Raw genomic sequence first — 72,089 nt, forward strand, 5'->3', positions numbered from 1 at the left:
TTGAAATGAGTTTTACTTAACTGAAACGGGTATTGGGTTTTGGGTTTTGGGTTTGAATTTAAGTAAAAATCCAATAAGCTTTAAAACTGTAAAACTGTAAGTTCAGAATCAGTAGTCGACTACACTGTAATTGACAGGAAGTTGATTTTTAGAATATGACTCAGAGTAGTCGACTATAAATGAAATTAGTCGACTATACTGTAAACAACAGAAAGTTGATTTTAAGATATTAACTTAGAGTAGTCGACTATAGAAGCAATTAGTCGACTACACTGTAATTCACAGAAAAAATTATATGCAAGACTTGTGCATGTAGTCGACTATAAGTCAAATTAGTCGACTATTAAGGGTATGAATACATATGTGTTTGTTTTAAAATTTTAATTTAAATCTTCAATTGAACATATACCTAATTCCCTTCTTAATTTAACATAAATTTCTTCTTTTAACGGCTTTGTTAATATATCTGTTATTTGTTTATCTGTAGGTATAAATTCTAATGAAATATCACATTTAATCACATGATCACGTAAAAAATGATGTCTAATATCAATGTGTTTTGTACATGAATGTTGAATAGGATTTTTAGATAAATTAATTGCACTAGAATTGTCACACATAATGGATGATATGGGACAAATTATGTCATAATCAGATAATGTTTGTTTCATCTATAAAATTTGAGCACATGCAAGACTTACAGCAATATATTCAGCTTCAATTGTTGATAATGATACTGAATTTTATTTTTTACTAAACCAAGATACAAGTGAATGTCCTAAGAAATAACATGTTCCACTTGTACTTTTTCTATCAGATTTACATCCGGCAAAATCAGCATCACTATATGATATTAAATCAAATAAACTATGTTTTGGATAAAACAAACCAAAATTTGTAGTATCTTTAATATATCTAAAAATTCTTTTTACTGCTTTAAGATGTGATTCTTTAGGATTAGATTGAAATCTAGCACATAAACATACACTAAACACAATATCAGGTCTACTTACAGTAATGTAAAGAAGTGATCCAATCATAGCTCGATAGAGCTTTTGATCAACATTCTTACCATTTTCATCTTTGTCAAGTGATGTAGTAGTACTCATTGGTGTTGGTTTACTTGTTGTATTTTCCATTCCGAAACGTTTGAGTAAATCTTTTGCATACTTGCTTTGATTGATGAATATTCCTTCTTTCAATTGTTTAATTTGAAGTCCAAGAAAGAAATTTAGTTCACCCATGTGACTCATTTCAAATTCATCCTACATAGTCTTAGCAAATTCTTGACAAAGATTATTGTTAGTAGAACCAAAAATAATATCATCTACATATATTTGAATTAGTAAAATATCTTTATTTATTTTCTTAATAAATAATGTTGAATCAACTTTTCCAATATCAAAACCTAAAGTTAAAAGAAACTTCTTTAATCTATCATACCAAGCACGAGGTGCTTGTTTACAACCATATAAAGCTTTCTTAAGTTTAAAAACATGATTTGGAAAATTTTCATGTTCAAAACCTGGAGGTTGAAACATGATTTGGAAAATTTTCATGTTCAAAACCTGGAGGTTGTTCTACAAAAACTTCTTCTTTTATAAACCCATTTAGAAAAGCACCCTGGAGGTTGTTCTACAAAAACTTCTTCTTTTATAAACCCATTTAGAAAAGCACTTTTAACATCCATTTAAAATAATTTAAAATTCATAAAACATGCAAAAGCAAGTAAAATTCTAATTGATTCTAATCGAGCAACAGGTGCATAAGTTTCATCATAATTAATTCCTTCTTCTTGATTATAACCTTGAGCAACTAATCTAGCTTTGTTTCTAACAATTTGACCAAATTCATCTAATTTGTTTCTAAAAATCCATTTTGTTCCAATAATGGATTTATTTTGAGGTCTAGGTATAAGATCCCAAACATTATTTCTAGTAAATTGATTTAGTTCATCTTGCATAGCAATTATCCAAGAATCGTGAAGAAGTGCTTCTTTTATATTTTTAGGTTCAATAGTTGAAATAAAAGCAGTATGAGCAATCAAATTAAAATGAGATCTAGTAGTTACTTTATCAGAAATATTTCCAATGACTAAATCATGTGGATGATTTTTAACTTCTACAAAATCTTTAGGTAAATTATTTTGTAAATTATCATCTTTTGTAATATCTATTATTGGAGTATCATGAATAGTATCAATTATATCATCATCATTATTTAAAATAATAGGTGATTTTGAAAAAATTTCATTAAAAGAAACATGTAAAGATTCTTCAATAACTAGTGTTCTTTTGTTATATATTCTATATGGTTTACTGTGATTAGAATATCCAACAAAAAATTCCTTCATCAGTTTTAGAATCAAATTTATCTAAGTTATCCTTTGTGTTTAAAATAAAACATTTACAACCAAAAACTTTAAAGTAAAATACTTTAGGAATTTTGTTATAAAACAATTCATAAGAGGTTTTCTTTAAAATAGGTCTTAATAAAACTCTATTTAATACATAACAAGCTGCATCAACAAGAACAAATGCATATCTACTTCCATTTAAAGATGCTACTCTAGATGGACCAAAAAGATCTATATGAATTAATTCTAATGGTCTATTTGTAGATATTACATTTTTAGATTTGAAAGAAGATTTGTGCATTTTTCCTTGTTGACATGCATCACAAAAATTATTTTTAAATGACATCTTAGGCAAACCATTTACTGAATCATTTTTAGAAATCTTAGACATATGTTTAAAGTTAACATGTCCAAAACGTTTATGCCATAAAATAGAATCATTAGATGATGCAATAAGACAATGTTCATTTGAAATATTATTCATTGATAACACATATATGTTATTTTTTCTATAACCTTTAAAAATAATGGTTATTAAATCAATATCATAAATTAAGCATGATTCTTTTTCAAAAACAATTTTATAACCTTTATCACAAAGTTGACTAATACTTAGTAAATTATGTTTAAGACCATTAACTAATAAAACATTATCAATGATAGGTTTGTTTGGATTACCTACGGAACCAATACCGATGACTTTTCCTTTGTTGTTATCTCCAAAAGTAACGGTACCACCATCCTTGTTTTGAAAAGATGACAATAATTGTATATTTTCAGTCATATGTTTGGAGCAACCGCTATCCAAAATCCACCTATCTTTCTTGGGTACCTGAAATAATAAACATTTACATTTTGGTACCCATACTATGTTGGGTCCTTTAAATTAGCCTTTAGGAAACCAAACCCATGAAGAGTTTGATTTACTTAAATAATTAGATGATAAACAAATATTTTTAATAAAATCAGAAATATAAAAATTCTTATGTAAAGAAGATAATTCTTTTGGAACCCAAATAGAAAAGAATTTTGATTTCTTTTTATACAAATTTTCATATTTATAATCATGCAAATCACAAGAAGGTTTTACAAAAATTGTATTCTTTGATTTGTTTTTATTAATTTGAAAACCTAATCCTTTTGTCTTTTGTGATTCTCTTTGAAAAGAAAGAATGTTATTAAGATTTTCTTTACCTTTATTAAATTTGCTTACATTCAAACATATATCCTCATATTTTGATTTAAAAGAAGAAATATCTTTATCTAAACTATTAATGCGAATTTTTAAATTATTACATTCTCATTTTAAATAAATATTCTCATTAGATAAACATTCATTTTCTTTAAGCAAAGAATAATTTTCTTCCTTTCTATTTAATTAATTGAGAATTAGAAAAAGTAGAAGAATTTAAATCAGAAATTTCTTTAAGTAATCTTTTATTTTCACCTTTAAGAAAATTATGTGATGTCTTTAATCTCACAAAAGTTTCATATAGTTCATTGAAAGCATCTAAAAGTTCTTCATTTTCGCTTACTTCATCTTGTGCCATGAAACACATGTGAGCACTTTCCTTTTCTTCAATTTCTTCATCTGAAGATGACTCATCACTATCATCCCAAGTGACTGCTATTGCTTTCCTTTTCTTGTTATTTTGAATGTTGTTGAAGTTGTTGAAATAACTTGATTTTTGCTTATTCTTCAACATTGGACAATCTTTCTTCATATGACCTGGTTTATTACACTTAAAACAAAGAGGGTTATTTGAAATTGAACTCTTAGATTTAAAATTACCTCGTTTTATAAATTTCCAAAATTTTCATGCAAACATGCCCATTTCTTCATCATCATCGTCTGAATCTTCTTTATCGGAAATAGTATTGAATGCAAGAACTTTCTTATTCTTTGTTTCTTCATCATTCTTTCTATCTTCAATTTGAACTTCATATGCCATAAGATTACCAATAAGATTTTCAACCGTAAGAGTTGACAAATCATTGGCTTCTTCAATAACGGTAACTTTCTTTTCCCATTATGGAGTAAGTGATCGAAGTATTTTTCTTATCATTTCCACTTGTGTATATGTTTTTCCAAGACCAATGAGAGAATTTGTGATATCGGTGAATCTTGTGAACATTTCTCCAATAGTCTCATTTTCCTTCATCTTGAACAATTCAAATCTGTGCACAAGAACAGAAATTTTAGATTCTTTAACTTTATTTGTACATTTATGAGTTACCTCAAGTGTATGCCAAATATCGTATGCAGATGTGGCCATTGACACCCTATTGAACTCATTCTTGTCAAGTGCACAAAATAATGCATTCATTGCTTTTGAATCCAAATTTGCATTATTTCTTTGAGAAGTAGTCCATTCTGTAAAAGGAGTTGTTGGCTTCTCATATTTCGTTTCCACGACGTTCCAAAGTTCGTAGCCAATTGATTGAAGGTAAATCTTCATTCGGCACTTCCAATAGTTGTAGTTCAATCCATCGAACATTGGTGGACGATTTGTTGAGTGACCTTCTTTGAATTGTGAAGTATTTGTCGATGTCATCTTTCACCTTGCTCTGATACCAAATGTAGGATCTGAAATAGATACACTAGAACACTAAAGGGGGGGTGAATAGTGTTCTGTTAAAATTTACGCAAAGTAGATTATAAATTGCAAAGAAAAATGGCAATCTCAGAAATTCACAATCACAAACACAAGGTTTTATACTGGTTCCACCAATCCGGTGTACATCCAGTCCCCAAGTAAATCCTGCTTGAGAGTTTCCACTATGATTTTGAATAAACTTACAAAATCAAAAGCAAACCTGACCAATTTGTAAGTCCCTGTAAATTGCAACACCAATTGACAAACACCTTACCAATTTGCACACCAATCTCTAAACCAAGAGATTAACTCCTCTCACAACTTGAGAGAACTTTTGAAGCAACAATTTCAATTCCTATGAGCCTTGATTTGTAGTGTAGTGTAGTAGTGGCTTAGGAATGATTCTAACTTCTGTAAATTGCCTAAACAATAAGTATTTGAATGATGTTCAGAGGCAATTTCAGAAACTTTTCTTTTTCTCAAAATCCGAATATTTTCCACTTGAAAAAATGCACAAAAATCAAAGCTTATAGGTATGTAAGTCACTGCATTTTTTCTGAACAGATAACCTATTTATAGCCCTTGAAAAGACAACTTTTTAATCTTTAAAAACGTTTAAAAACGGCTATAAACAGTCATAAATTCAAACTTTGAATTCTGAAAAAACTGTATTTATAGTCGACTACAATACAGATTAGTCGAGTACACTGAGTTCAAACAGACTCTGTGTATTCAGAAAATTTCTCAGTAGTCGACTACAATGCTCATTAGTTACACTGAGTTCAAACAGACTCTGTGTATTCAGAAAATTTCTCAGTAGTCGACTACAATGCTCATTAGTCAACTACACTGTATTTTGATAGAAACTTGTAAAATGAAATTTGCCTTCAGTAGTCGACTATAATGTTGATTAGTCGACTATACTGTAAAATGGCAGAAACTTATGTTTCTGTCAAACACTTAAGTAGTCGACTATAATTCATATTAGTCGACTATACTATAAATTCACAGAAACATATATTTAAGTTTTATACACAAGTAGTCGACTACTATTCTAATTAGTCGACTACTAAGAGTAAAAATTATGAAATAAAAAGTTTTTATACTTAAGTTTTAACTATAATTCTAATGGTTAACATAGGGGATTTCTATTATTAACCAACACACTAAGCCTGTGTTAGTGTGTTCTAATATTGTGTGTGTGCGTGTGTGTGATCAAGGCTTGTACAATAATTCTAAGTAAAGAAAATGTAAAATACATTATCTCATATGTTCTTCATCTTCTTCACTTCATAATACCTTGAAATCAACTTGCACTTGTTCATATTCTGATATTGAAATCTGCATATAAAAGTTAGTGCATTTGTATAGCACACATTGTATAAATTGTTATCATCAAAATACTATCATGGAGATATAATATTCAACAAGTACATCCCAACTAGGTTGGCACCTACTCACTTATATCACTATCATTTGTAACTGTTTTTAAAATAATTCATTATAAATTTTTAGCTAAGAAATAAAAATTATAATTTGATGAATATTATTTACTCTTTATATCTATCTGTTAGTCCCAACTCTTCAAATTTATCTTCAATATCAGCCATCTGATCGATGCCTTACGTTCTCTTCTCGTACCTCCACTAATCATGTAAGCACATCACCGCATGTACAGTATACGGATCTAACGATGTCATGTGGTTGTCGATCAAACGTCCTACTATGTTGAAAGCGGATTCTGAAGCTACCGTCGAAACATGCACTGTTAATAAGTCATGAACCATGATGGAAAGTATAGGATATAAAACTGTTCCATATATTTTCCACCATTATAAAATATCTAAATTATTATTTTGACATTTAACTAAAGAAGTAGTTAAATATTGATCAATTTTAAAAACCTCCAATGATGATCCAAGTTCTGATCTACCAGTTAGCTCAGCTACTATTACATACCTATCAAAACTTATACTTTTACCCCTGACTTGAGCTCGAAGAAGCCAAATCTGTAGACTAATGTGTAACTACACTATATTTAATTGCATACTCATCATATAAGTTTTGAAAATAATTTCTAATAGTATTATGATGAGCAGTAGCAGTAATGTGAATATGCCTAAAATAATAGAAATAGGCCTAAAATATTTATTAAATTTACTTTTCATTTGAAAAATCATACTTCCAAAATAATCATCTATGCAATATTTATTAAAAAAATTTGAATATTTAAAATTTGTAAAGCAGCTAAAGTAATGGTTGAATAATAACAACCAGATAATAACATTGTAGCATCATAAAAACTTGTAGCATCTCTTTTAAATTACTTATGACTATCCATTCATCTTCAGTAATTCCATACATGCTACCAGAGCTAGAACTAGAAGCATAAAAAGCAATAAAAGCATTTATAATTTCTTTATATTCTATTGCTATACTTAACATTGCATAGATGGAATTCCACTTACGGTCAACATCTTTTGGAATCAGTCTAGGTTTTACATTTTTTTTATTTTACAAAATTGTTTACATCTTCTAATTCTTTGTTCAGAAGCATTATACATATAAGTTATCGTCCTAACCTTTTTTATCATGGGTTTAATTTCAGTAAATGCACTTTGAACAATTAAATTTAAAATATAACAAATACATCTAATATGAAAAAGATCACCATGGCATGGCAATGACAGAGATTGTTTGATAAAATCAACAGTTATATTATTATTACTTGCATTATCTAGTTAAAGAGAAAATATTTTTTCTGAAATTTTTAATTTTAAAAGTTCTTCAATTATTAAATTTTTAACATTAATACCAGTATGTGACTCTTCAATTGCTATAAAGAAAATAACTCTTTTAAACATTTGTCAATTTTTATCAATCCAGTATGTTGTAATACATAAATAATCAGTTTGTACTTTAGATGTCCAAATATCAGAAGTTAAAGAAAATTTACAATTTAAACTTTAAAAATAAGAAATTATTTTTCCTTGTTCCTCCTGATAATGTTTTAAAATATCACGTTGACAAGTTTAACGAGAATTTTTTTAAATGTGGGGTCAAAACCATCTGTAAATAAATCTTTAAATTCATCATCTTCTACTAATTTAAAAGGAAGATTTTTAAGAATGATAAACCTGATGACGCATTTCCTGGTACGGACTGTGTCATAATTCCAACTATCGGGACTTCCAGAAGATGAGGATTGAGAGATCATAGATTATCGGATATCACCTTGAGGCGTCTTCCCTTTGTTGTGTTTATCTAAATGGTGTTTAAGGTGGTTGGTGCCGTTCTTATGATGAGCTTGAAAAATCTTGCCGCACAATGCACACTTAGCCTTCTGGTTGAGGATCCTACTGTGTTCATCATTGGTGACGTCTATCTTCTCGAAAAAAATCCACACATCGGATCTCGGCATTTTAGGAGCTTTTGGTGTAGAATCGTCGCCACCGGATTCGGGATCAACATCGGTAGGATCGGTAGGAATAGCTGTAGTAGGAGGACTCATTTCGAGAGTTGGGTTGTGTTCTTCATAATCAGACCCGGAAGCCATTTCACTGAAGAATTAGAGAGCTAAAGCGATTATTAGAAAGTATAAGAGTGTATAAGAGTGTATTAAAGAGAAGTATATGAGTTTTGGATGAGGAAAACAAATAAAACCCCCTCTATTTATAGAGGCAGCCCCTAGATAAATGACTAAAATACCCTTATTTTAACCGTTTTTTACCGTTTTTAGGGGCAAGACGGTAAAAACAACCAAAATGGTCGTTATGACCGGGCTGGGCATTTGCCCACAATGGTCACATAATTCACATTATGTGACCGTTGCGGTTGGGCCGGGCACCGGGCCGGGCCGGACATATTGCCCCGTCATTTTTACGGTCGGGCCGGGCTCGGATTGGACGCTATCAAGGCGGCCCGTACTTGGGCCTGGAACCCGATCTGGCCCGGGTTTCTAGGCCAAACCCGGGCCCATGCCGGGCCCGGCCCCGGCGGGCCAAATAGACACCCCTACCCACCAAGCTAGTCGCTGGGTTCTGGACCAGAATAGACCACCCTGCACGGATCACGCCTAAATAAGTTTCAGACATGTTGATTATTCTCAGGCCCACTATAGGCCCGGGACTCAGGCCCCAATGCTGCCTTCTATTATACTGATGCCCAAATGTTAAGGCGCATCATCCATCATCCATACCTCGACCGCGACCGCTCAAGGGCTCAGGTGTCGTACCGAACTTCTCCCCCCTTTTGTCCTCCTTTGCCGCGTCCGCGCCTTTTCCTCAACAGAATTAGACACCTCATCGCTAGGAAATTAAGAATAATAGCTAAAATCAGTCCCCAGTCAAAAAGAGAAGGCTAAAAAACCACAGAAAGAAGGGGAGAAAAAGAAAAGCTCCGACCAAAAGTAAAGTAAACACATCCACTCTCCCACTCTCATCTCCTCTTTCCCAAATTCTCCTCTCTCTCTCTCTCTTCCCCCTAGGGTTTCGCGATCAAGAATTTATCGATCAATGGGGAAAGGATCCAATCATCAGCAGCAATTCAAGAGCAAGGCCAAGAACCGCGTCGCCGACCTCCAGGGGATGTTCTCCGACCTCCAGTCTGCTCGCAGGGAGAGCCGCGGTGGCGACGCCGCGTCATCGAGGAGCAGGTTCATTAGTGCTCGAGAGTGGAAGGCCATGCTGCTGCGAGGCCTTCGCCAGCCACTTCCCTCATCGTGAGATTCTTCATCAAGGATCATGTAGAAAAGAAAACTTTTTTTTCTGATTGAGGTTTGTTGGTTATTGAGATTGGTTGCTTTTGGTGAACAGGGGAATAGTAAAGGGGGTTCGGATCTTTCGTCGGAGATCTGGAGGCTGCTGCATATTGGGGAGGAGGAAGATGATGCGACTAGCAAGCTGGAGGAATTGGTGGCAATAAACCCTAAGACGGAACCCGTGGAGTTACACGATGAAAATGTGTTGGGGAGCATGCAAGGGGGAGGGGTTGGTGTTTATCAGCAGGTATAATTTAGTGAGATAGAAATATTTGTATTAGTAGGGATTAATTTTGTTTTGAGCTTACTGTTGTGCGCAGCGAAAATTTCGGCAGAGTTTCTGGTGCATAACAAGAGAGTCGGATCGCAATAAGAATTCCCGTCTCACCAAGGAGACAAGAATATGAAACGGATATCTCAACCAAGTGAGATATCGGCTCTTCCTCTCATCAGTTCTAGGACTGACCTGTCGAGGGATCCTAAAACTATTACAATGACCACAAACTCAAACAAATCAATTTTACGTGGTTCGGTAAACTGCCTACGTCCACGTTGTAAGGAGGGGGGAGATCTACTATTAGAGAGGAGAGAATACAACTAGGGTTTACAATCACTCAATCTAAACCCTCACACAATCTCTCAAATCCCTCACACAATCTCTCTCTACAAAAGCACAAAAGCCTGCACACAAAAAACTCCTCTTTGCTCTGCGTTTTCACCAAAGCCCCTTGTCTGCTTCTTTTGCATAGCCGTGAGTTTTCTCCAGCCGCAAAAGCCAATCTCTGCGTTCCCCTCTTTTGTCTGCTTCTTTTGCATAGCCGTGAGTTTTCTCCAGCCGCAAAAGCCAATCTCTGCGTTCCCCTCTTTTACACACGCCCAAAACCTAAGTCACCGAATAAATGCTATTTATATACCTACAGCATAACAATCGGGTGGGCCTTTGCATTAATGTCCGCAATGAGGAAAAACAAAAAAAAAAACCAAAACGCGTCTTTGCTTTGCTTTAATCACATGGTGGCCCCCACTGACTCTCCTCACGCGGTTTCACGTTCACAATTCTTCACATCGGTGAAGTTTTCTCAAAACTGAGTCGACACCAACCAAACCAAATGTCTCACTTGTTGTGTCCAGTACACCGGGAAACAATTCACGACAACAGACTCAATCCATAACAAGTCAAGAGCCCAAATGAGAATGCGAACACTCTCCAAATGTCGGTATCAACTCACCAAATCGATCTCACCCCCATCAAAATTCAACCCGGCTGCATCATAAGACTGCCTACGTATCCTCTTGCCCAAGGAATCAAGCCGAACGTAGTTCACCCAAATGGCCTCCAAAAGCCTCAATCCAATAGAAGAGTTCGCAACCCTTCTCTAATATCATCTACTCTGCGGCTGATAGCACCTCCAATGACCTCAAACACCTCCACCTGAGGTGAACCAATGGTCATACCCAAACTGCATCTACCAGCTACACTCGAATCAAAACCCAACTCATCATCTGCATCCAAAACCAAATGATCTCCAAGCCGTGTCACCTCAGCTGGAATCCTAAATAATGCAGTATGATCTGGAGTAATTTTCACCCAATGTGGAGTAGCATCACTCTCCACCCGCTGCGATACCTCTAAGGTCAATTAGCTCCCTCATCGAAGCCTCAACCGAAGTGACACTACCAGACCTAACACCCAATTGAGTTTTACCTCCTATCACAGCAGTTGACAACTCTTTAATAAGATGGCTCGAATATGTCGAAGCCTCAGTCCAGAAACTCTTCTGCAGACCATTGCTTGACAACAAACACCGATCCTCCTCCAGCAAGGCACGGTTTTTCAAATTTGCCACCCTATCTAGTTACCCCAAGATTTCCTTTCCAACGAAGTGTCTCGCAATGCCGTGAGCTCGGCTCCAATACAGAAATAGGTCCATCTTGTACCTCCCACCAGAATGGAGTACCTTCACCTTTCTGTCTGTCACACACTTCTTCAAACTGTTAGAGACTACTAGGACTTTATCCATCGGGGATTTGGTTGCAACCCAAACCGCCTAGAACAGCCACCAACAAAGGAAACCAAACGCCTATTACCTCCCAATGATGTCCCCTTGGAAGGCCCCCAAACATCCACGTGAACTCCTCCAGAACGATCCTTAGCACGGTGAATAGAGGTGCCACACTTCACCTCGGTCTTCTTGCTCACATCAACATGTTCACTGGACTTCAAACTGCAGGTCTTTGCACCCTCTTTCAATCTATGCGATGAATCAATACTAGAATGGCCAAGTTCCAAATGCCGCAGTCTAGTCGAATCAACAGAAGTCGTCAGCTCTTCACCTGCCACTATACCTCCAGTCAAGTAATACAGGTTATTTCTCCTGACGCCCTTCATCAAAATACGAGAGTCTCTCGCAATCTCGAGAACCATGTCCTCAACACGAACCTTCAGACCCTCTCCAACCAAAGCTCCAATCGAGATCAAGTTCTTCCTCAAAGAAGGAACATATCTCACATCGTTTAACTTTCTAACAGTCCCGTCAAACATCTTTATGCGAATTCTTCCTATCCCAATGATCTGGCATGCACGGTTATCAGCCATGTACACCACACCACTATCCACCAGCTTCTCAAAACTGAAGAACCATTCCCTTCTAGGGCACACATGATAGGTTGCACCACTATCCAACATCCATTAAGATTCCTCCGAATAGCTATCTGTAGGACTGATAGAAAGCGAATAAATAGAAGAGTCAGAATTATTACCATCCGATACAATGTTTGCTTCTGATGATGGCTGCTTCCCTTTTCCCTTCTGCTTATTCTTCATCCATTCGTCGAGCTTTGGGCAGTCTTTCTTCCAATGACCAGTCTCCTTGCACCAAGCACACTGATCTTTTCCTACTCTAGACTGTGACTTCCAATTCTTTCGGTTTGGACCCTTCCCTCTTGCGACCAACGCCTCCGCTACCGGCTCAACCGAAGCCTCCTTATCCTTCTTTCGAAGCTGATAATTCACAAGTGCAGCGGTGACCTCACTATACGAAAGTGATGCCTTCCCATTAATCAGAGTAAGAACGAAGGTCTCATATTCCTCGTCGGGCAAGGAACTCAACAACAGCAACGCCTTGTCCTCATCTTCAATCTTGACATCCACATTCGCCAAATCCGCAAGAAGCTTTGTGTAGTGGTTCATGTGATCTCTAATGGAGGTTCCCTTCTTCAACTGGAAACGATAAAGTCTCCTCTTCAAATGCAAGCGATTTTCCACACTCTTGGTCAAATACTTGCTTTCGAGAATCTCCCAAATCTTCTTCGCAGAAGTCTCATTCATCACATCATATTTTAGATCTTGAGTCAAACAAGACCTAATCACACCACACGCCGTTCGATTCATCTTTTTCCAAACCTTCTCTTCAATCTCATCTGGCTTGCCATCTAACTCCAAGGTATCCTCCAAATTCTGCGCGTTCAGCGCATCCAAAACCTCGCATCTCCATAATCCAAAATTGTTTGTGTCATTAAACTTCTCCACATCTATCTTCATAGAGTGGATATTCAAACTCTGAATGGTCTTCGCGCCAGAAGAACCACCCTCGACACCCGAAGCACCTTCTTTCCCCGACATCTTACGCACCAACGAACAAAGAATAGATCCAAAACTGAAAGATAGAGTTTTTACCAAAAGATCCCACCTTTATCACCAACGAAGTCCTAAACGGTCCTCCAAATTGATCTACTCCTCCAACCAAACCCTAGATCTGGAATCTGGGCTCTGATACCACTTATTGTGCGCAGCGAAAATTTCGGCAGAGTTTCTGGTGCACAACAAGAGAGTCAGATCGCAATAAGAATTCCCGTCTCACCAAGGAGACAAGAATATGAAGCGGATATCTCAACCAAGTGAGATATCGGCTCTTCCTCTCATCAGTTCTAGGACTGACCTGTCGAGATATCGGCTCTTCCTCTCATCAGTTCTAGGACTGACCTGTCGAGGGATCCTAAAACTATTACAATGGCTACAAACTCAAACAAACCAATTTTACGTGGTTCGGCAAACTGCCTACGTCCACGGGGCAAGGAGGGGGAGATCTACTATTAAAGAGAAAAAGAATACAATGGGTTTACAACTCTCACAATCTAAACCCTCAAATAGGCTCCTTGCTTTTCTTCCCCTTGTCTGCTTCTTTTGCATAGCCGTGAGTTTTCTCCAGCCGCAAAAGCCAATCTCTGCGTTCCCCTCTTTTGCACACGCCCAAAACCTAAGTCACCGAATAAATGCTATTTATATACCTACAGCATAACAATCGGGTGGGCCTTTGCATTAATGTCCGCAATGAGGAAAAACAAAAAAAAAAACAAAACGCGTCTTTGCTTTGCTTCAATCACATGGTGGCCCCCACTGACTCTCCTCACGCGGTTTCACGTTCACACTTACATATACTCTAGTGTAGAGCTCATACTCTTGCATAGCCTTTTCACAATTTAACAAATTACATAGCTGTTGCTGTCATGCCTAGTTAAATTCGCATGTCAAAATGCGAATCTTTATCAGATTTCTAAATGTTTCGCAGGTGAATGGAAGGAGTTGATTCTTTATATTCGTTTCATAGCACTCATAAGAGTTACATTGTCTGCCTTAAAATAATTATTTATCATATAGATACTGTATTTTTAACTAATTCAAAGTCTAGCTGTAGGAAAATTCATGTACATCTAGGGTCATCTTTGTTTGCTTTGAAGTTCTGAGTTTTCGCCGTGACATTTTTTATATCCTCATAAAGAATGGAAGCCTCTAGAAAGGTTTTATAAATAAATTAAGAGTGAAAGTGGTGTTGTATGTTGAAGTACCTGCAAATAAAATTTTAACGGAATGATATGTTTATTACATGTAAAAGACAGATGTTTAGAGAGAAAAATAAGAAACCACGTTGAGCACTTACCAGGCTGTTTGTGAAGTGGTTTATGTAAATGTGGAGTCTCATCTTACCAATGGACCAGCAACCCCACTTGATGGATGGATTACAAACATGATATTTCATTTATAAGATTTCAAGTTTAGTAAATCATGGTGGACGTTGTGGATTGATCCATTATGGACTAGGTAGTCCACCTAGCACTAGGTAATGTGAGTATATAAGCAGGTTGATTATCAAGTCTTGAACCACTAGCAGAACATTGATCCTTTTTGTTGCTGCCTAATTTGGATCAAGGCATATGGAAAAAGGCAAGGTCTTGCATAAAATCTGTAAGGATGTGACTTCTTCTCATGTAGTTTAAGCTCATGCAGACAATACCAAATTTTATAATGGGCCTCCCTGGTATTTGATGTCTAGTTTATGTCGGAAGAACAGAAATGTTCATTGATCTGTAACGCAATATGTGATGGAAACATGTTTTACTTTACTTGGTACTATTGTGCCAATGTTGAGAATATGGTGAAATTATGCTGTCATTGGATACATTTGACATGTAGCACGTTTACAGAGGCCTATGACTCTTGAGAAAGGTCCCATATATCTCGATATTCTTCGGTTCTTTTTGTTGAATATTAAGATATTTTGCTTGTGTTGAAGAGGTTTGAATTCATAGTGTTATCTATGTTATTCAAGAACATAGATTTTTTTTTCCTGGCATAATGTATCCCAATTGTATAGAAATCTTAATGAGAGTGATGATTTATTGAAGTTAGCCAGCTATTTTACTTTTTCATCAAATAAAAGTGTGCAGTAAAAATAATAATAAAGGAACTGAAACAAGGCTCTGGTGAAGATTGTAGTGAGGGAAGTGTACACGTATGCGTGTGTGAGCACATGTGCATGCATGCATTGATCAATGTCTCTCGGGTTTTGTGTCTAGGGATGTTAAGAGATGCGAGCTGGCTTTATGGGCTTCTTTTTGGTTCTCTCCAGCTTTTGGTTTCTGTCGTATTAGCTGATCTGAAATTTTTGATCAGTGCCTTGCTTCTAGTATTGATATGTTAATCTAAAAGTAACTGATTTAGGTTATTAGTGCGAAGTATTTATTAATGGGCACTGTGATTGTTTAAAGATGCAGTAGGTGGCTGCCTGGGTTGAGGACTCTTAAGGAATAAAAAAATTGTTCTAAGAATTGTATATTTCACTGGCTCCATCTCCGTTGCCTGCTCCTTGATATTGCTGCTGCTGCTGCTGCTTTTATGCTTTTATCACAGAAAGTTTTAAGAATTAGTTACAAAGTTTTGTGTGGAATGTTCCGTCGAGCTTTCTTTTCTCCTGAATGCAGCATCCTGCTTTATACATTCTTCTTTTAAAGTTGCTTATTATAAAAACTGGCATTGTATCTTGGTTTTCCTCCATCAGTGGTCTTAACCTTGTAATAGGAATTTTCATCTCACTCGAACCTGCAGGACTATTTTGTTTATCAGGAACTACCAAAACATGGATTTTTTTGTGCTGATCAGTTCAAAAACACCCTTCCTTCAGGAGCAAACCATACTGCCACTAATTGCCAGAAGACTAATCATTTAAATTATGAACAGTTCAGTCTGCACCATGAAATGGCCCATACTCATTATATCGCCTTTGACGGAAATGGACAGAATGGTGGCAATATTACCCACTATCAGGATTTGTCTCACATCACAGACTTGCTTCCAGCAATATCCCCTCCAGCTTCTGCTTACTTAAGGCCAAAATGTGCACTCTGGGACTGTCCGAGACCTGCACAAGTATCAGAATGGTGTCAAGACTATTGCAGCAGCTTTCATGCTACTATGGCAGTGAGTGAAGGGCCTCCTGGTATGACCCCAGTGCTGAGACCTGGAGGTATTGATCTTAAAGATGGTCCGCTTTTTGCTGCTCTTGCTGCAAAAACACAGGGAAGAGTGTCGGTATTCCCAGAATGTGAGGGAGCGTGCAACTACAAGTGAATGCCCCGGGTATGTATATGATGCTATATTACTTACTGGTATTTAATAATGGGTTTTTTTTTCACAGAAACCCATTTCAAATCGGGTGACAATACGAAAACCATCTGTAAAGTTCAATTAATGCAGAAACTACCTGTAAAGGGTTCTGGTAGTAGTTAGCCACCTTGACCTTTAAATGTATATGCTTGGCTGAGAAGAAGAAATTGAAGGCTGAGCTAGTAGAGATGGGCAAGATGATTAAGTCAATGGAAGATGAAAATAATAGGTTGGAATGTGAGAACAAATACTTAAAATATTTTAATCAAAATTCCATCTGAAATAGGCCAAGGTGGTTGGTTGCTGTCAGAACCCTCTTTAAAGGTGGTTTATGTATTTATGTATTAACTGAACTTAAAAGGTGAATTTCATTCTGCAGAGCTCTTTGATCGGGGGGGCTTTAATAATTCTCTTATTGTGTTCACATTGCCTTCTGTGTAATAATAGAGTAGTTTGCTGTGACATAGTAGGCCAAAAGTTATCATGTAATACAATGATTCTTGATGATCTTTTCTGCAGAGCTCTTTGATCGGGGGGGCTTTAATAATTCTCTTATTGTGTTCACATTGCCTTCTGTGTAATAATAGAGTAGTTTGCTGTGACATAGTAGGCCAAAAGTTATCATGTAATACAATGATTCTTGATGATCTTTTCTGCAGAGCTCTTTGATCTATCTGTTCTTGAGGGTGAGTCGCTGAGAGAATGGCTCTTCTTTGATAAGCCAAGGAGAGCATTTGAAAGTGGAAATCGAAAACAGAGGTCGTTGCCAGATTACAATGGACGTGGCTGGCATGAATCCAGGAAGCAGGTAATGAAGGAGTTTGGAGGGTTGAAGAGGTCCTACTACATGGATCCACAACCACTGAACAACTGTGAGTGGCATCTTTATGAGTATGAGATCAACAACTGCGATGTTTGTGCCTTATACAGGCTAGAGTTGAAGCTTGTTGATGCAAAGAAGAGTGCGAAAGCAAAGGTAGCAAGTGATTCTCTTGTTGATTTGCAGCGACAAATGGGGAAACTTAATGCAGAGAATGCTACGGATAGCATGTGGTATTGTAAGGCAAGGGCGAAGGCTAACCAGAAAGATGTTGCTGAAAGTTTTTATTCAGCTGCTGACTTAGTTAATCAGAAGGTTAATGACTTAGTTAATCAGAAGGCCAATGGTCTACATTTTTATGATGGTTCAGGTCAGGTAACGCATATTAATGGGAACCCTGTTTATGGACCAAGTCTCCCATATGGCTATTCTGTTGAGGACTTGAATAAATACTACGGAACGTAGTTATTGACATAGAGGCTCAAGTGATGGTCATGGGAAGTGGGGTCATCATCTCAGAAACAGGGTTTTGATGAATAACCAAATTTCAGTGTTTTGGTGTTTCTACAAGATGAGGAATCTTTACCATGTATATGACATAAGACAACCTTACCATGTATGTGTCATAAGACGAGAATGTGCAGGACAAGAGTGCATTCTGGCAGCAATCGTTGAAATTTGAGCAATTTGTAGTCCCTCAACTCCTTGATGTGTATATAATTTACCAGAGGTAGCAGCTATGCCCTTTTCCCAAAGTGAACTGTATTCATGGGGGCAGTTTAAATACTGGCAGCTTATGTGCTTCAACTATGTCAATAACTCCAAATTGTAACCATACTTTTTTGCTTTTTCTTTTTCTGTTTAATTAAGGGAGTCCAAGAGCATCTTCTTGATGCATCTAATATGGATGCGAAAGTCGCAGATAAATTTGCTAGATGTTGGAAGCTTTAATTTGTTGAAGCTGTTGTAGGTGTCTTATCGATGAACTGTGCTTGAGCATATATGCCCAGGAGGTTTGCATCTCTTGGAGGTGTTACTGTTGCATTGACTCCGTGCAAGACGTGCTCTTCGATTCTAAAACCATAACAGTCAATTCAAGTTATTTTTTCTTCCCAGAAGCATAAACATGATCTTTGCATACAGTGCAAGTGACTGGATAACATTCTCTCTATGTAATTCTCTCTTTCAAAATCAGTCAATTCAAGTTATTTTTTCTTCCCAGAAGCATAAACATGATCTTTGCATACAGTGCAAGTGACTGCAAGTTATTTTTTCTTCCCAGAAGCATAAACATGATCTTTGCATACAGTGCAAGTGACTGGATAACATTTTCTCTACGTAATTCTCTCTTTCAAAATTTTCTGTTTACCCAACATCACAGTTGAGGTCATTGGCTACAACAAAAATTTCAAGACAACTAGATTGTTCTTAATAATTTGACTTATATATTCTGGCAGAAGCATGAAAGTGAGCCCATATTCAGTACTGGACAGAGTGCTAAGTAACTTCCATAGGTTGTACCTAGAGGTGCATAGCACAATGATAAAAGAATACCCTACAGGTTCAAGAATAGCACAAATGATGCATCAAAAGAATCAAATTTGTAACTCATGCCATTGCAAATTCCCAGTATTGCACTGTCATCCGCTCACATTGTTACACTGTCGGTCAGCTTTCTTTTGGAATACTGGCATCAGAAACCTCTACTCATATAGAGCTTATAGACTAAACCCAACAATTAAGTAATTGCAGCAAAAATATGATGCACGGTATCCTTGTAATGATGAGGGTGATCCTTTAGAATTATCACCCAACATGAGGTGAAATGCTGGAAATCCTCCTCTCTCTTGCGTGATAATCATCAGCTCTCTTTAATCTCCAACAAAGACATGTTTAACTAGGAAAGCACTACTGTCTCATCAGATTCTGCTGCAGCCTTCTCCATTGATTTCTTCTTGTGCTTTTTCTTTATCTTCTGTTTTAGCTTGTCAAGCCTCTTAATGCTCTTCTCCCATGCCTTTTGGTATTTCTTATAAATGAGCATGGCGGCTCGGGCATCCTGAATCTGAACAAAAATGCATAAAACATGATGGTTATGTTACTTAAACAAAAACTGATGATCGTTTCTTATATCGATGTTTAGGGTAATGATTATAGAAAAGATATTAAGACAAAATTAACCCATAAAAGGGTTTGTCGCCTGTAAAGTATAAAGATGAAATCTGTATCATTAATCATTAAAAGAAACTGATGACTCAAAAGTTTTTGTTGCGTTTACGACTTATGATTGTGATGCACAAAAGTTTCAAGTTCAACGAGAATGCCCACATGAAATTTTTTAGCTAATATAATATTCAAAGTAGCAGGCGTGATTTCATGAGGGTAATAGATCTTCATGAACTAACAATAATCCCGGATTTGTAACAGAGAATCCAACACACAGAGCTGCATACTTCCCAAGTCATTATAAACATAAATAAGAGAGATCGAGAGTAAGCATTTTCAAAATCTATAGTTTAAAACAACAGAAGTTGGCAGACAATACACATTTATAGAGCGATTATTTATACAGCTGTGATAATGTTATGCTCCTGGAAGACAAATGAGTAGCGTGAGCACCTATATCAACCTTTTAATTCCAGTCAAGTTCTTAGGTCAATAATTCAACTTACTGGACAGTGTTGCTTTTGTTGGATCCTGATACCAAGTATTTCAGCTGCAAGATCCTTAAGAGCCCTTCTCCGCCCGTCCCTACTGAATTTGCTCCTCAAGTGTTAGCAAGTAATAGCAAGAAGGGGGGAAAACCTATTCTGACAATATTCTAAATGCCGGTTTTTGAAGTCCCTTACAGTGAAATATATTTACCTTAGAAAGGGTTTATATTCTGAAGTGTCCCTAATATCCTTCTTTGGATGACTCAATAATAATACCTGAAATAAAATGGAAAATCAACCGCCGCTCTAGCATGGAGAATTAACATATGCTATCAAAAAAGATGGAAAACTCCTATTTTCTGCAACCTTCAGATCATTGTGTAAAGCATGCCCTACAAGGATCCTTCCTTTGATCAACTCTGCCACTTTCTTCTGGACAATCATGAAGTTCTTTGCTGCAGTCATAAACTTGCATGAGAAAACAGTCTTATATGGAAAGACAGAACCGCTCAATCATTTGGAAAGTTCAAAATCCAAGAGGAAGAGCAACAATTCAGGAGCACTAACCTTTCTTCATGTTCCAAGGGTGGATACCACTGATATTCGTACGGAAGTCCACAACAGGCTCTAGTGGACGAACATACTCGTCATATACAACGTTTCCCCATGCATTCACCTACAACAAAATAAAATTTCTATAAGAAAATATCAGCGGAAAAAAAAGTTTGTCCTTCTCATTGATCTTAAATTACAATGAAAATTCAAGAACCTTGCATTAAACTTTAAGGATAAAAAAACCTTGAATAAATAGTGTTACAGGAGTGAACACCAATGTAACTCTAGTTCATTGTCAATGTAGCAGGAAGGGGTAGGACACAAACCCAAGTAGAAGGGAAAACCGAAAACCAATCATTGATCAAGACCACGCACTAAAATATTAGAGGCTTGGTGTTTGCGAGGAGGTTCCTTTGCTGTTCGTTCATCACCATAACAGGGTTGAGCTCCGATCTCTGAGTAAGGTGGAAGTGTGGTTTCAACTTTCAACTAGTGATGCCTAAAATTTTAATTGAACTATTTGCTTTTAGATATCCATCGAATCATGTACTTTCGATGTACTTTGTTTTGCGCTTCAGTGATTCTTTTGAGGGCTCAAGGCATTCACAAATGTCAACAAAACTCCTTTACGATAATGTTTAGTTTAGTTCTTTTGAATGAGAAGTCTTACGCCTCTCTCTCTTGCATAATTTTAACTAGATAGGAAACTCTCTCTTGCAGGCTTAGCTAGGTGCCTTCAAAAGGTGTCTTCTCACTCTATTACTTGAAGGATGAATATACTTAAAATGACCCATTATGAATATTCCTCAAGTAGAATGGTGCGTAACAACTAACAAATCGAGATAAAGCAATGCAAAGACTACAAAAATCAGTAAAAACTTGGTGGGTGCCACATCAAACTTCAGTTAGAGAACTAATGTACCAAGACTCTCCTACCATTCAATCTGCAAGTGAGTTAAAGATTAATTTCCAACCCTCTTATGAGAAACATAATGCAGGTCATAAGGCATTCTGTAAGCCACAGGATTCGTAAATGCTTCACATTGCCCCCGCTTATGCGCCACAATATATCCAAGTGACAAGCACTTCAGTCGAGGTTTTATATCTGGTATCACAACTTTCACTTTGGATGTCACATTCTTATATTTTCAGGATGGACAAATTTTCAAAACCAACCTCTTTCAAAATTTATTTCCAAAAAACAACCTATTTTGCACTTATTTTTAAAAACTGACCTGGTTTCAGCGCTGGCGCTGAAACCAGGTCGGTTTCTGAAAAAAAAATTACGATACTTTACGGGAGTCAACTCCCGTTTAGTTTAGCATATTTTTAAACTTCACGGGATTTTAACTCCCATGAAGATTAAATTCTTCAAAAATCTTCACGGGAGTTCAACTCCCGTGAAGATTTATTCAGAGAACAGACTTCACGGGAGTTCAACTCTCGTGAAGTCTGTTAGAGTATTAAAATCTCCACGGGAGTTCAACTCACATGGAGTTACATGCCAAATTTCCCAAAGAATCGCTCTGTGAAATTTAGACTCCAACTTCACGGGAGTTGAACTCCCGTGAAGCTGCAGGTTTTACAAAACATGCACAGGCTGCTGTGCTGTTCATGTTTTGTATACATCTACATGTTTAACTCATATATATAACTATTTACCTGTCAACAACAATTACTACAATATATATATGATATGATTCAACCATGAATTAAACACGCATGAATCAAACAATACTCAAAAAGAGTACATATATGAACAATAATCACAAAAATATAGTATTTGAAAATTTATAAAAGTTACAAATTTTAACAAAATAAGTTTAAATACAACCCAATATAGCTCATCTCCTTCCTCTCCCTCTCTTCCCCCTCCCCCTCGCTCTTCCCCGCCCCCTGCTATCCTGTTAATAGGAACACTTTTCATCATGAAGTTATCAATCCATTCTTCTCCTTGAAGTTCATCGGGTGGCGGATCCTCTAAGACAACATACTCAATATTAGCATAACACCCGTCAATGTGGTGGTTATCCCCTTTATCACGATCTATCAAGGTCATGCTATTAATTTGTAAGCCCTCCTCTTCATCATCATTCTCAGATTCAACACTTGCATTATCTTTTTGAACTCCCGTGTTAGTATTGAAAGCATTCGAAGTGCCCACAAACGGAGGACCACTTATATATTGTGATTGAGTCCAACCTTCATCTTGTTGAGGAGATATCAAGGTCATGCTATTAATTTGTAAGCCCTCCTCTTCATCATCATTCTCAGATTCAACACTTGCATTATCTTTTTGAACTCCCGTGTTAGTATTGAAAGCATTCGAAGTGCCCATAAACGGAGGACCACTCATATATTGTGATTGAGTCCAACCTTCATCTTGTTGAGGAGATAAAAAGCCAACGGAATCAACATCAGGGTCCTCCAACATGCGGGAGTACATTCCATCATAATTCAATGTTTTGCCCAAATTCCTTTGATGTTTTTCAGTGAACAATTCGATCGAACGCTTCTCGTCATGTAAGACTCCAATGAGACCCATATTGTAATCACTTGATATTTGAATGTCGCTTGTCTTGTTCCCCACAACAGGATAATTGTAAATAACATTGAGGTGATACTCACGTGAGTTGGTTAATCTAAGTTTGTGTAATTCATTAACCAACTCATCGAAAGTACACGATTTTGTTATAAACAACGGTCTCATCGCACCTCCTTCATAAACGGGTATATTATTTTCAAGGTAGTTAATCTTCCCATCATAAGAATAAAAAATTATGATTCGATCGTTCATCGTTACCTCTGAAGAGTAAAAAAATTAAAAATAATATTACACGAAAAGACTTTAAAAGTTAATTGTTACTTACCATTAAATCCTATATCAATTTTAGGGAACCATAATTTTACCCAAATTCATATACTGATGTCATACATATGTAGTAACACTAATTTTTTCATTTTTGATAATTTCACCTCTAAATCCACAAAATTATTTAATTTTTCTTCACAAATTTCATAAATTATTCACAATTAAATTCTAAAATCTAATTGATGTCATACATATATAATAACACTAATTTTTACATTTTTTATAATTTCACCTCCAAATCTACAAAATTATTTAATTTTTCTTCACAAAATTCATAAATTATTCACAATGAAATTCTAAAATCTAATTGATGTCATACTTATGTAGTAACACTAATTTTTACATTATTGATCATTTCCCCTTTAAATCGACAAAATTATTTAAGTTTTCTTCACAAAATTCATAAATAATTCACAATAAAATTCTAAAATCTAATTTTTTACATGTAATCACCATGAAATAGTGAGAAAATACAAGAAATTAAGAGAATAAATTTTTTTGGAGGACTATACCTTCAATCTGTTAAACTCCGATGACAACGGCAGGATCGGGACTACCGGCGACGACGGTTGGAAATAGGGGCGGTTCCGGCGGTCAAAAATGGGGGAAGGCGGTCGGAAATGGGGACGCCGGTCGGAAATGGTCTGGCGCGCCGGTGGTTGGGAGGAGGGAGAGACGGCTAGGGTTTGGGGCGGGGGCGTGAGAAGTGAGATCGGGACTCTTCACGAGTACGCCCGCGCTTATATAGGGGAGGACGAAACTCCACTGGAGTTTGACTCCCGTGGAGTTACAAGCTTTAATTTCCCAGAGAGCGATTCTTTGGGAAATTTGGCCTGTAACTCCACGGGAGTTGAACTCCCGTGGAGTTTTTAATACTCTAACAGACTTCACGGGAGTTCAACACCCGTGAAATCTGTTCTCTGAATAAATCTTCACGGGAGCTGAACTCATGGGAAGATTTTTGAAGAATTTAATCTTCATAGGAGTTCAACTCCCGTGAAGTTTAAAAATATGCTAGACTTCACGGGAGTCTCGTAAAAAAAAAGTCATAAACCGACCTGGTTTCAGCGACAGGTCTGAAACTAAGTCGGTTTTTAAAAATAACTTCGAAACCGGTCGTTTTTTGCAAATAAAAGTCCAAATAGGACTGTTTTGAAAATTTGTCCTATATTTTCAACCAAACTCAAGCCCCTTCTGTTAAAGTGACACCCCAATTCTCCGCTCGACAAGAGCATGCGATCTTAACGTTTCATAACCGCAATCGCCAACATCTAAGTCTGTTTCAAACGGAATGAGAACTGTATAGAACATAAATTCAGTCTACAATCCTCTTTCAACAAAGATTTACCAGTATTTTCCACTCTCATCAAAGACTCTGACTTGATTCCAAATTCTTGACGTTGAGAGGGCATTCAAAACCAATTCTCGATCCTTGTTGATCATAAAGTTTAAACTAACTCAACCAAACATATGATGAAAGTTAAAACCCTAAAACAAGCAAATAATGAGAAAAACACTAACAACTGTAACTCTGGGGTTGAGGTTTTGCTTCAGAGAATCCCAGTTAGGGTTTAGTGCCGACGGCGGGTTTCGTTTCTTCATCGTCGGCGATTCGTCGCCCCCGTCTTCGGGTTTTCACTGTCATTTTATCTCGCGGGTTGGGCTTACGATAGGCAAATAAAGCGGGTCGGGTCGAATAACAGAACGGGTTAGCCTGAGGTCGTGTTAGCCCACTCAAATTTGGGCCGGATAAAATTACGGGATATTTACCTATAAGGGGCTGTTTGGTTGTTGTTGGTAAAGTTGTGTATTTATGACATAACTTAGAAAGTTGTTGTCCACCTCATCAATTTTACTTATATACTTTTCTTTGTTTGTTTTTTATTACATTGGAATCATAAATTGCTTGTTTGGTTTGCAAATGTAACTTTAATTGTTTGTTTGGAAAGTGTAAAAAGTGGTACCTACACAAATGATCATATTGGTTGGAATTATTTTTTATTATTTTTTTCTGATTTCAATGTCAGTTTTCTCCTAAAATCATGTCTTTTTTTATGAAATCATTTTACAAGCCACATCAGCATATGAAATCACTTTACACTATTTTCACAACTACAAACAAACAATTGAAAGTGATGAAAGCTGACATTGGGACCCACTTTTTTACACTTTCCATCCTTTTACATGGTAAAAACATACAACCAAACAGCCCCTAAATCCAAAACTATACCGATCTCCTATTTATTTGCGAACCCAAATACTCCTAACGATACCTATGTACCCACACAAAAAAATCATTTTGTATCTTTAAGTCCAAAATGTTAATTGCGCGCTATTTATAGACAGTACTTACAAAAGAAATTAAAAATTCCACAATGTCCTTTTAGTCCTCCTCATTTCTCTTGCCTCTTAAATATTTGTCACCTTCTCACCCTCTCCCCTCCTCTTGACTCCTTGTTTGCTCATACTTCATCTCCGCACATACACATGTTTCTTCTCTCGTTCTAAATTATCCGATCTTTTCTATTGTAAACTGTAATTATAACAAATTTAAATTGTTACTATAATAACTTAAACCGTATATTTCAGAATTGAAGATGAGAGAGTGGAGGAGGAGGGGCGTTGGGAGGAGAAGGATGAGGCAAGAGAGGAGAGGGAGGAGTAGCAGTGAAGGGAAGTCCAAATGAAGCACGGAGAGTGTGAGAAGCACGGGAATAATGGATTATGTGCAAAGAAAGAGGAGGAAGACAATGACATTTTTCGGATTTTGATTTCTTTTGGTAAATAGTATATACAAAATACTATGTATCTGATGTTTCCGGCTTAAAGTTAGAAGTGGTTTTGTGTGTGAGTAGGCCGCGTGTATATAAATAAATGGAGATAAAACTTAGGATTTAAAGACTAAAATCCTCTACTATATTTCCAATTCAAACTAGCTCCTCTGGCCAAAAAGGCTCAAGAGTAAAGACAACTCCTAATACTTTGTTCGGTACACATGAATCGAGCCAAATTGAGAATGAAATAAGGGAGTGAAATAAAGTAAATCTGTGAATGATGCTTATTCTCATTTTTCACGGTTGGTCACGATAAAGAATTAAGATATTTTTGAAAGTTTGATTCTCACTGCACTTCTCAATAACTTAGAAGATAAAAGTTACAAGTAAATTATCATTCTAACTTTAAATCACTTATTGTGTTTAGTACACTTAATAAAAAGTGGTAATGGATACTCCATTCCACCTCATTCCTCAGTACCAACATAAAGTCACTTGGATGTTTGGCACAAAAAAAAATTTCTTTTTGGTTAACATAAAAAAAACTAGTATAATAACGGTCAATATTTGGCAACACCATACAGGTGGTATGTAAATGAAATTTAATTGTTCTATTTTATATACCCAAAAAATTGTAAAGAAACTAGTAAACTAGTGAGTGAAGAAAAAGTATTACAAAATTGACCAATAAGGACATACCATAATACCCTCATGAGCTCATTCTCCTCACATCAAATTGTGGTCCCCGTGGGTTTCTTTCCCGGTGAAAATATTAAATCCATGGGATGCATGCTTGCATTGCTCGGTTCCAGCAAACACCACTCCTGAGCGCCAAAACAAACCACGTGCGGTAGTTGTAACTGAAGTGCGTCTACGGGCCCCTGTCACGCCCGCTTCCTAAAATATCGGGGAATCGGAACGTGAACAAGCCCGCGACGTATTAGATTGAGGAGAAATATACACTATTATTTTTTTTGTCTTCTTTTCTTTTCTTCTCAATCCAATACGTTAAGCGTCTAGAATTAAATACAATGTGAAGTCACAGGTCCCCGATCACAATCAGCAAGAATATAATAGACAACCTCAGAATAAAATTATACATATCACAATGAATATCTTCCGAGACTTAATATTCGGGTCAAACATGCCCTTATATAAATTGAACAAATGAATACTGAAGAAAATGTAAACTACATCGTTCAACGGTAATAGAAAGGAAAATACTACAAGAACAACTGAGATCATCAACTAAGAAGAGATAACTGCTTCGGCCTATTCTTCAACTCTATCTGCAAGACACTTCTGTTGAGAATCCTCTGGCTCATGATGATCTCCCAGCTGAACCTGTTCTTCCTCTAAGTCTGACGTACACCAGAGAAAGCAGGTGTACGTCAACGTGTATGGCACACGGCAAGACCCCACAAAAGAAAAGAAAGCGAACGAAAACCCAATGCAGAAAGCGATACGATAACAGAAACAACAAAAGAACGTACAACTGAAATCCACAAATCAACATGAAAACACTACTAAATCATGATAACATATGAATCCAAAATCAATCGGGTGACAGAGTCATGCAGCTAGAATCAACTAATCATCCAAGTAACAGGGTCATACACTAGATGGAATTAATACTTAATAATCTACAACAAGAGACGTAGTACGTCGAGCGAAATAATCCAAACAAGGAAACCCTCATGTATATACCATATGTCTCAAATTGTAGATAATTAAATAATAACCCCGGCCTATGTATGAAAGAATTACGACTGGCCTACATCTCACAAGAACTCATACCTAGTCAAGACAAGCGAGGTCTGGGTAAGTAGCCATCCTATAAACAGGTCACTGGCTTCACATCTCACATAGCAGTCAAAGTCACATTATCGGATATCTGCGTTAGACCAACATCTCACTAGTACCTCAGACCCGCCCAGTGCAAAACAATTCACTGTGGTCTTAGAAATAATCAATAACTCACAATATCAGCCGCCCTCCTCAGACCCACCCCATGTGCGAATCGATTCACTGGTTGCAGCCTGGAAATAATCAAAATCACTCACATCTACCTCAGACCCACCCAGTGCGAAATCGATTCACTGGTGTGAGCCTGGAAATAAGCAATAAAATTATCCGTCACTGCTCCTCAACCCACCCTAGTGCGAACACATTCACGTGGTGTGAGCCTGGAAATAATAAAACAAGCCATATCCGCGATAACATGAACTGACTTTCCCCATCCTAACTCATCTTGGCTTTTCTAAAGTCAATAATACACAGGTATCTAGGTCTTATATACGAACCGCTGGCAACTAAGACAGTGACTCTAAACGTTTCTGAACAATACAGAAATAAAAACTAAATACAACTAATCGTTATGCAAGTCATAATGATGAACATGACTATATAATAGCTAACGAGAAATCAGGCGTCGCATATATAAGACATGAGTAGTATAAATTAAGAAGTGTCAACAAAATCCGGCTGCAATGTACATGAAATGTCGTGTTCTACAAATATCATAAGCATCATAACACAAAAATTAATATTTTCCAAAAGTACTTCTAAAAATATTTATCATTCTAAAATAATTTTTCCACGATAAAAATTCTAAAAAGTATCTATAATTTAATCTAAATAATTCTTTACACGAAAATAATTCTTTAATTTATTATATTGTTCTAAAAGAACTATGTTATACTATATATTTTTATTCATTCATATATTATTCATACAAACCCACAGATTAATAAAAATTATTAATTAACATAAACAGTAATTCAACACAATTTCATCAACAAAGCCTCATGCAGATCAATAACAATCATTAATCTAATTTTGCACTACATTAACGATAGATATAAATAGGAATTGACGAGTCAAGAGGAGCGGGATTTTGCTCGCGGTTCGAGAACGAATTCGACGCTGACAGGCACGCGGCCGGATTGACGCGGTGATATGGCTCTGACACGGAATATGTCCCGCAATGGAGGGACTCGGAGGTGTGCTGCGATCTCGGACACTCGGTCGACGTACGAGGGGCGGGCGACTGTGGACTGAGCACGACATCGCTGGCGATGGGTCCGACAAGGGCGGAGGTCGGCGACGTGGTTGGAGGAGGCAGTGTCAATGGGGTTGCCGAGGAGGTGCGGTCGCGACTGTGTCAGATTGGCGCCTATCTGGCAGGGGGGGGGGACCGACGAAGGCGCGGCGTGGGTTCCACGCCCAGGGGCAGCAGTGCTAAGGGTGGCGGCAGATGGAGGCTGCCGAGGAAACGAAGTAGGCACGGTGGACGCGCGTTGCTGAGCGCATGGGTGAGGGTGGCTGATCGGGCTAGATGGGTTGTCGGATCTCATGGCGAAAGCGGGGTCGAGCTGGGTGTGAGGGGCTTGGCTGGAGCTCCGTCAGTGACGAGAGAGTGGAGGCGGTGGCAGGCGGTGGCGACGACACAGAGGACTGGTCGAGCTGGAGTCTGACATGGCCGAGATGGGCGTGGAGGGCATAGAGGGCGCGGACTTGGCGCAGTAGCGTACGCGTGGCTGGGCTGAGGGAGAGATGGCGGTCGGCGTCGGAAGAGGTGCTGCGTGGCGTGCTCTTGTGGTCGGAGGTGGGTTTGGGCGCTGGTTTTTTTGAGAAGAAGAAAAAGAAAGAGGAGGAGGCGAAAATTGATTACGAGAGAGAGAGAGGTAATACTATATATATATATTTATTATATAGGGTTAGGGTTAGGAAATTTAACCAAAAATAATTAAAAATAAATAATTATGTGTACTTAAAAATTAAACTAATTACGATATATTTACTTATATTTAAAATCAAATAAGTATGGGATAATTATATACACAGTAAAACGTACTAGTTATACCAATACGACAGAAAATATGTAACAGTAGAATAATTCAACAAATTATACCAAAAACACGTAATTAATAATACCATGTATTATATGAAATAATTTATAATAATATTAATAATACAATATATTATTTAAAATATTACGTAATAGTATCGATAACTCAACAAATTAATTCTAGAAATTTTTACCGCACAAAACAAATTTATAAATATTAAAATCATTTAAATAAATATATAATCAGATTTTTAAATTATAGAAAATTGTAGAAAATCGAGAAAAATACAAATACTCTTTTAAAAATCATAATTAAATATTTTAAAATACCAAAAAATTATTTTAACTAGTATTAAAATTTTATCCCCCCCCCCCCCCCCCAAAAAAAAGTTTTTGGGATCCTGCATTTAACTTATAGTGAGGATCTTGTAGGCAATAGCCAGTGGTGTACTATTAAACGCAGCTTTAGTTGTCTTGTTTAGGCTAGATCTGCTTCTGTTTGACTACTTGATTCCTAGAGGTGTACTATTGAACGTGGCTTCTTTCATCATAGATTCATGGTTGAATACGCAATCGCATTTGCGTGCTCTTCTATAGAGTGTTCGTCCAACACTGTGCTCAGAATGAATTTCACCTGCCCTTGAATTGGGATAAGGCTCAGGGAGCAGCTTATGTTAAGCGATGTTCGCCTTATCATAAATTTTGGTGAGGTTCTCAGTTGCAAGTATTGAGTGAAGTTCATTAATTGTTATAGATCGCCAAGGCTATTGCTCTTAAATCCTTGCCTTGACCTGTGGCTAAGATCTCTCTTAGCGGTCAAAATTTTGTACAAGATTCACTAAACGGCCTACTCTTAGGCTATCTTTTAGCCTTTGAGTGCTCTAATCATCTCTCATAAGGAGTGATTATTCGGATAAGTTTAGTGAAAGGCTTATAAATATCTCTTCATTCTCATCTCATTCATCCTCATCTTCCTACATCTCGATCTAATCCTACCCGACCAGAGTTCCTCTTTTATAGAGAAGCTGAAATCAAGCGGCTTTGGCATGAGTTGGCTTAAGTTTATGGAAGTTATATGGAGGAGACCAAGATACTTTGACAATTTGTGGACTTGTTGTTAGTTGAGAAGATTTGTCTAGAGCAAATCATCGAGAACTAGTTGAAGGAGTGGCGTAAAGTGAATTACGATAGGGACCCGTGGAGCTTCAAATGGTAGATTCTATGTAAAACCATTCAAAGGCTTCGATGGTGCCTCAAAAAGGATCGTTAGAGTTCAATAAGTGAGTATTCAAAGAGTGATTAGGCATCATAAGTAAGGACTCAGAGAGAGACTATTCTTCATCTGTTTTCCTCTTTCCTTTCTTTTCTTATTTGCTTGCTTTTTTTCCTTCTGTTCCTCAACCGTCTTGTAACTTGAGGGACTGGAAAATAGTTCTAAGAAGAAGGATTTTTGATCAATGGAAGAATAAAGTTTTTGTAAAACTATCCCTCCTCGTATGTTTGATCTTTGCATAATTTTCTTAGGCTTTGTATGTAAGCAAGGATTGTTGAATAATTGAGGATCACTCTTGGGTGAAGTTTGAGGTGAAATCTCGCTCAATTTTAGATCTCGGGCAGTATAACGTTCCATAAATTGGGCAAAGTTCGTTCAATTTTAGATCTCAGACGAAGTTTGCTCAACATTTGAGCGAAGCTCGCTGAGTCAGTTGGCAAATTTCTCTCAAATGATTTTGAATATCAAATTCCCAATTTTGTGCCTTGATTTTAGGTGAGGATCTCTCTTGGGTCAAATTCAGGGTGAAATCTTTGGGCGAAGTTCATTGAAAGTCTATAAATAGAGCATTCATTTTTTTCTTCTCCATTTTGCCTTAAAAACCCCTAAAACCTTAAAAATCTTCCAAAATTTCTAAATTTTCTTTCAAGGCCCCAACGACTCCCTGTTGCCTACTTTGTCAAGGGAAAGCAAGTTAATAGCGGATCTCATCAGTCGAGCCTCACCGGTGCACCACTGTAGTTAGAGATGGTGTTGGGTAAGTTTCCAAAAACTCATTCTTCTAACCCTGCCATCAATGGCAAAGTTAATAGTCCCCGATGTGGCACTTTATCGAGCTCAAACAGTGCTTTAAAGTACGTGGATTAGCTTTGTCATTGATCGTGAGGTTTAATTGACCATCTTTGGTCATGAATCTTACCTTTGCTAGTGATGGATAAACTTTGACAGTCACCATCAATGGTGCTTCTCTTAGAGAAATTGGCTTGATTGAGGTTCGTTGCTTTAGCCTATTTGGCTTTTGGGCAAGCTTCACTTGAGTGATGTTTGTTGTTTTAGCCTTTTTAGTTTTTGGGTGAACTTTGCTTGGTAAGTTTCACTGTTGAGCATGTTTGGGTTCTAAGCAAACTTCGCTTGAGTAAAGTTCGTTGTGTTAGACCACTTGGGCTTTTGACCGAGTCTCGCAATTGGGCTAAAATTTGCTAATGTTGGTGTGAGCTTCACCTAGGCTTGTAACGCTTAGCTATATGTCTTAGTTTTATGTTGGGCAAACTTTTCACTTATGGGCAACTTTCCCTCATGCATAAGCCTAATGAGCCAAGCCTAATACTTATGAGCCAAGCCTAATACTTAGTAAAATTTTGAGCTAGCTCATCTAACTTAATTTTCTTTCTTTGTGTAGTTTCTCCACCAGATACGCCTGTTAGCAGATGCAACCACTTCGGCAATAGTGAAAGTCAAGACCCATTAATGCTGCACATCTTTAGGGGTAATGTTCCCCTATTTTATGCGAAGACTAGCGAAGTGCTGGTGGAATTTACTGGTCATGGTAGTGAGGCCATTTTGAAATATCTTATTATTGATGCAAAGATCTCTATTCATGAAGAGGATCAGTCTGGAAAGCCACATTTCTTGTTTGGTGATTGTAATCCAGGTGTCAACTATATTTTTAATATGGAGAAGGAGCGCTTGTACTATGCCTAAGGGGTTATCGCTTCTACTTGCCAGAGATGTAACAGCATGTGTTATTCATGTATTTTACAGCACATTATCATTCTCGTTCAATGTTGTTCTCTATCACTTGCAAGTAGGTTAGTGTAATGTTGGGTAATTTGAAGTAGGAGGGAGGGTTCTTCAAAGAAGGATGCTAACGTCTAAGTATTCTCGGTCGTCTTCTAGGGTCTATCAAGGAGAATGCTCGGACAAATGAGATTCTAGTGGTCCCTAACGTGTTCGGTAATTAGTCTGTGGACATTAATAGGTAATACCCAGAAGAGGATGTCAGATTCCTAGGGTAGATTAGGGCTACCGAATCAAACTGGGGCTCTATTTCGCTATGTAAGCTTCTCAATATGGAGTTGAGATCTACACATTGGTAATATACAACATTCTTGAGCTACATAATATCGACACCATTAACTTCTTCACACTAGCAAGAGAGATCAGGATAGCACTGAATGAAATATATGAGGTGTCCTGATTGCCGATGGGGGATCAACCGTACAAAAAATTCTTCCCCACAAATGCCGAATTAGGGAGTTTGGCACATTATGCTCATGTTGTCGAGACATTGCAGGATCTAGTTCGCCATTACTATATCTACTATTAGACAGTTACAGGTGTGGCCCACGACCCCCATGTTGCTCGTGTTCCTTAGGCTAAATATCTATTCAGAAACATGAGTAAGAAAGGACAAGAAAGGAAAAGTGGAGCTTATCCCACCAAGCTCTGGTCTTGAACTGGAGAATCAAATTTTAAAGCACGGTTTGGTAGTCAATATTGCTAACTCAGACGTGTGGATTCAGAATAGGGACATGTTTGAGAGTTTCCATCACCAGGACGCAAAGCCTATTTCTACTGAAACTTTACTTGCTAGCTTCCTTTCAATTTGGTTGAAAGGATGCATTTGTTATCTTGGTCGAAGGACTACATTTCTCTCAAGACTCTGTACCTAGTAGTCTTGCTTCTTATGAATACAATTTAGCCTTACTCCTAGCCATGGTTAGCTGCATTCATCATGGATTAAGAGAGTTGACAATGGAGAATTTGAACCAGAAGGATGGTTGTCCGGAGGAAGATGTGACCAATACAAGGGTGAAACTACCATATACCTATCTAATGATATGGTATACACTCCACTATACTTCTCTTATGTCAGCTACTACCAGATGTGAGGAGGGGGCCTCATTACTATAGCGATATGAGACCCTAAAATGAATAGTTAAGTATGCTATGAGGATTTGTTGAATTGTGTAGAATAAGGACAAATTCTACCTCTGCTACTGCTTCCTTGACATCTCTGGGACTAAATTTGGTGATGAGTTCGAGGACAGTCTGGGAGCTGAGGGGTTTACCTATTTAACTAGCAGATATTTTAAGTGGTTAGTAAATATCAGGCCTAGGCATTCTGTTGCTTTATTATATGGTATGGAGTGCAAGGTTGAGCCCTATCTCCCTTTCCACTTCGCATGATAGTTTAGGTACAACCAATCTTATATTGGTAATCCCAACACCGAGCTGTTGTGCTTGGGGAGTCTGATAGATGGAGCCCGCATTTATCACTTCAGCACCAAATGTTTATTTTGTTATACAAAATCCCTAACTATTATATGACTTTAAGGTTTTTAAATGGTATAGTATGATGAATGTCACCAACCCGCAGTTTAAGATCAACAAGTCTGGAGTGAAGTGGATCATTCGGAAGTATGAAGAAGCTTCTAGGAAAGGATGCAAAAGTAGAGCTACTAGACTCTATGAATATCTTGCGAAGGTAGGGAGAACACTACGACTATGATGATGATCCGAATGTACCCGATGAGAAGTTCCCCCATGAATAATGCAAGCACCAATGCTTGGAATCACCGGTAAAGGAGAAATCTTTTGAAGCTCGAACACACGGACCGGTGGCCGAGTATATGGCCGCTTTAGGTAAATTTCCTTATTTGCCATTATTTTACTTTGATGGATATGCATTCTAAAGACATGTGCTTTTTGTTCGTAGAGAAAGCATTTACACAGCCCAATTGAATGGATTCAGATGAGGAGAGGGACGATTATGAGATGAACACTTATATTACTAACCCGATGAATCCAGTCTTGGAAATGACACGGCCAGATCTTCCTACATCCCATGTATGATTTCATTTACAGGAATGATGTAGTCATTTCATTTTATTGACTAACGCTTCATCTCTTTTGTTTTGTAGATAGTGGACCTGAACCAGAAACCATTACGACTATGATTTCCACGCCTTCCGTTGTTGTTTTGCCTTCGGCTCTTATTGTGAACTTGATGATGCTTGAGTCCTATAGGGATGCAAGCACTTCTAAGCTCCCTAAAGAAGATGAACTGAGGATCGAGTCTAAACCTGAACCCCAAGTCTGAACCAGAAGCTATTACGGCTGCGGCTGAGAAGTTGTCCAGAGCTAAAATTACCCTATCAGTGATGAGCCTATAGTCACAGCTACAATGACAGCGAGCGTCATACAGCCTTTTGAGCCATTAGTTGGACCAACTTAGGATTCACTGCACTCTCGTTGATGTTTCAAGTATGTTGGCTTCACTTGCTTCGTTTTTTATTCCAGCCATAGGCCAACTTTTGATAGATCCAGTTGCTTTTCCTACCATAACTGAGGCCTTGACTGTTGTGACTGAGGCGAGCTCATCAACACAAGTGGTGATCGAGAATCCTTCATCTTTAGAATCTGATGATTTGACTAAGTCAGAGATCCAGATTTTGATTAAGAGCCTGATGAAGCTCTTTAGTAAGAGTGTTGAGAGGGCTTCGGTTGATAGTAAGCGTTTATCCACTCATATCAAACACTTGCTTGTAGATGTTAGCTCGGCATTCTTGCTTTCAACTACTAGAGCCGAACATGCGAGCCTTATCAAAGGATAATTGACCTAGCAAAACTCTAGTTCTAGGCAGTTACAAACTCACCATAACGGGCAAATAACGCTGATGTGCATATACAAGTTCAACGCTCTTTCATTGGCGCACTACTACAAGCTCGAGGTTGGTAGCAGGCCGGCCCCGGGCTTTGCGGTTGCCCTAGCCCCCAAATACTAATTTGCGTTGCCCCTTTATATTAAAAATTTGGTACGAACAATTAACGATAAAAAATGAATACATATAATACAATTTTAGCAGTTGCTATCATTGGTGCTCAAACTGATAATATATCATGCAAAATCAATATTCATATTTAAGAAGAGATTATATTTGCTGCTACAATCTCATCAAAGAAAAATACTTCTCCTGAATTTTTTTGAATTGCCGAATTCTTCAATTACAGTCATCATACTCAAGCTTTCTCTAAGTATTCATTTTCAATGATATCATTGCCAATCCATTCAATCGTTCCTGCTGACATGGTAGTACGGAAGATAACTTTTTATCAATTTTCAACTTGGAAAACTTCTCTCCGCCGAGGCACACGTAACTGTATAGTTAACAAAATCCGCATAAGCCAACCCATGCACATTGAAAGCCACCATCCTCCCAATAAGATCTTATGAATCCAAGGATGTCTATTCGATTTAGTCACTTCCTCGGCGCAATATTTGTTGGCAAAGCTCCGATAGGCTTCATTTGAATAAATCTTTTCCATGTATATCACATGTGGTTGTGCTTCCAAGTAGCCTTTGTAATCTAATGCAATGTTCCATTAATTTTTCTTCACCAATGCTCATGAACTTTGCATTAAACAAAAAACCGATAGATAGATTTCTTCATATCGAGCTCGAAATTGTTCAAAACGACTCTTGAGTTGCATGTTAAGGCTTATCAATAATGCTGCGAGGCAAATAGGCCGAAACTCTAAAATTTCCTCCGGTGGATTGACTACCTTCCACATTCGCTTCCACATCCTCATCAAAATGCTTCTTCTACGAACCACTCTTTTATCGCGAAAATAGTCGAGATCGATACCACATCATTATGCAAGTTCATTGGCTTCTCTTCATCATGTTTTTCAAAACCATCTTCTCTAAACTTTTGAAAGAAAACAATAAGCTCGTTTATATCTTGTAATGGCAATCCTCCAAATTCATCTCTCTTGTTGAAGAACTTTGCTAACTCGCATTAGATTTATTCTAAAATCTTATTACCAAATACACAAGCTAAATCAAGAACTCAAAATCCTCCAAAGCATTTTTACACAAGCCTTTAGCTCTGCCATCACAATGTCCTAATTTAGAACTATTGCAATTTCAATCAAAGCGTTCTCGCAACTCACGCACTGCTTGATGATATCGAATTGCCCTTTAACACTTTCAACCATGACTTTCCCACACGACGTAACCGCACAATGCGCCTTTGGTTGTTAGACCCTATTACATATGTTTTAAGAACATCCCACCGATGTGTTGATCCAGCAAACAAAGTCTGTAACCTTTTTTGCACATATGCAAAAAAATTTCTAGCTTTGACACATGATTTTGCCATATCGCATAGTGCCAAGGTTTAAGCTTATGACTACCCACATTGGTTGTATAAAAGCCTCGAGAGCATTTATCGTCAAGAAGTCTTCCTTTGTACACCTTTCGAATGTTTACCTTTCATATTTGACCCATTGTCATAAACCTTGACCTCTTATCATCTATCAATGCTGAGATTAAGTTCATTCAAAGTATCTTCAAGCTGCATGAAAAGCCCATAAGTCCCGTCGTGTCATCAACCTTTATAAATCAACGAAAAAACTCTTCCACCATTGACTTGCATTTTGTATCTTTCAATATCCACACCATCTAATGACAATTGACATTGCTCCTCGTGCGCTTAAATCCGCCGGCGTTACAATCAATAATAACTGAAAAATACTTTGCTTTTGAAATTTTGTCAAGAATTTTGCTTGATTTCATTGGCCAACAAAATTATCAATCATTTGAATTTTATGGCTAAGATAATGGTTTCTGCAACTTCTTTATCTACCACACGCCGACATGATCTTGCATAATTGATCGAATTCTGCCAAGGAACTCTATAACTGCTTGACAAAAAACGTCCGTTGTGCTTCTTATAAATCTTCTCATTAGTTCCACGAAATGGCAAACCATTTCGAGAAAGAGTCTTCACAACCGCAATGATTCGAACTAGTATCATCTTCCAACGAGTTTTCTCTTTTTCAATTTGTGCTTCTATATCTTTATCAATTGTTGCCTTTAGTTTTAGTCCTTTTTGCAAGTCAACCCACTTCACAACATTTGCACAATGCTCCGGATTACTTTCATGCTCTCTAAGCTTTGTAGGAAGGTTATGCCAATCGTCTATTCCATTCTCCGCCAAATTGGTTGTCATTGGTTTATTCTTGAACAACTTGCAACAAAAACAAAATACCCTATTCAGTTCATTTGAATAGACAAGTCATTTCCTTTCATGCTTCTCGCCATTTGGAAATTCACGGATATAATATTTGGAAGAAAAACTTCTATTTCTCCCACTCTTCTTTTCACTTGGAAACTCATCATTTTTCATTAAAATCTTGATAGGACCACGTTGAACTATCATCACCCTCTTAGTATCATTTATACTTCCCCACAATCCCGGATCATAATTTACTTCCACATCTTTCTCAAGATCAAGTATGCTTTCATGAACATTTTCATTCACAGGATCTTCATGATCTTCATCACTAGCTTCCTCCTTACGACTTCCATCCGCATAAGTGACTTCATTTATGGGCTCCTCAATGACCTCATCCATATTTTCACTAATATTGGTAGTGGCACTAGCTTCTTCAACTTGATTCAAGAGAAGAGAATGTTGTGTTTTTGCTTTGAATAGCTTAGAAATTGAGCCATGTAGTGATTTTGCCATTTCATCTTGACGTTGCTTGACTCTTCTATTATGAGCTCCAGAGTTTTGTTTTCTAATCCTTGCTCGGTTTTTGTCATCTCCCGTCATAGTGTATTGTAGTCTGTAAATATAATTATATAACATATATGAAATCACAATAAACTAAACTTAGCAATATCAATGAAGGACAGACCCGGCTCTTATCTTCCCAATTTCCCAATTAGCAATATCATTATTATTAAAACAAACATTATTTCATTGCAAAACAAACATTATATCAATCAAGGACAGAGTCTTGATAGAGGTGGAGATGACTGCTCAATTACCTAGTTATATTAAAATTCAAGGTCTAACTGGTAGCATATATTCTCAACGTGTTCTTCATGAATTTAAACCTCAATGTTGTGCACATTTAAATTGATTGGACATGATACCGAGCTTTGTAGAAAGCATAAACCAAATATGCAATGAAGATCAAAGCTCAATTGCAAAATCATTATTATTAAAACAAACCCCAATTTCATTATTATTAAAACAATATCATTATTATTAAAACAAACATTATTTCATTGCAAAATCATTATTATTAAAACAAACCCCAATTTCATTATTATTAAAGCAATATCATTATTATTAAAACAAACAATATCATTCCAAAATATCATAACCCCTAATTTAATTCTTCAACTAAGATTCAACCAAGATTACCCCTAATTTAATTCTTCAACAACTAAGATTCAACCAAGATTCAAAATCAAAATCTTAATTTCATTGCAAAACATAAAAACCCCAAATTTCTATCCAAAAAAAAAACCCTAAAATTATTTAGTTAAAAATTTTTACCTGATGGAGTGAAGCTTGACTGCTTGAAGGACGGGTCGACGGACTCGGAGGCTCGCCGGCTCGGTAGGGAGGAGCGAAGCCGCCGGCGGCGGCTCGGGAAGGGGGACTGGACGAGGAGAGGAGGGTTTCTTTTTTTTTTTCTTCTTTTTTGTGAACGGGAGTCGGGAGGTCAGAGACTTGGAGTTGGAATCGCTGAAATAAAAGGTGGGGTCGAGTTCTTTTACAAACATAACCTCTAACATTTTTTGCATAAAGGCCCTTGTACAAAGTCTATTTTAAAAATCAAAGAAAATTACAGTTTGAGGGGTATAGGAACGTTCGGAATGGGTTGCCCCCCGGCCCTGGGTTGCCCCAGCCCCGGGGCTTGGTGGGCTTACCCCAGGGCCGGCCCTGGGTGGTAGCTCGAGAGGAGATAGAAGAGGTCAACCAAAATATGAAGGAATTGACGATCCGCTTTGTTAGCCCTCTTGTTTTGATGATGTTTTACAACCACCATTATCGGTACTAATTACTTATTGAGTGACAATGTAGTTAATATATATCAAGCATGTTAGTTCCATACATGGAGGATTAGATGGAATATAAGCTACAACGATGATATCCAAAGGAGGAGGAGGCATAGTGATGAAGCAACGTTTATTCAAGAACACTAAATGCAATAAGAAGCTTCATCAAACTCAAGCTATATCAAGACTCAAAGAATTGTATTTTATGTGAGGATATTAGCTAGTTTTTATTTTCTCTCTAGTGCTAAATGTAGGCAAGTAGTTTAGATTTCATTTGAAGCTATTGGGATATCACACACACGTTTTCATACTTATAGTTTTGAGCGTTTTCACAAAATATCATTTTTCACAAGTATGAGGACCTATTCGCAAAATTCATTTTCCAAACAATTTGTTTTTAGTGTTAAAAACATTTTACAAAGTTTTACAATTTTTGGAAGTCAATTAAATATTTTACAGGTTTTTTTAAGAGAGTCAAAAACAGTTTTTGCATGTATCAGTTTGCGGTCGACCGCCACGGTCGACCGCGCCTGAGTTCTTTTCTGAGTGGGCAGCAAAAACTTTCGCGGTCGACCGTCACGGTCGACCATGAGCTCGAAAATTCCCACGGTCGACCGCAGAAGTCTTTGGAAATTTTCTAAGTTTCAAAGCTAGCTCGCGGTCGACCGCGAGAATTGTACGGTCGACCGCCGCTTATTCAAACGGTCTTTTTGGGTACAGATTTCAGCGCCGATTTTTCCAGGATTTGGGGGATTAGGGTATGGGTTTAAACAGCTATATTTTCTCCTATTTAAACCCTCTATACTCCTTCTTCCTCAAGTGTCCCAAGCTTTTGAAAAACCAGAGATCTGTTTTATTGAGAGCCAAAATTTTCAAACCTGATTTTCTCTGTTTTCAGTTTCACTTCTCAGCTTCAGTGTAATCTTTCTTCTTGCCATAGGGATATTGTAAAGAGAGAGTTTTTACACCATTACTACTATTAAGAGCTTGATCTTGTGAAGATCAACTGTGTGGGAGTGTGATCTTATGTTGATCAACTGTGTAGTTGTGAGATCTCGTGGAGATTGTTATGTAGAAGAAGTTCCGGCTTCCAAACCGGGTTGTGTAATGGATTCTCCTCGAGAGTGGGGAGCGGGGATGTAGGTTAGTGGGCCGAACCTCGTAAACACATCGCGCGTCACTTGGATAACGATTTCTCACCCTATCTCCTTTACATTTGTTGTTCATTATTGTGGTGTATTGCTTGCCTTATTTTTATTACACAATTATAGCCTTAAGACCCTAATCACCCCCCTCTAGGGTCCAATAATTGGTATCAGAACTTGGTCTCTATATTAGTTTTTGGTCTAACCACCTTAGAGAAAAGATCTTATGGAGGCTTCAATGAATGTGCATATGTTAGAGGGACAATCCACCATTAGACCACCCCTTTTCACCGGTAGTAATTTTGCTTATTGGAAGGCTAGGATGAGGATTTACCTTCGTTGCATTGATCTTGACATTCTAAAACTCATAGAGAAGAAATATGTAGAAAAGCCCAAAGTCGGGAACATGACCGATGGAGAAAGGCACCAAGCTAATCTCAATACAAAGGCCATGAATGCCTTAATTTGCGGTCTTTCCCCTAATGAGTATAATAGGGTTTCCACGTGTGCAACCGCATACGAAATATGGGTGAAATTGTGTATTACACATGAAGGAACCCCCCAAGTTAAGGAATCCAAAATTAGTGGGCTTATGCATGAATATGAGTTATTTAATATGCTTCCAAATGAATCCATTGATGCTATGTTTTCTCGCTTTACTAACATAATCAATGAATTGCATGGTCTTGATAAGAAATTAACTATCCAAGATACGAACTACAAGATCCTTCATTCATTGACTCCAATATGAGAACCCAAAGCTATGGCCATAGAGAAAGCTCATGATCTCACCACTCTAGCTCTCGATGGCCTCATCGGCAAGCTTAATGTTCATGAGAAAAAGCTCAAGGGAAAGGAGAAGGAGGAAGTGTCCCCACGGGAAGTTGAGGAGCCATCACCAAAGATGAAGACCATAGCTCTCAAAGGAGCTAGTGACAACTTCTCATCATCATCGTCGGAGAGTGAAGTTAATTTTTCTAGAGAAGTGGCTCACATCTCTAGAAGAATTTTTAGACTCATTAAAATGAACAAGAAGTTTAATCACCGATCTAACAACAAATTTTCTTCACGTGTAGGAAAATGTTTTGAATGCAATGAACCGGGTCATATCGTCAAAGATTGCCCTAAGCTCAAGGAGAAATACATGAAGTACAAGAAGAAGAAAGCCATGTATGCCGGATGGGAAGAATCCGAACCAAGTGATTTGGATAGCAATGAAGGACCTAAACTTGCTCTTCATGATCCCAACATTTGCTTCATAGCCTATGAAAAGGAGGTAGTTTCCGACACCAAAAGTGAATCATTTTATATGCAATGTGATCTAGCTACGGCTTTAGAAGAATTGAACGTTGAGTTTAAAAGGATGTCAAAAGAATTCTATTCCTTTAAAAAGTTGCATGCTTCTTGTGATGCCAAACTAGAACAACTACAAACCTCTCTTGCATTAAAAGATGAATTGCTAGGGGATCTTGATTTTGAAAACAAACAATTAAGATCCAAGATTGAAAGACTAGACATTGAGAGTGGTAGGATTAGACCCACTCATGCTTATGCTAATCATCATCACCATGGTAGAAATAGATTTCATAGATCTTATGCTCCTACATACAAGAGAAATTTTGTGTGCACATATTGCATGAAACGTGGTCATATTTCTACTCATTGTAGGATAAAAGATAATCATGATTTTTATGGCATGACAAGGGTACCCAAAGGTACCAAGCTTACTAACCACCAAGGACCCAAGATTTGGGTACCTAAAGTTACTACATCTTCATCTCTTGTAGGGAACATCATGACAATGACGTAGAGAGATGTGGTACCTTGATAGTGGTTGCTCACATCATATGATGGGCAATAAAGAGCTATTTACAACCCTATCAAGGATTAAAGGAGGTAGCGTCTCCTTCGGTGGTGGAGAGAAAGGTAAAATCATTGGTATTGGATGTGTTGGTAAGACACCCTCTCCCATTATAGAAGATGTTTATTTGGTTAATGGCTTGAATCATAATCTTCTTTGCATTAGCCAATTGAGTGATAAAGGTTTTGATATTTCCTTTAAACCGGACAAATGCATTATTAGTATGAATGGAAAAATTATTTTTGTTGCTAATAGAAAATCTAATGTGTATATTTTTGAGATGAATGAATTAGTGAATCAAGATGTGAAGTGCCTTGCGACAATTGATGAAAACCCTTGGATTTGGCATAAAAGGCTTGGACATGCAAACATGGAATTGATATCCAAATTATCCAAGAGGAATCTTGTTAAAGGTTTACCAAACTTGCATTTCATCAAAGATACCATATGCGAAGATTGTGCTAAATGTAAACAAACTAAGTCTACCTTCAAATCCATCAATGAGGTATCAACTTTTAAACCTTTACAATTACTTCATCTTGATTTATTTGGTCTTATGTGTGTTACCTCTCTTGGAGGCAAACACTATGTATTTGTTATCATCGATGTTTTTCTCGTTTTACATGGACAATCTTTCTTGCTAGTAAAGATGAATGTTTTGATGAATTTTCAAATCATGTTAAGAGAATTGAAAATAAAAAAGATTTGAAAGTTGTTAAAATAAGAAGTGATCATGGTGGTGAATTTCAAAATATCTCTTTTTATGATTTTTGTGCGCATCGTGGTATAACTCATGTGTTTTTTGTTCCAAGAATACCACAACAAAATAATGTTGTTGAACGGAAAAATCGAACCATACAAGAGATGTCACGAACTATGTTAAACTCCTTTGATTTGCCTAAATATTTTTGGACGGAAGCCGTCAATACGACTTGCCATGTTTTAAATCGTGTTTTGACTAGACCAAAGCTTAAAAAAACTCCTTATGAACTATTTTATGGCAAAACTCCTTTTATTGGATATTTTCGTATCTTTGGTTGTAAATGTTTTATTTTAAATACAAAAGATCATCATGATAAATTTGATTCTAAAATTGATGTTGACATTTTCCTAGGATATGCACCTCGAAGTAAAGCTTATAGAGTCTTCAACAAACGAACTCTTGTTGTTGAAGAATCCATAAACGTTACTTTTGATAAGACTAATATTGGTTTACAAGTTGGTTTGCCTAGGAAAGATGATGATGATGTTGAGGGAGGATTAGAATTTTTGCTAATAAATGAAACACCCTCAATAGATGTTCAAAAAGATGGGGAAAGCACAAACAACATTCAAGAGCAAGAACAAGAAGAACTCCCCATAGTATGGAAATTTGCACCAAATCATCCAAATGAGCAAATCATTGGAAATCTCTCACAAGGGGTTCTAACTCGCTCAAATGCTTTGAGTGAGTGTGGTAATGTTACCTTTCTATCTCAATTAGAACCTAAGAAGATAAATAATGCTTTACATAATGAATTTTGGGTTTTAGCTATGCATGATGAACTAAACAATTTTCGAAGAAATGATGTTTGGAAACATGCATGATGAACTAAACAATTTTCGAAGAAATGATGTTTGGAAACTAGTTCCTAGACCTAACAATGCTAGTGTAATTGGAACAAAATGAGTTTTTAGAAACAAACTTGATGAACATGGCATTGTTACTAGAAATAAAGCTCGTTTGGTTGCCCAAGGATACAATCAAGAGGAAGGCATAGACTATGACGAAACCTTTGCACCGGTTGCACGGTTAGAATCTATTAGGATGTTTTTGACATTTGCTAGCTTTAAAGATTTCAAATTGTTTCAAATAGATGTTAAAAGTGTCTTTTTAAATGGTTTTATAGAAGAGGAAGTATATGTTGAGTAACCCCCCGGTTTTATAGATCATGCTTTTTCTAATCATGTTTACCGGGTTCAAAAAGCCTTATATGGGTTGAAACAAGCTCCTAGAGCTTAGTATGCTCGTCTCTCTAGTTTTCTTCTTAAAAATAGTTTTTCTAAAGGGAAAATTGATAATACTCTTTTTATGAGAAAAAGGAAAAATGATTTCATTTTAGTTCAAATATATGTTGATGATATCATTTTTGGTGCTACTAATGAATCTCTTTGCAAGGATTTTTCTAAAGTTATGCAAGATCACTTTAAGATGAGCATGATGGGAGAGCTCACATTCTTTCTCGGACTCCAAGTCAAGCAAACTAAGGATGGGATATTCATTTCTCAAAGCAAGTATGCTAGAGAATTGGTGAAGAAATTCAATTTGGAGAATTCTAAGCATGCACCAACTTCCATGAGTACAAGTGTCAAGCTTGATGCGGATGATAGTGGTGAGGATGTGGACCAAAAACTATACCGAGGTATGATAGGTAGTCTTCTTTATCTCACCGCTAGTAGACCCGATATCATGTTTAGTGTGTGTGCATGTGCATGTTTTCAAGCTTCTCCTAAAGCATCTCATTTGATTGCGGTTAAGAGAATCATTAAATATGTGCATGGAACTATTGATCTTAGTTTATTTTATCCTAAAATCACCTCTTTTGATCTATATGGTTTTTGTGATGCCGACTTCACCGGATATAAGGTAGATCGCAAGAGTACGAGTGGAACATGCCAATTATTGGGAAATTCTCTTGTTTCTTGGGCTTCCAAGAAATAAAATTGTGTTGCATTGTCCACTATGGAAGCAGAATACATTACCGTCGGCATATGTTGTGCCCAAGTTTTGTGGATGAAACAAAGCTTAGTTGACTATAATTTGAATTTTTAAAATATAAAAATCTTTTGTGATAACACTAGTGCTATCAATATTTCAAAAATTTTGGTTTTGCATTCTAGAACCAAGCATATTGATGTGCGCCATCATTTCTTACGCGATCATGTAGAGAGACAAGATGTATCCCTTGTGTTTGTTGACACAAAATCTCAATTAGCGGATATCTTTACCAAGCCTCTTAGTGAAGATGACTTTTGTCGCATAAGAAATGGTTTGGGATTATGTACTATGTGAAAGTTCTATTTTCTTGCTTGATTAGTTGCATTTCACATGCATTTTTGTTTATATTTTTACCCCATTTTGATGGTGACAAAGGGGGAGAGAAATCTTCTTATTTGTGCACATAGTAAGGGGGAGCTCATAGATAGAGGGAGCTACTATCTATAAGCTATATTTATTTTGCTCCTATATAATGGTTGGTTGTCATCATCAAAAAAGGGGAGATTGTTAGCCCTCTTGTTTTGATGATGTTTTACAACCACCATTATCGGTACTAATTGCTTATTGAGTGATAATATAGTTAATATATCAAGCATGTTAGTGCCATATATGGATGATTGGATGGAATATAAGCTACGACGATGATATCCAAAGGAGAAGGAGGTATAGTGATGAAGCAACGTTTATTCAAGAACACCAAATGCAATAAGAAGCTTCATCAAACTCAAGCTATATCAAGACTCAAAGAATTGTATTCTATGTGAGGATATTAGCTAGTTTTTATTTTTTTCTCTAGTGCTAGAATGTAGGCAAGTAGTTTAGATTTCATTTGAAGCTATTGGGATATCACACACACGTTTTCATACTTATAGTTTTGAGCGTTTTCACAAAATATCATTTTTCACAAGTATGAGGACCTATTCACAAAATTCATTTTCCAAACAATTTTTTTTAGTGTTAAAAATATTTTATAAAGTTTCACAATTTTTGGAAGTCAATTAAATATTTTATAGATTTTTTTAAGAGAGTCAAAAATATGTTTTGCATGTATCAGTTTGTGGTCGACCGCCACGGTCGACCGCGCCTGAGCTCTTTTCTGAGTGGGCAGCAAAAACTTTCACGGTCGACCTCCACGGTCGATCGTGAGCTCGAAAATTTCCACGGTCGACCGCTGAAGTCTCTTGAAATTTTCCAAGTTTCAAAGCTGGCTCGCGGTCGACCGCGAGAATTGTACGGTCGACCGTCGCTTATTCAAATGGTCTTTTTGGGTACAGATTTCAGCGCCGATTTTTCCAGGATTTGGGGGATTAGGGTATGGGTTTAAACAGTTGTATTTTCTCCTATTTAAACCCTCTATACTCCTTCTTCCTCAAGTGTCCCAAGCTTTTGAAAAACCAGAGATCTGTTTTACTGAGAGCCAAAAGTTTCAAACCTGATTTTCTCTATTTTCAGTTTCACTTCCCAGCTTCAGTGTAATCTTTCTTCTTACCATAGGGACATTGTAAAGAGAGAGTTTTTACACCATTACTACTGTTGAGAGTTTGATCTTGTGAAGATCAACTGTGTGGGAGTGTGATCTTGTGGTGATCAACTGTGTAGTTGTGAGATCTGATCAACTGTGTGGGAGTGTGATCTTGTGGTGATCAACTGTGTAGTTGTGAGATCTCGTGAAGATTGTTGTGTAGAAGAAGTTGGAGTGTGATCTTGTGGTGATCAACTGTGTAGTTGTGAGATCTCGTGAAGATTGTTGTGTAGAAGAAGTTCCGGCTTCCAAACCGGGTTGTGTAGTGGATTCTCCTCGAGAGTGAGGAGCGGGGACGTAGGTCAGTGGGCCGAACCTCGTTAACACATCACGCGTCACTTGGATAACGATTTCTCACTCTATCTCCTTTAAATTTGTTGTTCATTATTGTGGTGTATTGCTTGCCTTATTTTTATTGCATAATTATAGCCTTAAGACCCTAATCACCCCCCTCTAGGGTCCAACACATTTTACCACTATCGATGGCGAGAGTGTACAAATCACTAATGATGTTTCTAACAAGCAACCCACTATTGATAAGGCTAAAGCCAACATAGTTGAGACACAAGCCAGGTTGGAGGTGGCTCAGAAATAAAGGAGGAGCTCAAGGCTAGGTCTGCGGAGTTAACTAATGAGTGAGCTCAAAGGACAAAGAGCTTGAGGATGGAGCAAGTTCGATTGGATGAAGTTGAAGTTCAAGCTAATCTAGTTGATCTGGAGAATCTGAGAGAACAAGCTATATAGGGGGCCATCGATATACGCGAGGCTAGAATGGCCAAATGTATCAAGAACACCAGGTCTTTGTTCCATTGATGTTCTGGCCTACCTTCACATCGCTTCTTTGGATTTCGAACCAAACTATTTGTTATAACTTAATTCCTTTTGGTTGAAAAAGCCCTTTATAGAATTTGAACCGATCACTTACGCCTTACCATGGCGTTACTCTACTACTGAGTTAAAAGGTCCCTATTCAATTCATGAATTAGCCATGTTCTATTATGAGTCTACTAGATGTGCGTATATATGCAGTAGACTCATAATAGAATTTGCTTTTGATTTTAAAGTCAAATGATGAACGTGTAACATTAACATATAGTACAAAGTCTAAACTTGTTAATGACTCTAAGGAAAGAGTTATCGAGTTGTGGGATTCATCTCATCAATATAAAAAAAGAGTCTATAGAGTTGAAATGTTAACCAGTCGACGAGATAAATTGATTGAGGTGTGATGTTAATATATCAGATTTGTAGAACGAATAATGTTCAGAAGTGTAGTGTTAACATTACTAAGGAGTTTACCAAAGATGTAGTGTAAATGTGTCAAATGAAATGATCGATAGAGGTGTAGTGTTAACCAGTCAAATTCAAGGGAGTCTAAGGGACAACGACCATTTGGAAGTGCAATATTAACTTAACAATATGAAGGATCAACAAAGGTGTAATGTTAACCAATTGATTTTAGAGAAAGGGGCTGACAGAGGTGTGGTTGTAACCAATCAAGTCCAAAGAAGCACAAATCATTTAGAGGTGCAATGTTAGCATGACCATGGCAGAAGATACCTAAAGTCAAGCAGAGGTATAGTGTTAACTTGATGACTCAATGCGGAAAGGTTTAAATGTAACCGTTAACTCTATGGGCAGATGAAAAGGGATCAATTCAAGGGTAGTATTTTTTGAGAAATATCCATTGATGGTGTCATAAGTCCATTACCATTTGGGTCAATCAAGCGGTATGCCTCATTTGAGCAGAGTGTCTCTACTACAAAGGGGCCTTTCTATGTGGGCTAAAGTTTACTTTTAGTCTTGTGTGACATGACTATAGGTTGAAGAATAGTTAAGACTAGGCTTCTTTCTTTAAAGGATCATTTTTGATCTCCTGTTGAAGGCTCATGATATCCGAGATTGGTACATCTCAATCCATTATTGAGCTTTGAGTCTCAACTCATCCAGTACCTCTAATTCTTAAAGACACCTTTGATGATGTTCTTCGGTCATCATCTTCTCCATAAGAGCTGCTCTTAATGACAGAATTTAAATCTCTAGTTTTGCATCTATATGACAAGGAGAAAGACATAGTGCCCATGGAAGTGTGAACCGTTCTTCGATAGGTCGAAAGATATTCTCTGAGTTTCTCGTCCCAACTTGGTTTTTTTGGAAAAGATGAACTTCTTGAGAAGTTCGATGTTGATATTGTTAAATGTTTCAACCAGACCATTAGCAGCCAGGTTGTATGGTATAGAAGCCACATCCAAAATTCTAAACTTATTGTAGAATTTGAAGGACGATCAACTGATGAATTGAGGATCGTTATTGTGGACAATCCCATAGAGGATGCCAAGTCGATAGATGACGTCATGTTTTAGAAACTTAAACACATTTGATGTTTTAATTTTTTTGAGTGGGTAGCTGTAGCCCACTTGGAGAAATAATTAGTGATGACCAAGATGAATCAGTGGTCTTTGGAGGATGGTGGGCTGATCAACCTGATGATGAACATTCCCTACATCTCGAAAGTTCATGAGGCAAAGGTTGGGTGTAGTTCTTCCAAGGGTCGATGTAAGAAGTCTACATGGAATTGATATGCATAGCATTACTTGGTGTAAGCCACTACATCTGCAATTATCATTAGCTAATAATAACCAGATGATAGAGTCATTCCTAGAGTTCGGGTCTAGGTTGATGAGCCCTACACATGTGTTCATGGACTTCTTTAAGTGCTTCTTGAGCTTCGCTTGATAACAGACATCTAAGAAGTACACTATTTAATGATATGTGGTACAACATCTGATGCTACTCCAAATATGCCAGCATAATTTCCTAAGCCATATGGAAGCTCGCATGAGCGCTGTTAAGGTGAACTCATGGAGGATCTCATGGTGCAAGTGGAAATGTCTAGCAATCTACTGAATCTCAACAAGCTCAATCCCTACTCAAATTAAAGAGGGGACAGAACAAGCAAGATGAGTGGTCAAAAGCCAAGGAGACATTTGTTGTCAAGGTTGAAAAACCCGATAAAAGAAGAAATAGCCTTGGAAGTGTAACCAACAGAGCCACCCTTTTAAATATGAGCATGCCATTACCATCTTTAATATGCTCAACAAGGGCAATCAATTAAACCTTCCCGAAGCTTAACGCCATGATGAGGTTGGAAAAACTAACGACCCCTACTATTGCCTATTTAGACATTTGTTGACTAAGAGATCCTCAAGCTTCGACTCGAGAAAAACAAGGTTATTACTAACATGGGGGCCCTTCAGTTTGTGTCAATGCTGACAACTCAGGTTCAAAACGGGATCGTTCCAATTCTTACTACAATGATGGAGCTGATCAGTCATGATTAATATGACTGTCAAAGTTTAGGCTTCATCCCTCTTACAACTAGCAGAGGAGAAATAATGTGGGTCCATCCTGACCTTCTCCAAGAAGAGCATTGGACCTCCTCTAAATCATCATCATGTGTAAAGGCTAAAGGTAAGATGCAATCTTATAACACCATATATACAATTGTAGGCAAGGAGTCTTTACAAGTCTTCTTAATGATTAACTCAGAGGAAGAGAAGGCAGCTATGGTTGCCCAATCAGACTAAAATCTCCTCGCAGGAACAAGATCTGGTAGAGGTTACCTAAAGAACTATGATTAACTAGGACCTTCAAAGCAACCTGAGCCCATCAAGCAAAAGGAAACATGGTTTAACAATGCTTTGTGGCCACCATCTTCTAGACTTAAAGTCCTATTTCGGTATGATATACTATCTTAATTGGCCAACATTCCAATTTGAACATTCCAATTTGTATAACCTTACATATACTTCTATGTTTATTTAAGGATACGAGAGAGGCTTTGAGCGAATCATTGATGTATGGTGACGTGTTTTTCGTTCACATAGCTGAGTATGCCCAAGGCAAAGATCAAAAGCAATGATATCAATGCCACCATCACAAACCTTGCATCACCTTCACCCCTAATGAAATGTATGTTCAACCAAGGTCAAGCAAATTCATATCGATCCAGGATCTGCTTTGACCTTCATCCCTTAGAGCTTCCTTAGCTTCTTGGGCATTCCATTCTATAAGCTTTCAAGAACAACCACTATTATCTTTAGATTCAGCTCTAGCAATGACCGGTCACTAGGAAAGATCCATCTTTAGTGTCAGATTGGTGATCCAAATATGAAGGTGAAATGCTACGTCATTGACATAGACATAGCCTATAACTTGCTCCTTGGACAACTATGGATCCATTCCAATGTGATCGTCCCATCAACACTTTATTAGTACTTCAAGTATGCCTATAAACATAGGGCACTCCAAAGGATCTATGCTAAGAAGCACACTTTTAAAGGAGTGGAGAACTACTTCACTTACTCTCTCCTATATAAAGAAAAGCAAACGATTGAGGTAGCCATTCTCGAAGACCTGGATAGTGGCAATGAGGCAGATAGTGAACCCAGTCTAAATGAGAATCCTATCTAGGAGATGGAACCTCTTGTAATTACTTTGAAGGATCTGTATATGGATCAGTTAGCCAAAACTCAAGATGATTGTGTTTTCAATAATAGCATAGAATTTGCTTATGACTGTTCTTCAGGCTCTGAGCATGAAAATTCAGAAGCCAATGCTTTGTTTTCTAGGCTAGCTTTAGAACCAACTTTGTATATGCTCGTAAATAAGTCATACTTGACTCATCAATAGTTTGGTAGCTCAGAAGAATCCACCTTCACAGTTCTAGCCGAAAGGAGAGTTAAACATCCCATAATCTTCAGGGAAGTTAAACCACAATCACATTTACTAGTTCTAGCCGAAAGGATATTGAAGTTGAAGCAACACCTAAATTTTCTCATTATAGTCAACATGCCCATCGCATAATGATAAAATTGGGCTACAACTTCACGCTAAAACAAGGGTTGAGTTTTGACCGAGGACAATGAGTCCCATTAATCTCATTTGCACTAAAAGAGGAAAGCATTGATTACTTCAATCAAACAAACATTGGCTCGGATATATCTTCAAGAAAACAGACGTACAACCAAATCTTTAGAATCTACCAAGCCATTCATTAGACCTATCTGGTTAGGATACTAATGTCAACATCAACGCCATGTTTGAAGAATTCACCATAAACATTGTTTCATATAACCTAACCATGGAACTCGATGAATCAAAAATATTTTATGATCCCGAGAATAATCCTAGGGCAAAATACCTTAGGGCACAATGGGGTCGCATTTCGAACCCTGTAAACCACCCACAGAAGATAAGGTGATCCAAGTCAATATAAGTGACGAAGCCAATCTCAAGCCCATTCTCATCACTGAGAGCTTATCGCCCACCGAAAAAAAGAAAGTCATATCTCTCATTCGAGAGTATATTAGTGTCTTCACTTGGAGTTATGAAGACAAGCTTGGGCTAGAGCCAAATGTTGCTATGTACAGTCTTAAATATTGATCCTAGTGTCAAGCCAGTCAAGCAACAATAATGATGCTTCCCCTGAGTTGATAGAGCAGATCGAGATAGTGATCCAAAAACTCATTGAGTGTAGATTCATTCATAAAGTGTAACATCTAGATTGGCTAGCCAACATTATCATTGATAAAGAAAAATGAAAACATTCAGATCTGTATCGATTTTAGAGATCTTAATCTCGCCTGTCCTAAAGACGAGTTCCCTCTCCCTATCACAAATGTTATGATCGGCAATACGTGTGCATTCGAGAGGATGTCATTCACGGATAGCTTTTTCAGATACAACCAAATCAAGATGAATTCGGATGATCAAAAGCACGCGGTCTTCAAAACACCCTTGGGAGTATATTGCTATATAGTGATTCTCTTTGGTCTGAAGAATGTGGGAGCCACCTACCAATGTGTGATGAATACAACCTTTCATGAGCATTTGTGCAAGATGTGAAATCCTTTGTTGACGATCTTGCAATCAAAAGTCATCATAAAGAGGATCACTTTAATGATTTGAGAGCGGTGTGCAAAATCATGCAAAAATACCAACTTAAGTATACCCAACTAAGTCTTTCCTTGTGGTATCATCAGATAAGTTTCTTGGATTTATTATGACATCTATAGGGATACATGTTGACCCAGAGAAAGTCAATTCCATCCAAGAGATGCTGCCTCCGAGAAGTCTTAAGAAAGTTAGAGGTTTACAAGGACGTATAGCCTACATCCGCGGATTCATAGCTAATCTGTTTGGAAGATGCCAACCATTTCAAAGGGTGATGAGAAAGGGTGTTTCATTTATTTGGGATGACGCCTATCAAAAAGCCTTTCACGAGATCAAAGAATACCTCACAAAGCCACTCGTTCTAGCTGCACTAGTATTGGGCAAACCATTATTAGTCTACGTCAAGGCTATGGACCATTCCCTTAGAGCACTTCTTGCCTACAAGAATAATGATGGTAATGAATAGGCCATCTACTACTTGAGCCGTACAATGATCGGTGCTGAGAGTCGTTATAATCATGTTGAAAAGGAATGTTTAGCTCTAATTTTTGAAATCCAAAAAATGTAGCATTACCTAACCAACCAATCTATTCACGTCATTTTGAGACTCAACACTCTACGGGTACTCATGGCAAAGCCTGAATCCCTAAACTCATGATAGAAGCTCGGATCCACGTCATTTTGATAGTCCTTCTACGGGTACTCATGACAAAGCCTGAATCCCTAAACTCTATGCCTGTGAAATAGGCAATACTACATTCACAATATGACATGACATTCATACCTCAAAAGGCAGTTAAAAGATAAGTAATAGCTAACTTCGTTGCAGATCATTCTATCCCTGAGTCTTTCAAGCTCCACGAAGATATTCCAGACAAGGTGTTTGAATTAAATATCACCTTAGACTGCTAAGTGTGGCAACTTAAATTTGACGGTGCATCACAATGTAGCCATAAGGGAATGATCATCGTAGGTGTGGGGTAGTGCTTATTGATCCCCATGCTCATGTCTTTCCTTAGGCCAATTCATTATCGAGCCATGTTCTAACAATGAGGCTGAGTATAATGCCCTCTTAATTAGCTTACAGCTTGCCCAAAATATGGGTGCAAAATATCTTGAAGCACATAGCGATTCCAAATTAATTGTTAATCAGATAAAATTAGAATATGAGGTCCAACGCAACGGTCTCTTATCCTATCATGAAATGGTAATGAAGCTTTCTCATTCTTTTGAAGGCTTCTACATTCGAAATTTAGCTAGCCTCGAGAACACTTACGTTGATGTCTTGGCATCACTCGCAGCTACTTTAGCCTTAACCTCCAAGTCTACCAAGTAGATTATGATAACCAACCATCAATTATGTGTCCCAAATAGATCCTGGAAGCCAATTAAGTGCACGCTATGCTTGGGGCTTTCGAGCCTAATGATTACCGTTACCCAACTGTCAACTATGTCTTGCATGGCATATTGCTAGATGATCTGAAGTAATCAATCTCCATCCAAAGAGGATCTTTCCGCTTCTTCTACAATTCTGCCACATAGACATTGTATCACAAATCATTTGATGGCATATTTCTTAATTGCTTGTTGTCGAGTGAGGCTTAAGAGGCACTCAAAGAAGCCCATGATGGCATGTGTGGAGCTTATCAACCTGGACCCATACTCTAGGATTGACTTTGTCATTCAATCTATTATTGGTTGATGATGATTGCAAACACAGTGGCTTACACCAAGTGGTGCCATATATGCCATTTTCATGCGGATTTTTTACTCTAACCGCTAGAAGAATTACATCCGACCATCTCTTTATGACCGTTCGATATGTGGGGAGTGGATGTTATTAGGCCAAATAGCCCATCATCGTCTAAAGGCCATCAACTCATCCAAGCCATCACCGACTACTTCTGCAAATAATCTGAAGTCATCCCACTCAAGAAAGTCAATACTTCTAATGTGATTAAGTTATTAAAACATGACAATATCTACTAATTTGGCTTCTCCCAAAGGATTGTCCATGACAATGACCTGCAATTCATCATTCGGCCATTCTACAAATTCTGCGACAACTTTAGGATACAAGATGTGGCTTATATACCATACAACCCAGCTACTAATGGTCTGGCTGAAGTATTCAACAAGATCATCATCAAACTTCTAAAGAAACTCATCTCTTTCAGCAAGCGAGATTAAGATAAGAAACTCAGAGAGTGCCTTCAGGTCTATTGAACAAAGGTCTGTACTCCCATGGGTGTTATCCTTAGTATATGTATGTGAAGCTGTGGTACCACTAGAGATCCAAATTTTGTTGTTGAGAATTGCTCTCATGGAGGAAACAACAATAGAAGAATATCATTAAAGACATCACCAAGAACTAGAGGCGCTGGACGAGTTGACACTCAAAGCTCAATAACATATTAAGATGTATCAATCGTGGATATCAAGAGTCTTCAATAGGAACGTCAAAAAATGATCCTTAAAGAAAGAGACTTGGTCTTAGCTATTCGCTGAGCCATGGTCATGACACACAAGACCAAAAGCAAATTCCAACCCAAATAAGAAATCTGGTTCGTAGTAGAGATAGTCTACTCAAATGGGGCATACTTCCTAATCGACCTAAATGGTAACATGCTTATGGCACCAATCAATAGAAAATTTCTTAAGAAGTATTACCCTTAAATTGAGCCCTATATCCATCTTCCTAGGGAGATAATGGTCATCTTCCCAAATAGTAACATGCTTATAGCACCAATCAGTAGAAAATTTGTCAACCAAAATTATCATAATTTATGCTTCTGATAGTATATAATAGAAGTAATTTTCAACGTAGACTTTTTCACAAAAATAATCCCCAATTTTGAGCTATTCCCTACTTAATTATAAAAATCGACCTAGTTTCAACAAACTAGGCCAATTTTAAAGAAAAACTATAGATGGTTAAAATATACTCTTTTATGGATTAATATTTTGTCCAATACAAGCTCAACTTGGCAAAACTTGCACAAGCCATAGTGAGACTCTCCCAAGCCTACAAGAAAGCTCACTCTGAAGACCAAGTCAAAGAGAAGCTTCCAACAAAGTTCACCCAAAATGAACTTCACCCAAATTACCTATGTGGGTCATGTCATTCACATCCAAGGAAAATAGGCTGCCCATATTCTAGCGAAGTTCGTTGGAATGAATTTCGCCTCTGGCCACACAACAAACTTTGCCCACGATCATTATTTGCGTTCTCGCCCATGACCGTTTCAAAAGTTAATTTTGTGTAAACGATTTGTCCCGATTAGTTCTCTAGTTAGATATCCTAAACATGATCTTTTTGTGCATAAAGAGAGCAATCTATAAATCATAAAAGAAATTAAACTAGTTTAGAATTCTAGATTTCCTACAAGAATTAGCTACTCATATTGTAAAAAAATAAGGAAATAAAATATTTACTAATAAGCATAAAAGAACAAGAGGTAAATTGAAACTACAAGCAATAAAAAAGAAATAGAAAATAAAAGCATAAAAGAGAAGAAATTAAATCTACACTGCAAAAACATAAAATAGATCTACACTACAAAGCAATTAATCTAATCTACCAAACTTGAATTAAAAATAAGAAAATAAATGCTGAAATATGCAATTTTAAAATAAGAAAATAAAAGGGGAAAATGAAATTTTAAATTGTAAGGGGGTTGGTACCCAGTAAGAAAATCATTATCTTCATCATCTAAGAAAAAGAACAAATAAAAATTTTATAATTTTAGAAGGTCTTCTCAATTAAGAGTGACCCTCCTCCAAATGGAATTTTTTTAAAACAAATTTTACCTCTCTAAAGCCTTCACTCTCTACCCATATTTATAGATTACACAAATCAATATTAACCATCGGATTAGACTTAGTCTTCAAGTTACACAATTTCTACCTTTAATCTGTAACTGTTTACTGGGTATCGATACTAATATCGATACTAGTATCAATACAGGTATTGATACTAGTATTAATACTACTATTGATACTTATTCAATCTTGATTTTTTTGGCTGAAATTATTGGGCTCTTTTGTGTTGGCATCTATGGGTTTCTTTTGAATTGATATTGGCTTCAATAAAAGTTGCAAAATGAGGGTGTTTTGAGTTCTTTTGGGCTCTTATTAACTTTATTAGTGAATATTTTATTTAAAATAAAATAGATAATAATGGTGTAAAAGTACAATAAAATATATGATCAAATACCTCACACAAAATTTTGCTAATACTCTAGCAAAAGAAAGAAACTAAAAATGAAATAAAGAAAAATTTTAACTCACATTCGCAGGAATCACGGTTGCATGTAGCATATAGAACAAGCCTTGAAACCCCCTAGGTTAACTTAGAGGATGACTTGTAGTATCATGAGTGTTCGCATTGAGTATACTCACAAAATTCGATCATCTTGCCAATTATAAAGAAGTGAACAATTAATTTACTTTATATATTTAAACAATCTAAATAAAGCTAGTTTTTACTAAAAAAAAATTTAAGCATAACTCCAAAGTAAGTTTTTTAGAATATCTTTTCATATAGTTATACAAAATAAAATCTAACTTAGAAATTTATCCAAAAATCCTAAAAGGTATAATCAATATAGTATAAAAAATCAAGTCAAGTGACTTTGTAATGAGCTTCGGGCAAATGGATCCCAACCCAATTGGACTTAGCTCATAAGTACAAAAAATACTTCTTGGGCTTAATTGTGTAATCAACTTAGGCTTACAAATATAGAATCATCTTAAAGTTTAAGATTTTTATTGGTGCCTATATATATGAAAATAATTAGAAATTATTATTCACTCTATGTTAAGCATGAAAAAATTCATTATTTCCAATAAAACCGTAAACTAGAGCTAGGATAACGTATACTATTTTAAATAGTATTTCTTAAAAGTTTATTTACAACTATCATAAAAGGCTAACTTGAGTACACAACTAACTAATAATTACAAAATTTAAAAATTCGTCAAGTAAATTAGTTATTAATTGAATTTAACAAGTTGTCAACTAACAATTTTCTTAGAGAAATAAAAAAATTATGAAATAAAAAGAAGAATATATGGTAAAATAAATAGAAATGTTGACTAGTCCCCACCCCCACATCTAAATTTAACATTGTCCTCAATAAAAACTATATGATGCATAAAGTAAAGTAGATAGGAAATAAAGAACTTACATTTATTCAGTCGACCTAGAATAATGATAAAATGATAAAAATCTATAATTACTTTTGGTATGATGAGGATGTAACCAAAAGTTTTTTCCCTTCTTTTTTTCACTTTCTTTTTTTTTCTTTTTTCTTTTTTCCAATTTTTTTTCCTTTTTTTCTTTTTTCCCTCAAAATAATAAGAAACTCTCAAGCGAGAGAAGAATACATTTTTTTCTAATTATTATGAGACAAAGAGTTAAGATATAGAATACAAGTTTTAAAATGAGAAGTTCAAGTTCTACATCAAACTGTATCTTATTGCTGAAAATTATACCTTGAATTTTAAAGAAGTATAAAATGTTCACCTGTCTTATATGCTTGAATTTTATTTTCTCCGAGATTTTTAGTAATTCTTGCAGATTGTTATGGTAGGTTGGTAAGGAGTAACTAGTCAAACTAAAATCAGTATGTGTGTTGTTGACGCACATTTCCACCAATGAAATGTTGGGTTCAGAGTTGGACCAACGATCAAATTATTGTTCTAACTTCTCAAAGAACACAATCTCGATACTAAAAATCTCCTATAAACTAGGGCTCATGATTGAATTATGATAGTCGATTGATCTGTCTTCCTTAGAAATTCAATTTCTTCATCAAAAAGCTTGATTTCTTTATTAATGATCTCCTTAAAACTTAAGTTAGTAAAATCTGACTCACACTCCCCTTCTAACTATTCATTCGATATTTCTTGGATATAATTCACTTCTAGGGGTTAACCTGATGTATCAGTCGGCTGGATCTTTAAATTGAAAATGTTAAGATCAACAATCATGTTCCCAAAGGAATCTTCGTTTGACCAGTCTACAATTAATCAGAGCATTATAAGTTACTTTGAACGATCTTCCTGAATGATAGGTATCTGACCTTTGGGATTGGAAACAGGTTGTGTTTCCAAGAATATGAAATCAATAGGAAGAGCAAACTCTGCATCCTTAATTAGAACATCTTCAATCTCTCTCTTGAGTATCTTTATAGATCTATCAACTAACTGGATGATACATCTAGTAGGCTTTAATTCACTTACTCCTAGTTATTGATAGACTAAATAGGGAAGAAGATTGACACTAGCACCTAAGTCTAGAAGTATCTTATCAATGAAGGTTTTTCTAATAGCACATGAGATAGTAGGACAACCAGGATCCTTATGTTTCAAAGCCATGGATTTTAAGAGCACGTCACTAATATTAGCAGGTAGAAAGACTTTCTTGGGAATATTAGTTTTTTCTTTTCTTAATGCACAAATCCTTTAAAAATTTTGCATATGAAGGGATCCGTTTGATGGCATCTAAGAGAGAAATATTGACCTTGACTTGCTTAAAACTTTCTAGGATTTTTACAACCTGGGAGAGATTTTTGTGGGTTTGAGTCTATCTGGAAAGAAAGCAACGGGCTTAACTCTCTCAAAATTAAGCTCGGGTTCGGTTTTAGTTCCTGGTCATAAGAAAGGGGTGATTGTTGAATGGAGTTATCAAAAGAAGAGAGAGTTTCTTCAGGTATAGTATTTTGAATAAGAAAAGAAAAGAATATGGAGTTTGATCTGGATGCATTCTAACCTGATTATCGACCTATTTTCCTGACCGTAGTGTATCAATTGAATTCACTTTGGTTCGTTAGGTTGGACTCGATCAAGGGTCTTTAATGTTTGCAATAGGTTGACCTAAAAAAGTTCTCCTCTCTTTCACTCATGGCACTAGCTTGTTGACCAAGTTAGGTTTCCAACCTAGCTATAACTTGAGCGTTGGAATTGAGCAGTACATAAATTATAAAAGAAATTAAACTAGTTTTATACAATCCTAGAATTTCTAGAAGGATTACCCATCATATTGCAAAATAAAAATAAGGAAAATAAAATCTATACTAGTAAGCATAAAAGAACAAGAGGTATATCTAAACTACAATTAATAAAAAAAAGAAAAATCAAAGCATAAAAGGGTAAGAAAATAAATCTACACTACAAAAGCATGAAATAAATTTACACTACAAAGCAATAAATCTAATCTATCAAACATGAAATAAAAATAAAAAAATAAAAATCCTAAAACATGCATTTCTAAAATAAGAAAGGGGTTTTTATTTCTAGACCCAATTGTTTACTCTAGTTTATCTATAAACCCAATGACTATTGCTTGTATCTTTAAACCCAATTAGCTTTTTGTATTTTCCTTTAAACCCAACTTTCAAAATACAATACTTGCATATGTGGGCCCACTTAATTTTTCTTTAAAATCCAGTTATACCCTTCCCTAGTATCTCATGTGTTCTTGATTGAGTGGGCCCCTTTAAAAAATTAAAACTTAATAAAATGAAAATCTATGGGAAAGAGAAACGGGGGCTGTTCCTCCGTTTTTCTCCCCGCGCCTTCACACCACATAAAATACGGTTAGGCCTGGGAGAGGAGAAAAATGGCACGAACCCTCGTTCCTATCTCTCTCTCTCTCTCTCTCTCTCTCTCTCTCTCTCTCTCTCTCTCTCTCTCTCTCTCTCTCTCTCTCTCTCTCTCTCTCTCTCTCTCTCTATCTCTCTCTCTTTCTCTCTCTCTCTCTCTCACTTCATTTCTCAAATTAATTCCCCTCTCTCATCCATTATTTTCTCTTTACTATATTCTTCCACTCTTATAAACCTATCAATTAATTCTCAATCACTCTTATGAACTCATCAATTAATTCTCAACTTTATTAATATGTAGGGTGTAATTTTGGTGGATATTCATCACTTTCTTAGCAATTGAATGTATAATTTTTCATTTTACTCAACTACTAAGTTTATAGCATTAATTTCTCATTTTATTCATGACAATTATTTCACGTTATTATTCATAAATTCATAAAAATTAGTAAATTTTGTTATATTTGATGAAATTTTAGTTAAATTTGATTTTAGTCAACCACTCATTTGTAAAGCCCCGTATTGTTTGTTAGAAGTATATGTGAATTATTAGTGATAAATAATTCTATTATGATTAATGACTTGAGGTCATAAATACACTTGATAACAAGTTATTAGAGAAGTATAAGTGTATTATATAGAGTTTTGTGCATTGGTTTTGGCAATTTAGCAAAAACATGCACGAATCTGGAAAATTTCGGATTAGTCGACTCATGAGTCGACATATGAGTCACCCTCTCTCTCTCTCTCTCTCTCTCTCTCTCTCTCTCTCTCTCTCTCTCTCTATCTCTCTCTCTTTCTCTCTCTCTCTCTCTCACTTCATTTCTCAAATTAATTCCCCTCTCTCATCCATTATTTTCTCTTTACTATATTCTTCCACTCTTATAAACCTATCAATTAATTCTCAATCACTCTTATGAACTCATCAATTAATTCTCAACTTTATTAATATGTAGGGTGTAATTTTGGTGGATATTCATCACTTTCTTAGCAATTGAATGTATAATTTTTCATTTTACTCAACTACTAAGTTTATAGCATTAATTTCTCATTTTATTCATGACAATTATTTCACGTTATTATTCATAAATTCATAAAAATTAGTAAATTTTGTTATATTTGATGAAATTTTAGTTAAATTTGATTTTAGTCAACCACTCATTTGTAAAGCCCCGTATTGTTTGTTAGAAGTATATGTGAATTATTAGTGATAAATAATTCTATTATGATTAATGACTTGAGGTCATAAATACACTTGATAACAAGTTATTAGAGAAGTATAAGTGTATTATATAGAGTTTTGTGCATTGGTTTTGGCAATTTAGCAAAAACATGCACGAATCTGGAAAATTTCGGATTAGTCGACTCATGAGTCGACATATGAGTCAACCAATGAGTCGACTTACGGGCAGATTTCTAGATTCTTTTCTTTTGTGGGTTTGGTTTGGTTTTGTTTCGGGTTTGACCGCTTATATAAAATCTATTCTACCCGAAACCAACCCAAAAGATCCGTCAGAATCCCAGGGAAACCCTAGCCCCCTCTCTTCTCTCAACCCTAGCTCGTTTTTGGTGATTTTTAGGGAATTTTTGGAGGATTTCAGCGGGTTTTGATGAGGTACAGCGAAGGGGATCTTTCTCTCTCGGATTCAAGGGTTGTTCTAGCATATCAGAGGCGAGTAGCATCTCGCTCTGCCCTACACCCACTGTTTGTATAGTTTTATTTGATTTTATTTCGGATTTATTGAGCCTAAATCATTATTTTGCGTATAAAATATATCCCTATGGCATATGATGCAAGAAATCAGATGTTTCAGTTAATAAAAACTCACCCACATTTTTATAATGTAGATCCAGATCTGGAGTTAGTTTTAAACATGGGTTTTTTGTGATTCTTTGTTTCCAATATGTTTTTTTAAACATGTATAAATATGATTAGGGTTTTAATGTAAATAATTACATACAAATCTTTCGTCTCTGTTGATATACATATGTTAGAATCAGACATATATTGCTGGACATGATGAAGAAGAATTGTAGTCTATCACTTTTGCAGATAATCATCGTAAGCAGAAAACTGGGGATTTTCTGCTCAGTCGACCAATGAGTCGACATATGAGTCGACTCATAAGTCGACATATGAGTCGACTAATGAGTCGACCAATGAGTCGACTGATGAGTCGACCAATGAGTCGACTGATGGGAAAATTGTAGTTTTGTGTTTTGTTTGGTTGACCAATGAGTCGACCAATCCTAGTCGACTCATGAGTCGACTGATGAGGAGATTTTTAGTTTTTCCTCAGTTTGGATCTGTTTGAGTTATTTCAGTTTAACTAAAACTGTTTATGCTTGTTTATTGTTGTTACGTGCTTTAATATGAACGAGGAGTCTCCTCGAATGATGAGTATTAGAAATTTTTACATGTGAGATGACATGCGGACATGAGTTTAGATTTTCACACCGAGACACGTGAGAAATTAGGGTATATGCACCTGTTCGTATAATTCATCTTGACCATGTGTTGGGCAAATCATGATGTGTAGTCCATGTGTTGGACATTTATCACATTCAGTCCATGTGTTGGACAATTTTCATATGCAGTCCATGTGTTGGACATCCACTACATCTAGTTTTAGCCTATTGTTTTGGACATTAGTTTAGACCTTGAGATTTACACTAATACTTGCATAGGCTGGACATGACACTTATGTGAGTTATGACATGACACCGGATTTAAGTTTTGAGATGGGTTTGTCTTCTTTTATTATTGTTCTGGTATTAGATTTTGGGTTTGGTATTTAGGGACTTATAATTTGAGCTAGATGGTATATACATGAGGGTTTCCTTGTTTGGATTATTTCGCTCGACGTACCTATACTCGTGTTGTAATTTCCTAAATACTAAAATCCTCTTATACATAGGTAATTACAATTTGGGCTATATGGTATATACATGAGGGTTTCCTTGTTTGGATTATTTCGCTCGACGTACTTATGCTCATGTTGTAATTTCCTAAATAGGATCAGTGATTTTATATATTTATGTATTATCTGTATTTTCTGTATATAACGAGCGCTTTTCCTTAGGGTTGGTTGTGATGTTGCTCGCTAGCGTTTTGACGCTCGTTGTCCCTCCCCCTTTCAGGTAATGAGCCAGGAGCCCGGATAGTCGCAGGTTGATGGCGAGGCACTTTAGCTTCAGCTATTCTATTATAGTTATATCTTTCTTTTGAGCTCTACTGTAGGCTTTTGTTTAGACATTTTGAGAGTTTATTTCTAAAAGTTGTAAAGGTTGTGTGCCTTATTTTCTCTTATTCAGACTTTATGTATTTGAGACTTGTTGAAACTTCAGTTTATTCATTTCAGGCATTGACTTCCCTCTTATTCAGACTTTATGTATTTGAGACTTGTTGAAACTTCAGTTTATTCATTTCAGGCATTGACTTCTATTTTAGTATGTTGGATGATGAAATAGACTTGTTGAAACTTCAGTTTATTCATTTCAGGCATTGACTTCTATTTTAGTATGTTGGATGATGAAATATCAATTTGATCACTATCATTTCATCAGTTATATCTTGTATTTATCTTTTACTTGCTTTGTACATATACCTATTATTGACTCTTCTAGAGAGATAGTAATTGTGATGGTAAAACATGTTATTGCACGGTGTGGTGCATGGCAGGTTTGACATTCTAGGTTTCACCTTGGACTACAGCCTTGCATGAACCTAGGGGCATCACAGTTGGTATCAGAGCTCTAGTTCCAGTATCCTTAGGATCATCCTGCGTCGAGTCATAGAGGTAGGATAGAGTTTCTTAGGATTCATGTATAGAGTCCGTAAGGATTCCCTAGTATGAGTGAGGACGATATATGCGTATATCTCAAAATTTGAGGATATTTTTTTATGACAACTATTTTGTGTAAATTTAAAGTACTTGTGTAAATACTAAATTGTTGTGAAAATCATATTGTGATATGCTATGTATGTGTATATGTATATTTTGACTCATAAACTCTTTTTTTTATGATCAGAGAGATGGCAGGGCATGGTAGACCTCGTACTCGGAGAGCTGGACAAGCAGAGTCGTAGCAGGCTCCACCTAAGCCACAGCAAGCTCAACCCGAGCCACAACAGGCAGCAGAGTATATGCGGTAGTACCGCGTGATCATGGAGCTAGCGGAGCAGTGGTGGAGGGTACGTTCCTTGTGAATTCTTTTCCCGCCTGTATTCTCTTCGATTTGGGAGCTTCGCATTCCTTCATTTCGTATGATTTTATGTCTAGACTCCAGCTCTTAGCTCAGCCATTAGACACCCCTTTATCAGTTTCCACCCCTTTAGGTGAGATATCGTTTCTAGAGAGCGTTTGTAGGAGGTGTACTATCAGTCTAGATGAGTCGGAGTTCGTTGTTGATTTGATAGTATTACATATGTTCGAGTTTGATATCATCCTTGGTATGGATTGTTTGTCTTCCTACCATGTTAGTATTGTCTGCTTTACGAAGACGGTTAATTTGCGAGCGTCCGATGGGTCTGAGATGATTATGGCAACCTCTCAGGGCAACCGTTTTGCGGAGTTATTTCTGGCGTACATCGAGGAGGTGATGCGACTAGATCAGGGTGTTGATTTATTGGAGACTAGAGTTGTCTCAGAGTATCAGGATGTCTTTTAGGACATACCTGGACTACCTCCTGTGAGAGAGGTTGAGTTCGGTATTGAGTTGCAGCCAGGCACAGCCCCGATATCCCGCGCACCCTATCGTATGGCACCAGCTGAGATGAGGGAGCTTCAGACCCAGTTAGACAAGTTGTTAGCTCTGGGTTTTATTTGTCGGAGTCATTCTCCGTGGGGCGCACCGGTCCTCTTCGTGAAGAAGAAGGATGGTAGTATGAGATTGTGCATTGATTATAGAGAGTTGAACAAGGTCACTATCCAGAAAAGGTACCTACCTAGGATTGATGACTTGTTCGACCAGTTGCAGGGAGCGCAATTCTTCTTGAAGATTGATCTTCTTTCTGGTTATCATCAGTTGTGGGTTCGGGAGATGGATATTCCCAAGACCGTCTTTCTTACTCGATATGGATATTTTGAGTTCATGATCATGCCATTCGAACTAAAAATGCACCCGCGGTATTCATGGACTTGATGAACCGGGTTTTTCGTCCCTTCTTAGATCAGTTCGTGATTGCTTTTATCGACGACATCCTCATTTACTTGAGATCGGAGGCAGACCACGAGCAGCACCTACGGTTAGCTTTGAGGACTCTGCAGGAGCATCAGTTATATGCCAAGTTCAGAAAGTGTGAATTTTGGCTTTTAGAAGTCAGATTTCTCGGCCACGTCATCAGTAGAGAAGGCATAGAAGTGGATCCAGCTAAGGTTACAACAGTTCTTGATTGTGAACCGCCGAAGACGATGACAGAGATTCGTAGCTTCTTGGGCTTACCCGGCAATTACAGGAAGTTCATCTAGGACTTCTCAAAGATTTCGACGCCACTTACACGCCTTATGAAGAAGGGTGTACAGTTCATTTGGAGTGTAGAGTGCCATAAGGCCTTTGATATCTTGAAGACTAAGTTGACTTCAGCGCCAGTTTTGACCATTCCGAGCAGCGACAGGACGTTCATCGTCTACACAGATGCATCTTTGGCAGGCTTAGGAGGTGTATTGATGTAGACTCAGAGAGTAGTAGCATATATATCACGACAGTTGAGGGTGCATGAACAAAACTATCTCACTCATGACTTGGAGTTAGCAGCAATGGTATTTGCACTAAAGTCATGGAGGCACTACTTGTATGGAGTGCAGTTTGAGTTGTTCACAAACCACCAGAGTCTGAAGTATCTTTTCTCTTAGAATCAACTCAATCAGAGATAGAGGAGATGGATTGAGTTTATCAAGGACTACGAGTTCGCGATTCAGTATCATCCGGGGAAGGCGAACGTCATAGCAGATGCTTTAAGCAGGAAGCATCGACATCGGGTTTCGGCTTTAAGGTGTTCATTGTATAGAGATCTTCATACTCTTAGCCAGTTTGATTTCAGACCCGAGATTGGTGGAACCAGTGCATTTTTGGGAGCTGTGTCGGTACAGCCATCTTGGAGAATCAGAGTTGTCAGAGCTCAGCTGGAAGACTCTTGGATTCAAATCTGAAAGGAGGAGATTTCCAAAGAGCCTAAAGCTGATTGGACCATTAGAGCAGATGGAGGCCTACGGATGAAAGGTAGATTGGTTATGCCATCCAGTGCCGAGCTGAAGAGGGAGTTATTTGATGAAGCTCATCGTACTTAGTATACAGTACATCTAGGAACCACCAAGATGTATAAGGACCTGAAGAGATACTTCTGGTGGAGTGATATGCGTAGAGAGATTGCAGAGTATGTGGCTAAGTATTTTACATGTCAGCAGGTAAAGGCAGAGTATCAGAGACCAGCATGAACACTTCAGCCTTTACCCTTCCCAGAGTGGAAATAGGCGGATATTTCTATGGACTTCATTGTAGGGTTGTCGAAATTAAAGAAGGGGAATGATTCTGTTTGGGTGATAGTGGACCGGTTGACAAAGTCAGCACATTATATTCCAGTGAGGACTATATATACAGCTGAAGCATATGCGAAGATATTTATTCGGGAGATAGTCTGACTTCATAGAGTTCCTGATACAATTGTGTCGGATCGAGGTTTGGTGTTCACTTCACATTTTTATAGGAGTTTCTGTTAGACCCTAGAGGGGGGTGATTAGGGTCTTAAGGCTAAAATAGTGCAATAAAAATTAAGACAAGCAACAAACCACAAAATGAACAACAGTAGAAATAGAGATAGAGTTAGGAATCGTTATCCTTGTGATGCGCAATGTGTTAACGAGGTTCGGTCCGCTGACCTACGTCCCTGCTCCCCACTCTCAAGGAGAAATCCACTACACAACCCGGTTTGGAAGCCGGAACTTCTTCTACGCAATGATCTCCTCACGATCTCACAACTACACAGTTGATCTCCACTAGATCATACTCCCACACAATTGATCTTCCAACTACACAGTTGATCTCCACTAGATCATACTCCCACACAATTGATCTTCACAAGATCAAGCTCTCAAATAGTAGCAATGGTGTAAAAGCTCTCTCTTCACAATTGATCTTCACAAGATCAAGCTCTCAAATAGTAGCAATGGTGTAAAAGCTCTCTCTTTACAAGTCGCTATGGCAAAGAGAAAGATTAAACTGAAGCTAGGATGTGAACTTGAGAAAACACAGAAAACAGGTTTTGAAAATTTTGGCTCTCAGTAAACAAAATCTCTGGTTTTCAAAAGCTTGGGACACTTGAGGAAGAAGGAGTGTATGAGTTTAAATAGGAGAAACCAGCTGTTTAAACCAATACCCTAATCCCCCAAATCCAAGAAAATAATTGGCGTTGAGATTGTGTACAATCAGCGCTAAGAACTGTACCAGAAGACCGTTTGAATTAAGCGGCGGGCGGCCGCGCTATTTTCACGGTCGACCGCGAGACAGCTCAGAAACTGAAAAAAGGTCCAAAGACTTCTGCGGCGCCCGCGACGGTCGCCCGTGAAAGTCTCTGCTGCCCACTGACGAATGAACTCAGACGTGGTCGACCGTGGCGGTCGACCGCAAACTAACACATTCAAAAAACCTGGTTTTGACTCTCTTAAAAATTCTGTAAAATATTTAATTGACTTCCAAAAATTGTGAAACTCTATAAAAAAATTTTGACACTTAAAAACAAATTGTTTGGAAAAAGAATTTTGCTAATAGGTCCTCATACTTGTGAAAAATAGTATTTTTGTGAAAAACGCTCAAAACTATAAGTATGAAAATGTGTGTGGCTTCAGATGAAATCTAAACTATTTGCCTATATTTTAGCACTAGAGAGAAAAATAAAAACTAGCTAATATCCTCACGTAGAATACAATTCTTTGAGTCTTGATATAGCTTGAGTTTGATGAACCTTCTTATTGTATTTTGTGTTCTTGAATGAACGTTGCTTCATCACTATGCCTCCTCCTCCTTTGGATATCATCGTTGTAGCGCATATTCCATCCAATCCTCCATATATGGCACTAACAAGCTTGACATATGTATTCACTATATTTTCACTCAAACAAGTCATTAGTACCGATAATGGTGGTTGTAAAACATCATCAAAATATAAGGGCTAACAATCTCCTCCTTTTTGATGATGACAACCAACCATTATATAAGAGCAAAATAAATATGGCTTATAGATAGAAGCTCCCCCTATCTATGAGCTCCCCTTACTATGTGCACAAATAAGGAGATTTCTCTCCCCCTTTGTCACCATCAAAATGGGGTAAAAGAATAAACAAAAATACATGTGAAATGCAACTAAACAAGCAAGCAAATAGAACTTTCACATAGTGCATAAGCCCAAACCATTTCTTATGCGATAAAAATCATCTTCACCAAGAGGCTTGGTAAATATATCCGCTAATTGAGATTTTGTGTCAACAAACACAAGGGATACATCTTGTGTCTCTACATGGTCGTGTAAGAAATGATGGCGCACATCAATATGCTTGGTTCTAGAATGTAAAACCGAATTTTTTGAAATATTAATAGCACTAGTGTTATCACAAAAGATTTTTATATTTTAAAAAATCAAATCATAATCAACTAAGCTTTGTTTCATCCACAAAACTTGGGCACAACATAAGCCGGCGGCAATGTATTCCGCTTTCGTAGTGGATAATACAACATAATTTTGTTTCTTGGAAGCCCAAGAAACAAGAGAATTTCCCAAGAATTGGCATGTTCCACTCGTACTCTTACGATCTACCTTACATCCAACTAAGTCGGCATCACAAAATTTATATAAATCAAAAGAGGTGCTTTTTGGATAAAATAAACCAAGATTAATAGTTCCATGCACATATTTAATAATTCTCTTAACGGCAATCAAATGAGATGCTTTAGGAGAAGCTTGAAAACGTGCACATGCACACACACTAAACATGATATGGGGTCTACTAGCGGTGAGATAAAGAAGACTACCTATCATACCTTGGTATAGTTTTTGGTCCACATCCTCACCACTATCATCCGCATCAAGCTTGACACTTGTACTCATGGGAGTTGGTGCATGCTTAGAATTCTCCAAATTAAATTTCTTCATCAATTCTCTAGTATACTTGCTTTGAGAAATGAATATCACATCCTTAGTTTGCTTGACTTAGAGCCGGAGAAAGAATGTGAGCTCTCCCATCATGCTCATCTCAAAATGATATTGCATAACTTTAGAAAAATTCTTGCAAAGAGATTCATTAGTAGCACCGAAAATGATATCATCAACATATATTTGCACTAAAATAAAATCATTTTTCCTTTTTTTCACAAAAAGAGTATTATCAATTTTTCCTTTAGAAAAACCATTTTCAAGAAGAAAACTAGAGAGGAGAGCATACCAAGCTCTAGGAGCTTGTTTCAACCCATATAAGGCTTTTTGAACCCGGTAAACATGATTAGGAAAAGCATGATCTATAAAACCGGGGGGTTGCTCAACATATACTTCTTCTTCTATAAAACCATTTAAAAATACACTTTTAACATCCATTTGAAATAATTTAAAGTCTTTAAAGCTAGCAAATGCCAAAAACATCCTAATAGGTTCCAACCTTACAACCGGTGCAAAGGTTTCATCATAGTCTATTGCCTCCTTTTGATTGTATGCTTGGGAAACTAAACGAGCTTTATTTCTAGTAACAATGCCATGTTCATCAAGTTTGTTTCTAAAAATCCATTTAGTACCAATAACACTAGCACTGTTAGGTCTAGGAACTAATTTCCACACATCATTTCTTCGAAAATTATTTAGTTCATCATGCATAGCTAAAACCCAAAATTCATCATTTAAAGCATCATTAACTTTCTTAGGTTCTAATTGAGATAGAAATGCAACATTACCACACTCACTCAAAGCCTTTGAGCGAGTGACAACCCCTTTTGAGGGACTCCCAATAATTTGCTCCTTTGGATGATTTGATGCGAATTTCCATGCTTTGGGGAGTTCTTCTTGAACATAAGTATTGATGTTTTCCACATCTTTTTGTGCTTCTATTGAGGATGTATTTATAGGTTGCATAAGTTCAAATCCTCCCTCAACATCATCATCATCATCTTTCCTAGGCAAAATAACTTGTGAACCAATATTAGTCTCATCAAAAGTAACATTTATAGATTCTTCAACAACAATAGTTCGTTTGTTGAAGACCCTATAAGCCTTACTTCGAGGCGCATACCCTAAGAAAATGCCAACATTAATTTTTGAATCAAATTTATCATGGTGATCTTTTGTATTTAAAATAAAACATTTACAACCAAATATATTCCAAATTTATCATGATGATCTTTTGTATTTAAAATAAAACATTTACAACCAAATATATGAAAATAACCAATAAAATGAGTTTTTCCATAAAATAGTTCATAAGGAGTTTTTTTAAGCTTTGGTCTAATCAAAACACGATTTAAAACATGGCAAGCCGTATTGACGGCTTCCGCCCAAAAATATTTAGGCAAATCAAAAGAGTTCAATATAGTTCGTGCCATCTCTTGTATGGTTTGATTTTTTTCGTTCAACAACACCATTTTGTTATGGTGTACTAGGAGCGGAAAACACATAAGTTATACCACGATGAGCACAAAAATCATAAAAAGAAATATTTTGAAACTCACCACCATGATCACTTCTAATTTTAACAACTTTTAAATCTTTTTCATTTTCAATTCTTTTAACATGATTTGAGAATTCATTAAAACATTCATCTTTACTTGTAAGAAAAATTGTCCATGTAAAACGAGAGAAATCATCAATGATAACAAAAACATAGTGTTTGCCTCCAAGAGAGGTAACACGCATAGGACCAAACAAATCTAGATGAAGTAATTGTAAGGGTTTA

At 36.9% G+C, this 72,089-nt stretch overlaps 4 protein-coding genes and 1 long non-coding RNA gene across 5 annotated transcripts; 3 read left to right on the forward strand and 2 right to left on the reverse strand.

Annotated features, from left to right (window-relative positions):
• Positions 1–9,291: 9,291 nt before the first annotated feature.
• Positions 9,292–18,437, forward strand: LOC109827219 (transcription factor VOZ1-like). Its single transcript, XM_020394184.1, is given in 6 exon segments — positions 9,292–9,632; positions 9,635–9,673; positions 9,768–9,959; positions 16,068–16,611; positions 16,614–16,625; positions 17,312–18,437. Coding segments are annotated over 6 exon segments (1,578 nt in total). The 5' UTR covers positions 9,292–9,467; the 3' UTR covers positions 17,938–18,437.
• A 617-nt stretch (positions 18,438–19,054) lies between these two features.
• LOC109827212 (RNA exonuclease 4) lies at positions 19,055–25,155 on the reverse strand. The gene is made up of 6 exons (XM_020394176.1): positions 25,075–25,155; positions 20,694–20,802; positions 20,493–20,581; positions 20,338–20,402; positions 20,145–20,223; positions 19,055–19,537 (listed from the first exon to the last, which is right to left on the reverse strand). The coding sequence occupies exons 1-6, from the start codon at positions 25,153–25,155 to the stop codon at positions 19,370–19,372; spliced, it is 591 nt and encodes a 196-aa protein (XP_020249765.1). The 3' UTR covers positions 19,055–19,369.
• A 6,775-nt stretch (positions 25,156–31,930) lies between these two features.
• LOC109827223 lies at positions 31,931–33,458 on the forward strand. The gene is made up of 2 exons (XM_020394187.1): positions 31,931–32,207; positions 32,850–33,458. The coding sequence occupies exons 1-2, from the start codon at positions 32,198–32,200 to the stop codon at positions 33,149–33,151; spliced, it is 312 nt and encodes a 103-aa protein (XP_020249776.1). The 5' UTR covers positions 31,931–32,197; the 3' UTR covers positions 33,152–33,458.
• A 787-nt stretch (positions 33,459–34,245) lies between these two features.
• LOC109827224 lies at positions 34,246–36,041 on the forward strand. The gene is made up of 3 exons (XR_002243364.1): positions 34,246–35,095; positions 35,169–35,299; positions 35,374–36,041. It is a non-coding gene; the product is annotated as an uncharacterized LOC109827224 (long non-coding RNA).
• Positions 36,042–38,197: 2,156 nt separating this feature from the next.
• Positions 38,198–39,965, reverse strand: LOC109827221 (zinc finger MYM-type protein 5-like). Its single transcript, XM_020394186.1, has 2 exons — positions 39,808–39,965; positions 38,198–39,085 (listed from the first exon to the last, which is right to left on the reverse strand). The coding sequence occupies exon 2, from the start codon at positions 39,070–39,072 to the stop codon at positions 38,533–38,535; it is 540 nt and encodes a 179-aa protein (XP_020249775.1). The 5' UTR covers positions 39,073–39,085; positions 39,808–39,965; the 3' UTR covers positions 38,198–38,532.
• Between the last annotated feature and the right edge of the window lie 32,124 nt (positions 39,966–72,089).

This window comes from Asparagus officinalis, unplaced genomic scaffold, assembly GCF_001876935.1.
Source record: "Asparagus officinalis unplaced genomic scaffold, Aspof.V1 AsparagusV1_Un93, whole genome shotgun sequence".
Classification (NCBI taxonomy): Eukaryota; Viridiplantae; Streptophyta; class Magnoliopsida; order Asparagales; family Asparagaceae; genus Asparagus; species Asparagus officinalis.

Excerpts from the sequence above, each read along its gene's own strand:
- LOC109827212 (XM_020394176.1), bottom strand. The coding sequence starts at position 25,155 with ATGAAGAAACGAAACCCGCCGTCGGCACTAAACCCTAACTGGGATTCT. Across the intron at positions 20,582-20,693 it reads CCCTTGGAACATGAAGAAAG|CAAAGAACTTCATGATTGTC; the intron begins GTTAGTGCTCCT and ends TTATGACTGCAG. Across the intron at positions 20,224-20,337 it reads GAATATAAACCCTTTCTAAG|GGACGGGCGGAGAAGGGCTC; the intron begins GTAAATATATTT and ends CAAATTCAGTAG.
- LOC109827221 (XM_020394186.1), bottom strand. The coding sequence starts at position 39,072 with ATGACGGGAGATGACAAAAACCGAGCAAGGATTAGAAAACAAAACTCT.